Genomic DNA, 60948 nt, shown 5'->3' with positions numbered 1-60948 from the left:
GGCTGCTCACTCCCAGACACACATTCCACCCGCTATGACAGCAGACTTCTGCACTTGGTACTTCCTGCTTGTCTGCCTGCCATTGGGAAGGTGTGAGGGGATTGATGGCATCTCCATGGTCCCGTGCGGGGCTGTCTCACCCCCCACTCCCACCTCTGCCTTGCCACCAAGCCAGGTTTCTCATGCACGCATGCCCAGCCTCACTCCTGTTCCCTCCCCTTTGGTGGGACATCTCTCCTTTGCCTTGGATGGTCTGCCCATTATTGGCTTCGTTCTCCGTTTGGGGGCAGGTTAAGGATGGCTATCAGCCTCTCTGGGGCCGCCTCTCCCCATCCTTGTCATGAGCCATGGCGCATGCACCAGGATTGGCCAATGGGGGTGGGTGGGCTGGCCCTTCCCTCCGGCTGCCTCTGCCTCCCTTGCGTGCCTACACCAGCAGCGTTGCCATGGTGACCATCTCCCTTACGGCAAACTACGCCTCTCCCCTCCCCACGCACCAGCATGCTGAAGTCCTCAGGAAGTCTACTAGCAGTGCAGCAGCTACACCACGGCTGTCCGCCACTTATGTCTAGATTGGGCTGCCTGTGATTTGTTTTGGTTACATAGTTGCTTTATTGTTTTGTTTGAAAGATGAATATGAGCAAACTGGTCTCTCAAACCTCACCCAGGTATTATTATTGATGCTTTTACTTCCTTGGGCTGTATCTTCCTTCACTTTCTGTGGCTTCAAAAGACAACACACACCTGCTAGCTTTTTTGTTAAATAGTGTGAAAATGACTAGCAACAAGAAGGCTATCGAAGGCTGAACATCTCAGACAACCCATATAATAAAACCACAGTGCAGTTTTTTCAGGACAAGGCAGCTGGGTGAAGGTGAACTGCAAAGGAAAAAGGAAGGCTTTAACTTTTGCTCCCCACTGCCACTACCACCATGTATCTTTGGGGTTCCAGGTTTGTGTCCCCCCAGACACTTTGGATAAACAGCTTGGAGAAGACTTGTAGGAGAAAAGTAGGGGGTAGAGGAAGATTTAAGCTATCAGGATTTTATTACATGCATTTACATGCAACATTTTCTTTGGCTGATACAAAAAGGACCATTCCCCCAAAGTGGGTAGGTTGTGAATTGTTTAAGTATTTTATATAACCTCTGTTTTAAATATTTTTCAGTATTTTTATATTTGCTTCCTAGAGGTTCATATTTGGGTGGGAAGGCAGCATAGAATTATTTAAAATAAAAATAATAAACCTGGAGGAAAATGTCCTGCCCCTTTAATAAAGGCTTGTGTGTGGAACTCACTGGAACTCCTAATATGTGTAGTAAAATGAGGAGAAAGCCTCTTTCCATTCTTGTCAGACAGAACTGCACTAATTGCCCTAATTATACCTCTAAAAAAAAAGCACTCTAGTCATGGGCACTCTGATGAAGATAGAGATCTGCTACTAGAAGCTAAGAAGCACCATCCCACCTACTCCCACCCAATGTTTGTGCTCATTTTGAACCAATTGGAAGAGAATAAAGATAGGATGGATATTTTATTTCCCAATAGATATACACAACTTGAGAAATGCTGTGAGTCTGATTCAACCTTCCATTACCTTCAATGGACAAAAGTCCTTTATGGTTGGGGGTGTTCTGGTATCATCGCCTCTACCCGGCCAATAGGTAGCTGAAGAAATCCTTACTTCAAAGGCCACAAAATCTGAAAAAGTGCACTGAAGGCCACATCCATTACTAGGATTTTCAGCAGTTTTTAAAGAGCTAATTGGAAGTCCCAGGCTGCATATTTGAAGACTGAGAGGTTGCCTGGTGAGAGTACTTTTGAGTGTTTTCTCCAAAGCTTCTTCCATGACTCAAAACACTCCAAAGATGCAAAAAAACCTCTTTAGTGGTATAGGGCAGGCACAATGCACCACAGCTGGTCTTCCCTACCCTCCACTGAGAGCTACCTGCAGCTTTGGAAGGGAGCTTCAAGTTGTGAAAAGGCCATGAGGGGGACAAGAGGCACAGGGACCCCCCCCCCCCCCCAATGCATCCCAGTATCATGTCCCTTATGGTGCTCCTCCACCATTCACATTATTCATATTGCAAGAATCAGTACAGGAATTACTGTACGTTTCCAGCAAATGCTTCACACTGGGATGAGTAACTTTCGGATTCTCAGGGGACCCTTTGTTTTCTGGTCAGCCTAAGAACTCCATGAAATGAGTGGCAGGACTTCATAATAAATCCAATGCTTAGCTAACTTTAAAGGCTACTTGGTTATGGAGCATTTAGAATTAAGCAGAGCATGAGATAACAAATATGGATAGGAAGAAAAGAGCCCTGCCGGATCAAACCAATGGTCCGTCTAGTCCAGCATCTTGTCTCACACAATGGCCAACCAATTCGGTGACGGTGGCTCAGTGGTAGAGCATCTGCTTGGGAAGCAGAAGGTCCCAGGTTCAATCCCTGGCATCTCCAAAAAAGGGTCCAGGCAAATAGGTGTGAAAAACCTCAGCTTGAGACCCTGGAGAGCCACTGTCAGTCTGCGAAGACAATACTGACTTTGATGGACTGAGGGTCTGATTCAGTAGAAGGCAGCTTCATATGTTCATATGTTCAATTCCTTTGGAGGGCCAACAACAGGGCATAGAGGCCAAGGCCTTTCCTTGATGTTGCCTCCTGGCTCTAAGATTCAGAGGATTAGTGCCTCTGAATGTGGAGATTCTCCTCAGTCACAACAGCTAGTAGCCATTGATAGGGCTGTCTTCTATGAATATATTCCATACAAAATGAAAAGTCAGCAAGCTATATCCACTGTGCATAAAGATGCCAGCTAGCCAGAGAGGGGTGGGGATGACCTGCGTCTTTAGTAGACGCTTAATAGGATGTTATTTACATTTCCACACAGTAAGCCTGTATTAAAAGGATAGTGAATTTTCCTGCAGGTAGGTTGGCAATCCTTATGGTGCATCTTCCAAGTTTCCAGATTTATGCAGCTTAAAGGATTAGACAATGGCCATGTAACTTTTAGCCTAGTGAACAAATGTATAATGCAGCAGCATGTGCAATTTATGAGTAGTTTGACTGCATCTCAAAAGCTGAACTTAGATTTTCTTCTTCAAAACTTTTTGGGCGGAGTTCCCTAAAGACAGATCACAAAACATGTTAACATTTGACCAATCAAGCAATATATCCTGTTGTTGATTTGTTTGTTTTCCATACACAACCACTTCGCAAGAGACCTTAAGGTTCAAATTAGATGAGATGGCAGACGTTGTGGTGGTGGTGGTTTTAAAGTTAAGAACAAAAGAGCAGAGCATTTACTGAGAGTGGTTAACTTCTCTCCCCCTCCCACACACACACACATCATTTTTCCACTTGTTGCCTCCTGTTCCTTGAAGATATTTGCCCTATCGTTTCCCACTGCAAGGAAACTTCAGAGAAGATAGTGGTACAGGGGAAAGAGTTAAGCAGTGACAACTTCCAAGGCCCAATTTAACCCCCTTTCCACTCACCTGTTTTTAAGTTTTTGTTCTTTTTAAAGCAGGCAATCTGATCATAAACTGCCTACTATGTCTTCAGCTTGCATCCTAACACCATTTGGACTGGGAGAGAAACAAGGGATCCCCTTTAGATCATCTTCCCCAGGAGCAAGAAATGGGAGGAAAACAAATGAAGACAGAAAGGAGGCACACAACATTTGCTGAAACTACTCTTTGTTATTCAAGATTTAGATTATGATTTAACTGTTTTGTTTTTCCCCATTGAAAATGCACACACAACACAACTATCCATTGTTTTTATCCACAGGGGAGACAATAATTCCTCTCTCTCCCAGTTCCCCACCCCCTTTAGTATAATGATGCTATGGGCAAGGGAATCTCAGGCTGGATCCCTCCAAATGGCAAATCATCCCCTCTCATTTGGAAATTAACCACACCAAGCTGACTAGCTTCAACAGATGTGAGGGTTATCCAAGGAACAGGAACCATCTTACATCACATGCTTCTTTCTCTCTGAAAGAGAGGCAGATAATGAAGGGAAGTGGTTGGACTTGACAAAAGGAAAGAACGGAGGCTCAAAGGCATTTCAGAGCTCAGGGACTTCGTTTTAAGCTATGTTGTGCGAGGGGCTGTTCCCCGCTCACCATTCACCTAATTTGGCAGCTATGTTATATTTGCCAACAAGTGGCATAAGGCTCTGAAGGCAATTCACTGAGTAGCTTCCTTCCTTTCAAACCATGACTTCCAGGCACATCTTACAAGAGAATGAGATGCGCAACAGAACGGCTTTCTTTGGATGGCTGCTTTCTGTGGGCTGGAATGGTAACACTTTCTAGAAAGTCCAGTCGTACCTTCACCTCTGGTCTGGCAGAGGTCTTCAAACATTATGTGGGTGGGCCTCCCAAATCAGAAATGACCAGTTGTTGGGATTGATAACAGCAGTTCCATACATTATGGTAAGGGTTTTTACTCTGCCTCTAAGCTTGGTCCCTGCAACCAGAACTGTGCAAAAAAAGTTGTACAAATTCCCACGGGTTAATCTGAATGGCACTGGGTAAGTCTGGAAAGCAATCCAGGGTTCTGGATACCATTTTGCCTCCATGTAGTCTCTCCTTTGGGCAATGCAAAGCACGTTTGGATCCAAGTCTCTCCTTTGGGCAATGCAAAGCACGTTTGGCTCCAAGCCCTCACATCAGTGTGCCTTAGAGAGGAGTAAGAGGACAATGCATGGGCCTGCCTATGCTCCGCCTCAAGAAGAGCTGCACAATCAGAAAAAGAATTACCATAAAGGAGCAATAGTTGTTTTCTGAAGGAGCAAGTTTTTCTAGAACTGAACTTCCTCAAGGCCATGTCTCGTTTTTGCCATACAGGAAGTTGTTTGTGTCAACGAAGAAGCCATGAAGGAGTTACAGGGACAGGTCATGGTGGCTTTTCTCTGTCAAAATAATGGTGAGACTCTGGGTGTTCCCCTCCCTCTACTATTCGGAGGTTGGCTACAACTGTGGGAATCTCTACTCCAAAGTGATGGATGCAAAAGATGCCTTTCCGTCACAAAGGGGCATCCTTTTCACAGCAGACATCCCAGAGAAGGTAGTGAGTATTCTCATTGCAGAGTGCAGACAAACTGGCTGCGTGGCAGACGAAGAGCCCTTAGTAACTGAGCAAGGTGTAATACAGAAAGAGCACCATTCCAGGTAAGAAAAGTTTACTTTGGTCCTCCTCAAGTGCTGAAGGCATATTATCAGTTAAAGTAAGAAAGCATCAATTTCTCCCTCTGCATACGATCATTAATGAGTCCACGGACATCCATTATTCTTGAATCAAAACCTGTCCTATGGATTGGCAACTGCCCACGGGTAGCGACAGCTCCTTAGTTTTTGTGAGGAAAGTATGGCCAAAGATGTTACAGACTCCCTTGATATATTTCTGCCATTAAGGAAGTCTAGCAACTGTCCAGTGTTTCTTGGGCACTTGTCCCTGTGTCAGACTTTGGCTGCTCTCTTCCAACAGTCCTTCTTTTGAAATTGGGCATCTATGATTTCCTCTGATCCTTGCTGTGCCTTGTTTCTTGTCTTCAAACTACTGCAGCTCTCAAATTCTTCACGTTGTTTCCTGCCTCCTCCTTTACTTCTCAGACTTTCACCTCATCCTTGGTTCCTTTTACTCTGGGAGGGAACAAGGCAAGTTAGACAACAAGACCAAAAGATTCATTGTAAGATTTCCTCTCTACGTGTGAAGCATGTAAAATGACAGCAAATAGATGGGAGCTCATTTCCTGGTCCTACGGATGTCCCTGGGGAACTTCTCAGTAGTTCATGAAGTCCAGAGGAGCAATGAGAAAAGAGCAAGGGATAACACATCACATCCAGTAGCTGAATTCAGCTCTACCAGCTGCCCACCCCCAACTAAGTGAGGCCTTGTTTCCTTCAAGATGCCAGTTGCTAAAGGTGGCAAAAGTGGGTGGCTCCTCGCCAATGAGATGTTGCTTCCTTCTTAATGATGCATGTACGCATCCAGCCAGAGCTCCCCTGAATCCTTCAGAGAGCTGGAAAGAGAAAAAAAATAAAACAGATCACACTGGCTCAGAAAATGAGTGGAAATAAAACATAAAGAGATAGTGGTCCAGGTATTCTAACAACTCTAGTGAATATGAAGAATAAAAAAAATATTAAAATACCCCATATTGGATATGGATCAGAATGAGAAATGGGGAGAGACATTAAAAAGCAGATGAAGAAAGAAAGTGACATCTCCTAAAAAGAGTCACAGATCCTGTTCGGACATGCAATGTCCTGGTGCCTTGATGAGCGACTGTGCTATCCCAGATGAGACCCCACAGAATGTCTGTCTCCTCAGTGCAGCCAAAAGCCATGGGTTGGGTTTCTATCTCCAGCTCTTCCCCTCCTTCTCTCTCTTTCTCATGGCTCCTAGACCTTATTTTGGCCTTTCCCCTGTGCCAAAGCTCCTCTTCTTTGCAGAGCACCCATTACTAGCACATTCCAGATGCTTGAAAACTCAAATGTACCTTAGACAAGAAATAGTTTTGAATGCATATGCCATATTTGCCTGATCTCCACAAAGCACTGGTTTTGGATGTTCTTTACGGAAGATGGGAAAACCTAGCGCACCTAACCCTAACAATTATTTCTACAAGGGGGTTGCAGAAAACTCTTTGGAGACTAATGCCTTAAGGAACTGGAATGTAGGGCATTTTCCCACCAAAAATTCTTCCTAGTTTTTGGGTTGAATTAGAACCAATAGCAAGAGATAAGAGGTACTGTGAATCCCACCTTTCTCATTCTGCTTATGGCCTTTTCTATCTGATATGGCTCCCCACACAAGACTGCCCATCCTTTCATACAGGCCACAAAACTCTGGCATCACATTGACTTGATACCTACTATACAATGTCTGCAAAGGCTGTGAGCAGAGGCTTGGACTGGTACTCGATGCCATATTTTGCACACATGGACTTCACCAAGGGAGTCACCTTCCAGAAGTTGTGTCGAGGCATGGTAGGGAAGAGGCTACAGAGAAAGACCACACCAAAGAATCACATGCCTGCCCCCAACACTCCCCTCTCCTGAGGCTCATGAGTGCATGCAATAATCCACTGTGAATTGCCCCAGAGTTCTCCATGCTTATAAGTCTTTTTACTCCCCAGGGCCCAAGCATCATTTGGGGAGGGAGGCAGGGTGTGTTCACATTACACTAAATAATGCCTTTTGCAACTGGATTTTTGCTATTCTTACACAGTAAAAATCCAATTGCAAAATGCATTATTTAGTGTAGTGTGAACACACCTACAGACAATGGGCACACTTTCAAAATTCTAGGAAGTCCCTCCCAGTCTTAGCTGCAAGCCGATTACCATGTTGGGGCCTATTTGTGTAATTACAGAAATCAATACTTTTTCTTTCATTACATACTGCCACAGCATGTATGGGAGAAAACTGCATGAGTGGGAGAAGAAAAGTGCACATTATGAATTTGTTTTAGGCCTGGAGAAATTATGCTTGGGCCCTGCTTGCCCATGCAGATGTTTGCAAAAGGCCTCAGAATAGGTTCCCGATTACAGCATGGGAATTTCTCTCTTTGCCTGTCTAACAGCTTAAGCCAAGTAGTTCAGATTAGAACTCCTCCCTGATTCAAGCCTGTTTCCTCAAACTGTGTTGGCAGCTGTAATGAATGCTCTGCCACAAGAGATCTTCCTGTCCTTCAAAAGGGATATACTCACTGGTGCTCAATTTGGAAATTGAGGTGTCCGCTGAACCAGTCATTGAAAAAAGACTGGTGTACGTTGCATGTTGCCTGGAGCTGCAGAGGGAGGAGAGAGATAAAGCAGCCACATGACGGTGTTTCAATTTCCCATCCAGCCGGCCATTCCTGCTGATGATGGCACACCCTTCCCCACCCATTCCTACTTTGTTCAGGGATTTATGACTGCGAAGAAAAAAAAATAAAGATAAGGAACTGGTGCTGGGAGCCCCTCATAACGAGGGAGGTTCTAGGGTGATCACTATCTCCAGACTAGTTACTTGACTTCACTGGGTTCCAAGGGAAAGTCTTCATTACACCATTCAGAAGAATAAACACAGAATTTTACTCTAAAAGAAGAGATATTCATACTGCAGTTATCGCCATTGTCAAAGGAGCACTTTAACCAGAAGTACAGAATCTGCAAAAAGAGGTACCCCGTTGGCAAAGAATGGATGAATAAAATACATACACACGGTTGTGCCAATAGCATGTTTCCAATAATGCACACTCCACTCCATCTGCTGTGTGTCCTGAGAGGGTCAGGGTCCACCACAACATTACCACATCACTTTTGGGGGCAGCTAGAAGGGCAGAGCTAGTTTGGTGTAGTGGTTAAGCGTGCGGACTCTTATCTGGGAGAACCGGGTTTGATTCCCCACTCCTCCACTTGCACCTGCTTGGAATGGCCTTGGGTTAGCCATAGCTATCGCAGGAATTGTCCTTGAAAGGGCAGCTGCTATGAGAGCCCTCTCAGCCCCACCCACCTTACAGGGTGTCTGTTGTGGAGGAAGAAAGATATAGGAGACTGTAAGCCGCTCTGAGTCTCTGATTCAGAGAGAAGGGTGGGGTATAAATCTGCAGTCTTTTTCTAGATTAAGGATCAAATTGGATCCCAGACTCTCTGGGCCCCAGTTATCCACCCAACCATGACAAGTGCTTCTGTGTTGAATATTACATACAAAAGTGCAGTGGTACCCATGGGAGCCATGAAGCATCCCAATGTCTTTCCTAGGACCCAAAAAGGTGGGTGGGGCTAAATGGGACTTCTGATTGGCCATTGAAGATCTGATTGGCTGTGCAGATTTTTAAAAAGTTGCTCTGGCAGCAACTGCCACCACAGCACAAGGATCTTCATTCACTGCATGACTGAAGATACATTGTGTGTATACAAAAAAAAAAAAAAATTAAGCAATATGTTCATTAGATAAGGCAGCCTATTAAACAGAACTTCTGCCAGTTGCAACGTCAGAAGTCAAATCTCTAATCTCTCAAATGAAATCTGGTAAAACAGCAGAACCTGATCTGGTGCTTCCAGAGTCATTTGAAGTAAATGCAGACTGGTGGGCCAATGATTTTTTTTATTATTATTTTAAAAAATATTATTGGATTTATGAATCACCCATCCCTGCCATATCAGGACTCTGGGTGATGCACAATAAAAGTAAAATATCAAGCATAAACCAACAGTTAAAATAACAATTATTTACAATTTAAAAACAGATGGCAAAATCCTATTGTTGTGATTCCAGATTGCCAGCCACTTGACAGGCAAGGGAGGAAGAGGGAAGGATAGAAAGTGGAGAGCAGAATAGGGTGCCAGGCAAGATGAAGACTGTTTCTGCCCTCAACTGAAAGCCTGTAGTCGAAACAAAGGACCATAGCACGGAGAATACAAATCAAAAATACACTGCTTCAGGCACAACAAGAGACAATTTAGGAATAGCCAGTCACATTTGTTTATAAATATTCAACATACAAATCCCAAATATAAAGTATGGACTACAGTGGGTCGATCCAGTACACTGTTTCAAATCTTCCTCAGGCCCAAGGATGAACAGGTTGAATCCAAAAAAAATTACAGTCCTCTTTGTTGCTATCACTTTGAAGTGGGACCAAACTGGATTCCAAAGAGTTTACAATTTTAATAATTGTTATCACTTTTGGAATGGGGCCAAAACCAGACTCCAAGGAACTTAAAGTCTTATTTGCAAGAACTTATATTTATGTGGGAATCACTGCAAACATTCACCAGTAGCCAAAGCCTACAGTAATTATACAGGGGAAAATTCTCCTTAATAAACAGGACTATCCTTTTTTTGATTCAACCTATTCATCCTTGGACCTGAGGAAGATTGGAAACTGTGTACTGGATCGACCCACAATAGTCCATACTTTATATTTGGGATTTGTATGTCGTATATTTGTAAAGAAATGACTGACTATTACTAAATTGTCTCTTGTTGTGCCTGGAGCAGAGTATTTTTGATTTGCATTCAACCAAAAGCCTGGCAGAACTTCTCTGCCTTACAGGTCTTGAGGAATTGTAAAAGATCTCAGAGGTCCCTGATGCAATTTGGCAGAGAATTCCACCAGGTCTAGGACAACCAGATGTCTTTGGAGCCAGGGACCACCAGCAGATTGATGTCTAAGGAGTGGAAAGCTGTTCTGGGGATGTAACAGAGGAGACATTCTCATAGATACACCAGTCCCTGATTGCGCAAGGCTATGAAGGTTAATACCAAAACCTTGAACTTGACTCAGTACTCTACTGGGAACCCGTGCAGCTGGCGCAGCACCGTATATATAGGTGCCATCTGTGACATTCCCATCAGGACTCGCACCACCGCATTCTGGATCAGTTGGAGCTTCTGGGTCAGTCTCAAGGGTAGGTCAGCACAGAGTGCATTACAGTAGTCCAGCCTGGAGGTGACCATTGTGTGGATTACTAGGTCGGGGTCAATCGCCAAGCCTGGCATAGATGAAAAAATGTCAGCCTGGCAATAGTCAAGGAGTCGTCCAAGATCACTCCCAAACTCTTGACAGACTGTGCCGGTGTCAGTGGCACCCTGTGGGTAATCTGTGTCCCAATCTCAAGAGCCCCCCCCCAGCCACAGAGCCTCTGTCTTAGTTAGATTCAGTTTGAACCTGCTCTGTCTCAGCCACCCAACCATGGCTTCCAAACCCATGACCAGATCTGGTGGGGCAGTATGTGGGTGCCCATCCAATAGCAGATACAGCTGGGTGTCATCAGTGTACTGATGGTACCCAAGCTCGAAACTCCGCACTAACTGGAAAAGGGAACACACATAGATGTTAAACAACATCGAGGAGAGAAGCGCCCCTGAGGGCACACAGTAGGGGATATCTACAAGACCCATTCTCCCCTAGCACCACCCTCTGTCCCAAACCATGGAGAAATGAGGTGATGCCATTGAAGGGCCGACCCCCATAATCTTATGTCGGTGAGGCTGTGGGTCAACAGGTCATAGCTGACCATGTCAAATTCTACCATAAGGTCTAACTGTAATAGCAGTACCAACCCGCCTCAATCCAGTTGTCTGCAGAGATCGCCTGCCAGGGCAACCAACACTGTCTCTGTCCATATGGCTGGGGCAGGGCGGAAGCCACACTGGAATGGATCCAGTGTCGATGTGTCACCCAGGAACTCCTGGAACCCTTCAGCTACTGCTCTCTCAAATTCAAAACTAGTCAATAATTGGCAGGATCTAAAGCAGGGGTGTCAAACATATGGCCTGCGGGCCAAAACCGGCCCACCAAGGTCTCTAATCCAGCCTGCGGGTAGAGTGCGCCCCCCCCCTCAATCCCCCCCGCAGGTAGACTGCACTCCCCCCCAATCCCCCTTCTCTCTCAGTAAAAATTTACTGCTGATTTCTGTTGAAATCGGCAGCGCTGTTGGCAGCTCCATGTCCAGTGAGCTGCTTCTTCTCCTGTCTCTCCTTCTGGGTTGCTAACTACCTTGTGTGCTTTGTTTGTAATAACCAAGAGGCTTAGTGACTGGCCCGATGAGGCTGGAAGAAAAGGGAGTCAGGCTGCTAGAGTCCTGGGCGTGCTGCACCCCCGGTGGAGCCCTGCTTCAGCTGATCACAGCCACCGGACTCTCCCTCCCTGCCCCACAACTTCCCCCAGCTGAAGACTGGATTTTTCACCATGCTTGCCATGATTCAATGTCCTAGACCAGCCCTTGCCAGCCCCTCCCTGTTGCTGCTTCAGGTGGACACAGGCAATGACAAGCCACTCCGAGAGTCCTCCTGCCTCTGAGACTGTGGAGCTGGGGAGAAGAATGTGCTCTAGCCCCACCACCTACACCGCCTTGCACTGCTCCTCCTCACAAGCCAATGAGGCTAGAAGCAAGCTCTGCTGCACCAGCCCATAGGTTCAGATGGCGAGGGGTGGGGGGAAGCTTCATGTTCATGGAGGTTATAACCAGGCATCATCAGTGTTTCAGCGGCAGGTTTCCAAGACCCCGGGAGGGTTCCTGGCTCTCTTGGTGCTTTTGCAATGAAAGCCACGTGCAGGGCCATTGCAGCCACGGAGCTCGCTTCATTTCAATAAAAAGCAGCGAGCAGTAAACTGCAAGCAAAGAAAGCAAGAGTGTGGTGGATGAGAAAGAAGGGAGGGTTGGGCTGAGTCTATAATCACAGCTCTTTGCACTTCTGACTCTCCCAGACAGAACAAGATCATCTCTTCCCCCGCCTCCCGCCTCGTCTTGCAGATTGAGTGGATAAAGCTGTGGTCAGTTTCATTTGGCCAAATGCATGTTTGAAAAGCCAGTGATGAGGGGCGGGGAGCAATACTTCTAGATTTCAAAAGCAAAAAAGGGATGGGATAGGGAGGAAGGAAGGAAGAGCTGATGCAAACAGTTCTCATTTTCAAAATATAAAAAAAAAAAAGAATGGGGTGGAGGGGGTGATTTTAATAAAGCAACCAAAAGGCTTAAAATACAATTAATGTTTGAGGAGTTCCCCGTTTCAATTTATGGACAGTTCCAGGCTACTTCAGGCATCGACAACCTTGCAGATGGGGGGGGGGGGGGGGCAGTATTTTGAGCTGTAAAATCCCATCTTTATTTTTTGTTCCTGTTTTCAGGTTTCATTGCTCTGCGGGGGGGGGATGCCCATGCTTGTTCTCTGTTTATTATAACAAGCATGCAATGTATTATTTACAAGTACGTATATAAACATGACAGTCTGCCTGCTCAGTGCTATCAACAGCAGCTCCACATCCAGTGACTGCGATCAGCTACTTCCTCTCCAGCCTTCCCCTCTGCTAACTACCACAAGCACTTTGTTTACAAAGACCAAGAGGCTCAGTGGGACCACCTGTCCTTTGTTGGTTTACAAAAGCTCCAAGAGCTTCAGTGTGGTCAGCAGCTCTCCATGACAGTTTCCAGTAGCTCTGCTTCGTTTCTGGGCTATCCTTTGAAACTGGAAACAAGACACAACTCCTGTGTTTTCTTTACAACTGTCTATTGCTGCAGCCTCACAGGTCGGGGTGAGGGGTTTTTTGTTTGTTTTTGCCATTATAGTCTAGTAAAGCTGTGCTTTGGGTGCTTTGCCTGGTAGCCTGGAAGTTATAGTCAGTATGAACTGCTAGCAAAAACAAAACAACCCAACCCACACTACCCTCTTTGAATACAGCAATGCTGTTGTTGTTACTGTAGTAAAGCTGCATATGTTGGAGTATTATGGGTGCTTTGCCTGGTAAAAGTTTGGAAAGTTAGAGTCAGTATTAACTGCTAGCAAAAATTTTACCAGTTTGTTTCTAGGTCCTAATTAACCCCAAGTAAAGTCTTTTGCTTCTAAAATTCTATCTGTTTTGCGACAACTATGTCTGTGAGCAGCTTTTTTCTGTAATGGACATCAATACATCAAAAGTAGGTTTGCAGTTTATAGAGAGCCAGTTTGGTGTAGTGGTTAAGTGTGCGGACTCTTATCTGGGAGAACCGGGTTTGATTCCCCACTCCTCCACTTGCACCTGCTGGAATGGCCTTGGGTCAGCCATAGCTCTGGCAGAGGTTGTCCTTGAAAGGGCAGCTGCTGTGAGAGCCCTCTCCAGCCCCACCCACCTCACAGGGTGTCTGTTGTGGGGGAGGAAGGTAAAGGAGATTGTGAGCCGCTCTGAGACTCTTCGGAGTGGAGGGTGGGATATAAATCCAGTATCATTATCATCATTATCATCATGCACACATCTGAACAGCATATTCAAGATTGCTATAGTACAGACATTATCTCAAGATATTGATGCAATAATTCAGAGCAAGAGGCATCACTCAAAGACTGTTAAATAAACGAAGTATTGCAAGATGTTTGCTAACTATTTTTAGGTTTTAAACCCGTTTATGTTTTAAATTAAAAAATGTCTTTAATTATGCTTGTGTCCTTTCTGAAGTGTATCTTTCTGGTACCTGGGATTACATGACACGACCCAGCCCCTCAAAGTCCCATTTAGGTTAGATCTGGCCCTCATAACAATCGAATTCGACAGGTTTTTTAAAGAGTGCTACAACCTATTTTTATTCAGATTAATGTGACAGGCATCATGCCTACCTCTTGGTGGTGTGCCATAATAGTCACTATTTTAAAAAAAGGTGATCCAACAGATCCACGGAATTATTGTCCAATAAATCTGCCATCAGTAGGCAAATTATATGCTTCCGGGCTTTATAAGAAATTATTACCGTGGGTAAAGGATGAAATTATTTTGGGATAAGAGACAGCTGGATTTTGTAAATGTGTTAGTACGGTTGACCATTACCATACTCTTCAATATATTGTAGATAAATACATCAAATCAGAGGATGGCATGTTGGACATGGCCTTCATGTATCTTAGTTGCCTTTGACTCAGTGCCCAGGCAAAGATTATGGGATAAGGAGGAAAAATCATCTATTGACAAGCATCTCCTATTTTTAATTCAGCAATGATAGAATCTGCCTACAGCTCAAGTAAAATGTGGTCTGTCTAGTGAACTGACTAGAGCTATTGTATTGAGCAAAGGGGTGAAGGATGTATCCTAATTCCTCTATTATTTAATTTGTATATCAATGATCTATGCTCTTATATTTCCAAAGATTAAGTCCATATGCCTTATATAGCTCATGTTAAGTTGCCGTGTCTTTTGTATGTGGACAACACAGCTCTTCTCTCAAGATCCATGGTTGGCTTATATAAACTTATTGCCTCCTTGGAGTATTGCTCCAAAGAGGGTCTAACTATTAATATTTCTCAGTCAAAGGTCCTTGTTTAGTAAAACAACAACAGGCGAGTACCAGGTCAGTCTATGTAACAGTAGTAAATTAATCCAATTTACTGTAAATTACAGTAGCCATTTAAATCATATTTCAAACTAATCTTTCTTGGAAGGTGCATTTGAACTTGTTCTCAGCAATGGCCCCTCGATGGTGGAATCAACTTCCAGAGATGGTGCGAGCCCTGCGGGACCTGAACCAATTCCGCAGGGCTTGCAAAACATTTCTTTTTCAGCTTGCTTTTAAGACAGAACCTGGCTAAACTGATTTGTAGCCATCTAGCCACCTTATGTATGATTATGACGTATAGTATTTTATAGCACCTATTTTATCTATTTTTAACTAATTTATTTATGTAATTGATTGTATTTAAAATTGTTGTTTACATTGTTTTATTTGAATCATGGAATTCCATGTCTGTGAGCCGCCCTGAGCCCGCCTTTGGCGGGGGAGGGCGGGATACAAAAATAAAGTTATTATTATTATTATTGTTATAAGAACAGTCATGAGTAATGGGAAGGCTCTTTGGGGATTTTATTATTCCTCTGAGAACAACATGTCCCTGCAGCAATTAAAGAATCAAATGCTAAAGTTTCTGGGCAGTTACTGTATGCTGTAGAAATTTGGATTAGTCAGGTAATATTGATAGACTATTACTAAAATTTTTACATAACATTCTGGGAATTCAAAGATATATGGTAGGAATAGCTTTGATAGCTGAGATTGGGAACATGTCTTTTAAAACAAAGGCTTGGTGCAGAACATTCAATCTGAAAAAAAAAAAACCAGGATGATGAAATTGAATTTAGAATCAGGTCTTCTTGGATTAGTGACACTGAATCATCACAGGAGCAACTGGGACAAATATTTGGAATTTAAATTATTATGTCTTGGCATTACCAATGATATCATAGAAAGTATGAGTGGTTGTGAATTGAGTCAGTAAATTAAAAGGCATTTGAGAGATTTTGACTATAAAAGTATGCTGGTAAGAGTGGTCAGAGTATACTCATCCTTTTCAGGTGGCATTCTTCCTCCCAAAAAAAATGTCAAACCACCTGTTTGAATGATCTCTTCCAAAGCAAAGAAGTGTATTTACGCTTGCGGGTTTAAACACTTTGCCATTGGCTATATTGTTAGGAAGATTTCATGGCATTCCATACCTCAGCGGACTCTGTGAATGTGGTAGTAACTAAATTGACTCTATATTCTTTTGGACTGCCCTCAGTTTTCTGATATGAGAGCTTATTTCATCTTTCCTTTGCTTAACCAGGACTCTGTCCCTTTGGAAGCTAAGTCTTCTTGGTCTCTAAGAACAAAGTTTGAGTCCAGTAGCACCTTTAAGACCAACGAAGTTTTATTCAAGGTTTAATTTTTTTGTGCACCCACACTTCTTCAGATGCTAAGAGATGAAGATAAACAACTTTACATGTGGTGGCTGTAGTAAAATCATGGACCGATTTCTCACTAGTGTTACTCCACCCCCAGGTTTCTGCTTTCCCCAGTGCAAGTCATCCATTTTCCACCAGTTGCTCCACAGGCACATTTTGACGTGTGGCTCCCTCCAGTTCCCCTCACAACTTTGTGATGCTGTCTTTCAAGTGTTAAGAAACTGCAAGGGAAACTGGAGGGAGCCACACATCAAAATGCACACACAGAGCAACTGGTGGGAAACTGATTGCTTGCACCAGGGGGAAACAGAAGCCTGGGGGCGCAGCAACCCTAGTGAGAAATTGGTAATGTTGTAACTTAGGTAGCAAATCTTAGGCTTCCCTTTTAATGTGCAATGGGTCACTGTTTATTACTTTTATCATGAAAACAGTAATTAAGAAAAATAACTTCTGCCTGAAATGTTGAAGATTTACTATTACAGTAATGCATAACCTCACTCCCTGATAGTTTGTGGTTGGCTCCACCTCCTATGGCAGCCATTTTTGGCTACACCCACCACTGTCTGTCAGAACTCCAAAGGTGCCCACAAGTTCAAAAACTCTGAGAACCTCTGGGTTAAAGTATCAGACTAGGATCTGGGAGATCCAGATTTGAATCCTCACTTTGCCATGGAAGCTTGCTAGGTGACCTTGAGCCATTAACATATTCTCAGCCCTAACCTACCTCACAGGGTTGTTGTGAGGATACAATAGAGAAAAGGAGAATTATGTAAGCCATTTTGGATCCCCAGTGGGGAGAAAGGCAGGACATAAACAAATTAACCCCCCAAAAGCATTATATTGGGTACTGTCCACCAAATGTTCTTGTGTTTCAAACTCTTTGTTCTTGTTTTTCACTTCCTGTATTTTCCCATATTCCTTACCATTCATCATGTTGCATTTAAGATTATTAAAAGTCCTTCCTTACTTTATAACTCTATGATACTGGCCCACTCTGACCACCAAATATTATTCTCCTCCCTTTCCTTCATGATGCCACACACCTCTCTCTCATTGCTCAGTCTCTCTTTCTCTCTCTGAATTCTTATATTTATAATAATAACTACAAGAAAGGATGCTGGTCTCACCTGGGTTGAGAACCATTCTGCGTTCTTGTCATAATCAATATTCATTGGGATGTGGTTCATTTGTGTCACCCAGACAAACCAGTGACTCTCTATAATTCTGTGCAAAACAAAGGGAGGCAGTGATAACATTCTAAGCCACTGAATTCAGTGAGAAAGCTACTGAAAATTACCAGTACTCAAATAAGCCAATTTCCACAAACCCAGACATTCAAAGGTCAGCACAGAGCTATAACTAGGATTGCAAAATCACATCAGGCAAAAGAAAATGGACCATATGTAAAAAGGTGTAGATGGAGAGAGATTAAAAGTCTTGCTCAACCAGCAAGAAAGGGTTAAGGAAATGTACTTTAAATCATTTAGTATCAATTGCTCCTTTATGAGTACGGCATGCTCACAATCACAGCGTTAAAATGTGGGCATCCCTCCCCCTTTGTGAAGTCTTGAGAGGTGAGCGGAAAAGACAGCCTACCTGTTCATGCAAAGACTCACTGGGCAAACACACACACACACAAAGTCCCCATCAACAAAGGCTGAATCATCCATCTGCTTAAAAAAATCTGCTTTTTCATCACTGCAGACTGGTGTGAAATGATAATCCCATGAAACAAGAAAATGGGTCCAAATCTTATTTACCTGAGCATGAAGAAGAGAGCAAAGAGACTCTTGAGTTCCAGTAAGAATGAGTAAGTCAGAAAGAACCGGATATAAAATGTCACCATCCAGGCCAAATCCTGCCACAAAGGAGAGCAAGAATGTTCTAAAGAAGAGATTATTATAATACCATACTTCCCCACCCATTTGCTCAGCCCTGGAGCCTGCCTGCAAAGTCCTATTTCAAGATATCTACACTCTCCCTTTTCTTGTGCAGTGCAGGAAATTAAACCTCAGAGTTCTCTCCCTGGGATTCCTTGATAAATGTCCACAGGTGAAGTACTGAGGGCAGACCACCTCCAAGTCCAAAAGAGGTAGACACTAAAAGGTTTGACTTTTGCGGAATACAAGAGAGAAGTGGATAGATGAAAGGAACAGGAATCATAAAGTAGCTGCATTTGTGGAAAGAAAAGAAAAAAGAAAACAAACCATCCCCTCCAATGTATATTTACCAAATTCACAGAGCTATCCTCCTGTCTCCCATTCCACCACCCCACAACCTAACTTCTATAAACAAGGACACACATTGTAGCCAATCAAATCATGTGCATTTGAACCAGTGAATTTGCATCTGACCCCCAACCCGGGCTGGGGATTCAAGAAGTCCTACAAGCCTGCAGAGAGCAATGCCTACTTACCACCCATTGTCTGCGCTGGACCACAAAGTAGAAGATGTACCACTGTAGGTAGAAGGGCACCAGAGCTGGTGGTCCAACTGGGACAAATTAAAAAGGAATGCATTGGTGAATTAAGGAACATGTCAGCACTAAACAAATGCTGCAGTAAGGTCAGACAATGAAATATGGTTCCAGGGTTAAAAAAAAATTTTTTTGGAGACAGTGGAGATCGACTCTGTCAAATTTGATAAGACCAGGAAGACAGATAATATGTAAGTGGAATTTATTTTATGAATGGATGGGTGAATGTAAAAGTTAAGTTGGTTCTAGTATAAGCCAATTAAGTGTTAAAATGAATATTGAATATGGAACAACTAAGAGCTATGAGAAAATTAAGAGGAAAAGGAAGTTTAAAGTTGTTATTAATGATATAATAGAAGGATACATAGTTAAAACCGCGCTCTCCTGCTTTTTATTGTATTGGTTTTGGGTGAGACATATGATAATTTTGCTTATGTAGAAAAAGTTTAATTTTTGAATTGTTATGTTATTTGATATTGAAATAAAGTCCATTATAATTTTTTAAAAAATGGTTCCAGGGTTATTTATTTATTTATTTATTTATTTACATTAGACTTTTATCCCGCCCTCTCCGCAAGCGGACTCAGGGCAGCTTACAACAGCCGTTTACGCGATTTAAAACAGTAAGTCAATAAAATCTATAAAACATTAATACAATTAAAATTTAAAAACTATTCCACGGTGCTGCACCATTACTATGTTGGCGGTTCTGCTTTTCAGACGGTTGGTCACCAAGAACTCTAGCTGATGTCAGGTGGCAGCTCTCTCTCAGTTTAAGCATCGGAGGCCTGCCGAAACAATTCGGTCTTACAAGCCCTGTGGAATGTAGGAAGGTCCCGCAGGGCCCTTATGGCTTCCAGGAGAGCATTCCATAACTCTGGTGCTGCCATCGAGAAGGCCCAGGTTTGTGTCAAACGCAACATGGCCTCCTTTGGTCCAGGGGTGGACAGCAGATTTTTTGTCCCTGAACGCAGTGCTCTCTGGGGGATATATGCACTTTATAAGCACTTCAGGCTAAAAGAGGCTTGTAAATAGCCATTCACCTGGCTATCCATGGTGCAAAAGAATTACCTAGAGGTGACCAGGCATGAAGGCTTCCTTTTTATTATTTATGTATTTATTTATTTTGACTTTTAGCCCTCCCTCCCCCACAAGCAGGGTCAGGGTGTGTTACAGCAGCATAAGTACAACGTAACACCAATTTAAAACCAGTATCACAATTTACACTACTGATTATATGGTATGTTATATGAAGCGTTGCCTTGTGTGGGTGAAACAATCTCATAAAAACATTTGTAAGCTACTACATTTTGTGAGCTTGCAACACCGGCCTTCCGCAGCAGAAAGAAAATTATACTCACGGATGAAGAAGTACTTGTGCTGGTGGTTATAAGGCATGAACTTCTTTTTCTTCATACCCAGCTGTGAGAAGGAAAAGAGACAACAGCAAGCCAGCAGAGTTAGCATTAGCCAAGCTCTCATAGATAAGAGAGCTTCACTCTCATAGATACTTTAAGTCTAAATCTCTCCACCAGTCTACCTCTTTGAGGAGAACTCCGGGCCCAAGTACAGGGATGCAGAATGGATGAACTTTACTTGGACCAGGGCTTTGAAGGGGTGGGCAGTCTGGGATGTAAGCCCACTACCATGATACAGTCAACCAGGGTTCTTCCAGATAGAAAACACAGGGGGGAGAGGTGATCCATGATTCACAAGACTATGTATATGAGACAGGATTGGGGACAAGGTGAATGTTACAAATTTGTACTGGGCGCGGAGAATTTTAATATTTTGCTTTATTGAAGACCTTTACACTCCAAACTCTCAAGCAACTGATCCTTAGGATAGGAAGCTTATAATTTCCCACTGCCACCCCGCCCCCCTTCCCAATGTAATGATGGTACCTGGACCCCGATTCTTTCAGATGCTTGTAGTGTGCCAACAGTCAACAAAACAATTCTCAGTTTGTTGTAAATTACAGATCACTACAAATAAGAGAAAGTGAGTCCAGAACACTTTGGTGTAGTGGTTAAATGCGTGGACTCTTATCTGGGAGAACCGGGTTTGATTCCCCACTCCTCCACTTGCACCTGCTAGCATGGCCTTGGGTCAGCCATAGCTCTGGCAGAGGTTGTCCTTGAAAGGGCAGCTGCTGTGAGAGCCCTCTCCAGCCCCACCAACCTCACAGGGTGTCTGTTGTGGGGGAGGAAGGTAAAGGAGATTGTGAGCCGCTCTGAGACTCTTCGGAGTGGAGGGCGGGATATAAATCCAATATCATCTTCTTCTTGCTTTCACTTTTGTGTTCAAGCGGAAGGTACTATCTCCCTATGAATTTTTATTTTCCAAAGTCAGCAAGTGGTGGTGGAAAGCGCCATCAAGTCACAACCAACTTATGGCAACCCCATCATAGGGTTTTCAGGGCGAGAGATGTTTTCAAGGCCATTGCCTGCCTCTGCATAGCAACCCTGGTCTTCCCTGGCGGTCTCCTTTCCAAATACTGACCAGGGCCAATCCTGCTTAGCTCCCTAGATCTGATCAATCTAGCTTGGACCATCCAGGTGAGGGAAATCCAACAAGGGCTCTACAAAATGCTAAAAATTGCAGTGCACTAATGGTTGTCCCCAAGCAGAGGGCAGCAGAAACACCTAACTAGTAAAAGCTTATTCTGAAAAACTACCGAAGTTATGGCACAAGCTTAAGAAGCACAAGAATGCCAAGAGCTCCAACACGAAAATATGCTTTACCAGTTAATAAGATATGGCACTAGACTAAATACATAAGCAGATCTCTAAATGCAATGGATGAGGAATACTGACCACCGAAAGGCATTTATTTATGCAGATGTTTATATCCTGTTTTTCTCCCCACTGGGGACCCAGAACAGCTTCTAAAACCGTTCTCCTCTCCTCTGTTTTGCCCTCACAACAACCCTGTGCAGCAGATCGGTCTGAAAGAGAATGACAGGCCCAAGGCCACCCAGTGAATTTCTACGGGGATTCAAATCTGGATCTCCCCAGGTCTACTTTGAAATTCTAACCATGATACCATGCCGGCTCTGAGACATGAGAAATAGTCATCAGCTCTGCTGCTTTATGCATCCGTTTAGATCACCAAGCAGCCCTTTGAAACTGAATTGCGAGTTGTGATGAGTATATGCAACATATACAGAGCCTACAAGTGCCAAATCAAAAAAAGAAATGAAACGGTGAGTTTTCTAAAGGGACGAGATAAGCTCTTTGCCTCCGTACCTAGGAAAGAGCAAGCTTAAATTGCAAAAGAAAGACTGACACAACTCCAGGCCAAAAACACATAGCAGACAGGGCCAAACCAGAAGAGACACTAGGCAGCCATGACACTGGGCAGCATTTTTACAAATATAGCTGCCACATAAAGCTACAGCTACCCAATTTCACAAGGACCCCGTTTCAATCAGGGAGCACCATGCGAGGAGGAAGGTTTTAAACCTCCCCCCTCATGCTATTTTCTTGATCTAAAATGGTCCCAGGGAGCCGCTATTTGCCTCAGTGGGGAAACACAGATATGGATGAATGTATCTCTGCCCCAATGAGACCAGCACTGGCTCCATGAGATCACTGAGATTAGGATAACAGCACAGGAGGCAGCTTAACCCACCCCTGCCATGTGTGACGCAGCTTTGAGAAAACATGAGGGAGTTAAGGCCTCTGTGATTTTATTCAGGGGCAGAAAACCAAAGTGAGACATCCCATGTTACCTCAGTTGCTGTTATTTTATAGTGAGTTGGAGACTGACTAGGAAACCAGGCCATGACTAGAAATTGCCATGGTTTCCCCACCAACTTTCCTTCTCTGGAAAGCAAACTGGTTCAATAGATGAAAGGAATGCCTCAGACAAAGCAAGTCTTTTGAAATACTTCCAAGCCCCATTCTTCCACCCAAGGTAATCAAAGCAACAGAGGCTGAAAGAAGTTACTGTGAGCCAGTCTACATGCTTCCTTTCATGTCTAACTAATTAACTCACTGAAAGAACTCAACACTGCTTTAAAATACTTTGGATTTTTAATAGGTAGAGAGTGAATGGATAGAATACATAATGAGCCATTTAAGACAAAACAGCAGAGACTGATGCTGCGGTCCTATAATCTGAATGTTAACAGCCTTTCCTTCCATGATAGCTACAACTTAAAAGCTTTTAAAAATACCTTAAACAAGGCAAGCAGCTATTTATATTTACCTTTTATCTCGCAATAGCCTTTTACAGCAGAAACCAGGATGCAACAGAGAATAGACATGTGCTTTGGGTTCAGTTTTGAACAGCTGACAGTTTGGTTGCTCTTTTACTGGGGGGGGGGGGGTGTAATTATTTAGACTAATACAAATCATTATGAGAAGAACTGTCCTGATAATATTATTTCAAACATATACCAAAAAGTAAATCCATCTAGCAGACTTTATGAGTAAACACATTTTGAATCTGGTCATAAATCTGTTAAATTCTCCAAATTCACCTGGCTGCCGAAACAATATAATGCCAGGACAAGCATGTAACTCTTCTAACATAAATGTTTCTTCTTGGCTGTGGGACACCTACAAAAGCCTTGCAGTCCTTCACTCTAAGTGCCCCCCATCTCAATCTGAGCAAGAGATCTACATAGCAATCCTTTCCCCAATACTAAAGACGCAGTCTCCACTCCAATGTAAACAACTGTACGATTATCCAAAGTTCTATAAGACTCACCTCCACAGAGAGTTTCTTTCCCAATGCAAAAAACAAAGGATGCATATTGAGGTCTGGGTCCTTGCGGAAGCAGTTAGGCTTAGCATGGTGCTGGAAATGCCAATGATTCCACCAGCTGGCTGGTGCCCCCTGCAGATGGACCAAGATGAGAAGATCTAATTGGAAATCCTGGTCTAAACAAAGTGATGTCTCAACCCAAGCATCCCAACTGCTATTTTAGATCCAGTGAAATGCCAAGGGGCAATCCTTACACTGACACTCACTTTCAGATGTCCAATCACAAATTTGTGGACCCAGTGGTTCCATCTGGACTTGCCGAAGACTGAAAGGTGTCCCAAATCATGCTGCAGCCAACCAGCTTGGGCCTGAAATAGAGAATTATTACTGTTGTTTATTCTTATTAGTACCAAGACAAAGTCACCAATGCCATGCCACAAAGGACAGATCCCTACCCCAACAGCTGTAGAGCTAAATCCTGGCAATGGGAGAGTCCAGGGAAATTGAATGAACAGGAATAGGTGCAGTCATCTGTATACAGATTTCAGTGTGTGGACTGGAAGTTAGGCCAAAGCTACACAGAGGAAGTGGGAATATGTGAAGGAAAAGAAGAGACGGCTCCATGAAGGCATGTTGGAAGGGAGCTCCTAAAATAAGAGGAAGTGAAGGACAATGGATAGCACTGTTTCAGATACCAGGAAATCTTTGGGTGGCTGGAGGCAGCATATCTGGAAGAGCAAAAGCAACAGGCAGGGATACAGCAGAAAAGAAAGAGTAGAAACAAGGAAGAAAAGAGACTTCTTTTCAAGAAGAGCAAGTTTGGTGTAGTGGTTAAGTGTGCGGACTCTTATCTGGGAGAACCGGGTTTGATTCCCCACTCCTCCACTTGCAGCTGCTGGAATAGCCTTGGGTCAGCCATAGCTCTGGCAGAGGTTGTCCTTGAAAGGGCAGCTGCTGTGAGAGCCCTCTCCAGCCCCACCCACCTCACAGGGTGTTTGTTGTGGGGGAGGAAGGTAAAGGAGATTGTGAGCTGCTCTGAGACTCTTCGGAGTGGAGGGCGGGATATAAATCCAATATCTTCATCTTCTTCTTCTTCATAAAGGCTTAGACATACCTGGATCTGCTGGTGTGACCTATAACTCTGAGACAGAGAATTCCTAATTTAAGAGCACCGATACAGCCCTGCAGTGATTGCATGACTTGTTCATGTTCTGTAAGATCCAGTAGATTACCTGGACAGTGCCAAGCAGCAATCCAGAGATGAGAAAAGGCACCAAGGATGGCCCAAAGTACCACAGATTGAGCCAAGCAGCCACATCCAGCAGCAAGATGTGAATGAGGTATAGGAAGAAAAACATGCGGTTGGGGTTCAAGAGTCCCATCTTCTCAACAGTAGCACGGAGCTGACGGAAATCCTCTATGAGCAGTTTCTGTGGAGAACACAACATTATAATTTCCTCCGCTTTTAAGGAAACCTTTTAGGAACTCAAGTTAATTTAGCTGCTCTCCCTCTATCACTCTTGAGCTTTATATAAAAATTATGATTTCCCCAAATGAGGCTAACCTATGAAATTAAGTGAAAACTAAATGGAACCTATTATCAGAATTTTATTATACTTAGCATTCACTAAAAACAGATATATGGCTCCAATAAAAAGGTCTTTAAAATGCCACTGCAGTGTTAGCTATGTTTTCATATGTGTGTCACTATTTTTCCTACAGAAACACTGCGGAGCATTTGATAAAATGATGTGGTCCAGGTATACATGGAATTCAAATGAGACAGGGCTACTTATCCAAAGGTGGGGGAGCAGTGCAATGGAAAAGATGGCAAGCATCTCTACAGCTAAGAGCTCAAAGTTGGCCTGCTTCAAATACCACAATGAGAGCAGCCAAAGCAGTGCGGTGTTTCAATGAGAACTCCAAATAGCATACATACACTAGCAGTGGCCACGTGTTTAAGCCAAATGAGGTAAGGGGTGGGGAGCTAATAGCGAACATAATCTAGAAGGGTGAGAGAGATACAGATGGTGGGGCAATAAGAAGTGGAGGTTTCAAGGAAAGGAAAGCCAATTGGTGAGAGGGAGAACTGGAGCCAAGGAGGGGAGGAGAAAGGGGATTTTCCCTTCTTCGTATATCGTCATGTGTCCTCCCATCTACATACCAATAGCCAGGGCTTCTTCTGTAGAAAAGGCCCAGCAGGAACTCATTTGCATATTAGGCCACACCCCCTAAAGCCAAGCTAGCCGGAACTGTGTTCCTGTGTGTTCCTGATCAAAAAACCCCCTTCCAATAGCAAAGCTTGCCAAATCTGGTGACTGAAGATGTGAACAGGCAAGACAAATCTTTCTACAAACCTAAAAAGGGCCCCAGGTTGTGGAAAAATCTGAAATCTTAAAAAAATTTGGGGGGGGGGGTTAAAAACCCAAAAATAAAAAAGGAGTGCCTGTACCTTTAAGCAATGGATTCTGTCAGTAGCTGTTGTTAGGTAACCACAGTATTCCAGGCTGAGTTTCTTTAAGTAAAAGATATGGAAAGGGGCCAGGGTCCTTTCCAGGTCTATTCTGGCCTTTAAAGTAGGGGCCAAGCCTTGCTAGGGTTGCCAACTTCAGGCTGGGAAATTCCTGGAGATTTTATGGTGGAGTCTGAAGAGGACAGGGTTTGGGAAGGGGAGATACCTCAGCCAAATATAATGCCATAGAGTCCACCATAGAGTCATTTTCTCCAGAGAGACATCTCTCATCTTGAGTTCAGTTGTAACTTTGGGAGATCTCCAGGTCTCATGTGGAGACTGACATCTCTAGCCCTAAAAGCAGCCTCCAGGTGATTTAATACCATCCAACTTATATGACTCAACTAGACCTGAAAATAGTGTGGGGAGGGGATATACGGGAAAGGAAGGTGCCACCACACAAGTCCTTTAGAGTTCCTTACAATGCACCACATAACTGGACAATAGTTTTTCTAGGCAGAGGATTTGGTGGGGGGGGGAGGTGGAGAGGAAAACTTGGAGACAGATGAGCAGATAAAGGTAGGTCATCTGTTGGGTAGGAAGGAATAGGGTTGCCAACTCCAGGTTAGGCAATACCTGAATATTTGGGGAGTGGAACCTGAGAAAAGTGGTTTGAAAAGGGGAAGAACCTCAGAAGGGTTAAATGCCGTAGACTCCACCCTCCAAAGCAGACATTTCCTCCAAGAGGTGGGTGAACTCCAGATAGGGACTGGAGAATTACAACTACTCTACAAATGACAGAGATCAGTTCCCCTGGGAAAAAATGGCTGATTTGGAGGGCACATTATCACTGTTGAGGTTGCTTTCCTCCCCAGGCCTTGCCCTCAGGCTCCACCCCCAAATCTCCAGAAATTTCCCAACTTGAAGCTGGCAACCCTAAGAGGAACTGATCTCTATACTTGGGAGATTCAATGTGATTCCAAAAGATCTCCAGATTGGCACCCCTAGAAGGAAGCAGGAAAAGACGACAGCTTATGGGGGCTTTCAGGAAAGGGAAAGAGGAAATAATAGGGAGGGAGAAATGAGCCACCTCCTGCATGTCCTTAAGAGTTCCCATTTGTGTCACCTAATACTCTTAATGTGCAATTTGCCCATATGTGAATAGCATGCTAATCTTCCTTACAGTTCCTTCAATAACTGGAAACTCATGCTCCACAGATATGCTTGTGGGCTTAGTTTACTAACAAACCAATCCACTATCACAGTGTCTTCCAAGGTGACTACAACAAGAAGGGAAGATGCCCCTGACATCCAGAAAACTGCTGTTGGGGCTTCCAAAATGGGAGCACATACGGCCAGGGCTGCGTGGACTGCACTGGCTGCCAATTACATACCGGGTCCAGTACAAAGTGTTGGTCATTACCTTTAAAGCCTTGTATGGCCGAGGACCAGCCTACCTGAGGGACTGTCTCTCCCCATATGAACCCCAGAGGGCACTGAGGTCAGCTGGAAAAAATAAAATGACTATCCCTGGGACGAAAGAGATCAAGTTTCAGAATACCAGAGCACGGGCCTTTTCAACCGCGGCCCCTGCCCTATGGAATCAGCTCCCTGAGGAGGTGCGGGCCCTGCGGAACCTTGATCAGTTCCGCAGGGCCTGCAAGACTGCCCTCTTTAAACGAGCATACATCGACTGCTGAATTGTTGTTAACTAAGGACCCGCCAACACGGTCCTGTTTTAAGGACCTATGTCATCATGGAATTTGTTTAAACTGGCAGATACTAGCGTCAGAATGCCATCATTACTGCCAGATCAATTCAAATTATGAATTTTTAAATCCATCAACTGGTTTTTAAATAATGTTTAAAGTTTTTATTGTTAAATCTAATGTTTTATTTATTATTGTATATGTACGAAATATTGTTAGCCGTCCTGAGCCTGCCTAGGCGGGGAGGGCGGGATACAAATAAAATTTATTATTATTATTATTATGTTTATGCGGTAGAATGATCAGAATGCGATTTCTAACTGGAATTAATGACTCATTTTACCCAAATCATCTCTGAGAAAACCTCTTGACAAAGAGCCCCTTCCCAACCCCACTCTTTTAGTGCTGTTATGGGGAAGCATGGTGGCTCAGCAGTGCAGCCTGGATGAGGTACAGGGGATGAGACAGCTGCAGTGCTGCTGGCAGCAGATCTAGCCACTGCAGCCCCAGGGAGTGTACCATATCACCAGGCCTTTCTCTAACACAGCTCTGGATTGTCTAGCAAGAACATACTTCTGAACTGCCCACAAGTAGGCGGTGACACATACAATGCATTCACAGTTCGAGAGGGTAGCTGTACTGGTCCACAGTAGAACAGCTAGATTCAAGTCCAGTAGCATCTTAGAGACCAACAAGAGTTTCAGGGTATGACTGACAGGGCACAGTTAAAACTCCCATCATCAGTATGCACATAAATTTCTAGACTCTGACCATTCCTCTCAGAATCCAAATGATCTCTGCTCATACAGTTACTTAGTTCTATCTGTCTGAGCTATACCACTGTCACAGAGGGCTCATGTAATTGCTCCTCCATGGGGGAAATAAATTCCCTCCTTACAGAAAAGCAACAATACACTCCTGTGCAGAGTTACTCCAGCCTAAGACCACTGATGTCAATGGAGTACCACTGCTCTGCACATGGCAGGGGAAAAGATTCTGGCCTCTCTTTCTTCCTTTACCATTCCCTAGTTGATCATTGAGGCAAGATTTTTCTCCCCCACCCCGTACACTGCTTCTACTATTCCTCTCCAGCCTAAACATATTTTTCTATCACTTTTTTAAAATGTTTTTGCAAATCTGCTAACGTTATTCAAAATTAAGAGATTATACTGGACATTTGCTTTGGGATTGGCTGCCCTGGCCTAACCTTGCCAGACCCGTAGCCAGAAAATTTCATTGCGGGGGGGGGGGGGGGGGGCACGGAAAAATTTTTTGGAAAGCCAATTGGTGAGAGGGAGAACTGGAGCCAAGGAGGGGAGGAGAAAGGGGATTTTCCCTTCTTCGTATATCGTCATGTGTCCTCCCATCTACATACCAATAGCCAGGGCTTCTTCTGTAGAAAAGGCCCAGCAGGAACTCATTTGCATATTAGGCCACACCCCCTAAAGCCAAGCTAGCCGGAACTGTGTTCCTGTGTGTTCCTGATCAAAAAACCCCCTTCCAATAGCAAAGCTTGCCAAATCTGGTGACTGAAGATGTGAACAGGCAAGACAAATCTTTCTACAAACCTAAAAAGGGCCCCAGGTTGTGGAAAAATCTGAAATCTTAAAAAAATTTGGGGGGGGGGGGTTAAAAACCCAAAAATAAAAAAGGAGTGCCTGTACCTTTAAGCAATGGATTCTGTCAGTAGCTGTTGTTAGGTAACCACAGTATTCCAGGCTGAGTTTCTTTAAGTAAAAGATATGGAAAGGGGCCAGGGTCCTTTCCAGGTCTATTCTGGCCTTTAAAGTAGGGGCCAAGCCTTGCTAGGGTTGCCAACTTCAGGCTGGGAAATTCCTGGAGATTTTATGGTGGAGTCTGAAGAGGACAGGGTTTGGGAAGGGGAGATACCTCAGCCAAATATAATGCCATAGAGTCCACCATAGAGTCATTTTCTCCAGAGAGACATCTCTCATCTTGAGTTCAGTTGTAACTTTGGGAGATCTCCAGGTCTCATGTGGAGACTGACATCTCTAGCCCTAAAAGCAGCCTCCAGGTGATTTAATACCATCCAACTTATATGACTCAACTAGACCTGAAAATAGTGTGGGGAGGGGATATACGGGAAAGGAAGGTGCCACCACACAAGTCCTTTAGAGTTCCTTACAATGCACCACATAACTGGACAATAGTTTTTCTAGGCAGAGGATTTGGTGGGGGGGGGAGGTGGAGAGGAAAACTTGGAGACAGATGAGCAGATAAAGGTAGGTCATCTGTTGGGTAGGAAGGAATAGGGTTGCCAACTCCAGGTTAGGCAATACCTGAATATTTGGGGAGTGGAACCTGAGAAAAGTGGTTTGAAAAGGGGAAGAACCTCAGAAGGGTTAAATGCCGTAGACTCCACCCTCCAAAGCAGACATTTCCTCCAAGAGGTGGGTGAACTCCAGATAGGGACTGGAGAATTACAACTACTCTACAAATGACAGAGATCAGTTCCCCTGGGAAAAAATGGCTGATTTGGAGGGCACATTATCACTGTTGAGGTTGCTTTCCTCCCCAGGCCTTGCCCTCAGGCTCCACCCCCAAATCTCCAGAAATTTCCCAACTTGAAGCTGGCAACCCTAAGAGGAACTGATCTCTATACTTGGGAGATTCAATGTGATTCCAAAAGATCTCCAGATTGGCACCCCTAGAAGGAAGCAGGAAAAGACGACAGCTTATGGGGGCTTTCAGGAAAGGGAAAGAGGAAATAATAGGGAGGGAGAAATGAGCCACCTCCTGCATGTCCTTAAGAGTTCCCATTTGTGTCACCTAATACTCTTAATGTGCAATTTGCCCATATGTGAATAGCATGCTAATCTTCCTTACAGTTCCTTCAATAACTGGAAACTCATGCTCCACAGATATGCTTGTGGGCTTAGTTTACTAACAAACCAATCCACTATCACAGTGTCTTCCAAGGTGACTACAACAAGAAGGGAAGATGCCCCTGACATCCAGAAAACTGCTGTTGGGGCTTCCAAAATGGGAGCACATACGGCCAGGGCTGCGTGGACTGCACTGGCTGCCAATTACATACCGGGTCCAGTACAAAGTGTTGGTCATTACCTTTAAAGCCTTGTATGGCCGAGGACCAGCCTACCTGAGGGACTGTCTCTCCCCATATGAACCCCAGAGGGCACTGAGGTCAGCTGGAAAAAATAAAATGACTATCCCTGGGACGAAAGAGATCAAGTTTCAGAATACCAGAGCACGGGCCTTTTCAACCGCGGCCCCTGCCCTATGGAATCAGCTCCCTGAGGAGGTGCGGGCCCTGCGGAACCTTGATCAGTTCCGCAGGGCCTGCAAGACTGCCCTCTTTAAACGAGCATACATCGACTGCTGAATTGTTGTTAACTAAGGACCCGCCAACACGGTCCTGTTTTAAGGACCTATGTCATCATGGAATTTGTTTAAACTGGCAGATACTAGCGTCAGAATGCCATCATTACTGCCAGATCAATTCAAATTATGAATTTTTAAATCCATCAACTGGTTTTTAAATAATGTTTAAAGTTTTTATTGTTAAATCTAATGTTTTATTTATTATTGTATATGTACGAAATATTGTTAGCCGTCCTGAGCCTGCCTAGGCGGGGAGGGCGGGATACAAATAAAATTTATTATTATTATTATTATGTTTATGCGGTAGAATGATCAGAATGCGATTTCTAACTGGAATTAATGACTCATTTTACCCAAATCATCTCTGAGAAAACCTCTTGACAAAGAGCCCCTTCCCAACCCCACTCTTTTAGTGCTGTTATGGGGAAGCATGGTGGCTCAGCAGTGCAGCCTGGATGAGGTACAGGGGATGAGACAGCTGCAGTGCTGCTGGCAGCAGATCTAGCCACTGCAGCCCCAGGGAGTGTACCATATCACCAGGCCTTTCTCTAACACAGCTCTGGATTGTCTAGCAAGAACATACTTCTGAACTGCCCACAAGTAGGCGGTGACACATACAATGCATTCACAGTTCGAGAGGGTAGCTGTACTGGTCCACAGTAGAACAGCTAGATTCAAGTCCAGTAGCATCTTAGAGACCAACAAGAGTTTCAGGGTATGACTGACAGGGCACAGTTAAAACTCCCATCATCAGTATGCACATAAATTTCTAGACTCTGACCATTCCTCTCAGAATCCAAATGATCTCTGCTCATACAGTTACTTAGTTCTATCTGTCTGAGCTATACCACTGTCACAGAGGGCTCATGTAATTGCTCCTCCATGGGGGAAATAAATTCCCTCCTTACAGAAAAGCAACAATACACTCCTGTGCAGAGTTACTCCAGCCTAAGACCACTGATGTCAATGGAGTACCACTGCTCTGCACATGGCAGGGGAAAAGATTCTGGCCTCTCTTTCTTCCTTTACCATTCCCTAGTTGATCATTGAGGCAAGATTTTTCTCCCCCACCCCGTACACTGCTTCTACTATTCCTCTCCAGCCTAAACATATTTTTCTATCACTTTTTTAAAATGTTTTTGCAAATCTGCTAACGTTATTCAAAATTAAGAGATTATACTGGACATTTGCTTTGGGATTGGCTGCCCTGGCCTAACCTTGCCAGACCCGTAGCCAGAAAATTTCATTGCGGGGGGGGGGGGGGGGGCACGGAAAAATTTTTTGGAAAGCCAATTGGTGAGAGGGAGAACTGGAGCCAAGGAGGGGAGGAGAAAGGGGATTTTCCCTTCTTCGTATATCGTCATGTGTCCTCCCATCTACATACCAATAGCCAGGGCTTCTTCTGTAGAAAAGGCCCAGCAGGAACTCATTTGCATATTAGGCCACACCCCCTAAAGCCAAGCTAGCCGGAACTGTGTTCCTGTGTGTTCCTGATCAAAAAACCCCCTTCCAATAGCAAAGCTTGCCAAATCTGGTGACTGAAGATGTGAACAGGCAAGACAAATCTTTCTACAAACCTAAAAAGGGCCCCAGGTTGTGGAAAAATCTGAAATCTTAAAAAAATTTGGGGGGGGGGGGGTTAAAAACCCAAAAATAAAAAAGGAGTGCCTGTACCTTTAAGCAATGGATTCTGTCAGTAGCTGTTGTTAGGTAACCACAGTATTCCAGGCTGAGTTTCTTTAAGTAAAAGATATGGAAAGGGGCCAGGGTCCTTTCCAGGTCTATTCTGGCCTTTAAAGTAGGGGCCAAGCCTTGCTAGGGTTGCCAACTTCAGGCTGGGAAATTCCTGGAGATTTTATGGTGGAGTCTGAAGAGGACAGGGTTTGGGAAGGGGAGATACCTCAGCCAAATATAATGCCATAGAGTCCACCATAGAGTCATTTTCTCCAGAGAGACATCTCTCATCTTGAGTTCAGTTGTAACTTTGGGAGATCTCCAGGTCTCATGTGGAGACTGACATCTCTAGCCCTAAAAGCAGCCTCCAGGTGATTTAATACCATCCAACTTATATGACTCAACTAGACCTGAAAATAGTGTGGGGAGGGGATATACGGGAAAGGAAGGTGCCACCACACAAGTCCTTTAGAGTTCCTTACAATGCACCACATAACTGGACAATAGTTTTTCTAGGCAGAGGATTTGGTGGGGGGGGGAGGTGGAGAGGAAAACTTGGAGACAGATGAGCAGATAAAGGTAGGTCATCTGTTGGGTAGGAAGGAATAGGGTTGCCAACTCCAGGTTAGGCAATACCTGAATATTTGGGGAGTGGAACCTGAGAAAAGTGGTTTGAAAAGGGGAAGAACCTCAGAAGGGTTAAATGCCGTAGACTCCACCCTCCAAAGCAGACATTTCCTCCAAGAGGTGGGTGAACTCCAGATAGGGACTGGAGAATTACAACTACTCTACAAATGACAGAGATCAGTTCCCCTGGGAAAAAATGGCTGATTTGGAGGGCACATTATCACTGTTGAGGTTGCTTTCCTCCCCAGGCCTTGCCCTCAGGCTCCACCCCCAAATCTCCAGAAATTTCCCAACTTGAAGCTGGCAACCCTAAGAGGAACTGATCTCTATACTTGGGAGATTCAATGTGATTCCAAAAGATCTCCAGATTGGCACCCCTAGAAGGAAGCAGGAAAAGACGACAGCTTATGGGGGCTTTCAGGAAAGGGAAAGAGGAAATAATAGGGAGGGAGAAATGAGCCACCTCCTGCATGTCCTTAAGAGTTCCCATTTGTGTCACCTAATACTCTTAATGTGCAATTTGCCCATATGTGAATAGCATGCTAATCTTCCTTACAGTTCCTTCAATAACTGGAAACTCATGCTCCACAGATATGCTTGTGGGCTTAGTTTACTAACAAACCAATCCACTATCACAGTGTCTTCCAAGGTGACTACAACAAGAAGGGAAGATGCCCCTGACATCCAGAAAACTGCTGTTGGGGCTTCCAAAATGGGAGCACATACGGCCAGGGCTGCGTGGACTGCACTGGCTGCCAATTACATACCGGGTCCAGTACAAAGTGTTGGTCATTACCTTTAAAGCCTTGTATGGCCGAGGACCAGCCTACCTGAGGGACTGTCTCTCCCCATATGAACCCCAGAGGGCACTGAGGTCAGCTGGAAAAAATAAAATGACTATCCCTGGGACGAAAGAGATCAAGTTTCAGAATACCAGAGCACGGGCCTTTTCAACCGCGGCCCCTGCCCTATGGAATCAGCTCCCTGAGGAGGTGCGGGCCCTGCGGAACCTTGATCAGTTCCGCAGGGCCTGCAAGACTGCCCTCTTTAAACGAGCATACATCGACTGCTGAATTGTTGTTAACTAAGGACCCGCCAACACGGTCCTGTTTTAAGGACCTATGTCATCATGGAATTTGTTTAAACTGGCAGATACTAGCGTCAGAATGCCATCATTACTGCCAGATCAATTCAAATTATGAATTTTTAAATCCATCAACTGGTTTTTAAATAATGTTTAAAGTTTTTATTGTTAAATCTAATGTTTTATTTATTATTGTATATGTACGAAATATTGTTAGCCGTCCTGAGCCTGCCTAGGCGGGGAGGGCGGGATACAAATAAAATTTATTATTATTATTATTATGTTTATGCGGTAGAATGATCAGAATGCGATTTCTAACTGGAATTAATGACTCATTTTACCCAAATCATCTCTGAGAAAACCTCTTGACAAAGAGCCCCTTCCCAACCCCACTCTTTTAGTGCTGTTATGGGGAAGCATGGTGGCTCAGCAGTGCAGCCTGGATGAGGTACAGGGGATGAGACAGCTGCAGTGCTGCTGGCAGCAGATCTAGCCACTGCAGCCCCAGGGAGTGTACCATATCACCAGGCCTTTCTCTAACACAGCTCTGGATTGTCTAGCAAGAACATACTTCTGAACTGCCCACAAGTAGGCGGTGACACATACAATGCATTCACAGTTCGAGAGGGTAGCTGTACTGGTCCACAGTAGAACAGCTAGATTCAAGTCCAGTAGCATCTTAGAGACCAACAAGAGTTTCAGGGTATGACTGACAGGGCACAGTTAAAACTCCCATCATCAGTATGCACATAAATTTCTAGACTCTGACCATTCCTCTCAGAATCCAAATGATCTCTGCTCATACAGTTACTTAGTTCTATCTGTCTGAGCTATACCACTGTCACAGAGGGCTCATGTAATTGCTCCTCCATGGGGGAAATAAATTCCCTCCTTACAGAAAAGCAACAATACACTCCTGTGCAGAGTTACTCCAGCCTAAGACCACTGATGTCAATGGAGTACCACTGCTCTGCACATGGCAGGGGAAAAGATTCTGGCCTCTCTTTCTTCCTTTACCATTCCCTAGTTGATCATTGAGGCAAGATTTTTCTCCCCCACCCCGTACACTGCTTCTACTATTCCTCTCCAGCCTAAACATATTTTTCTATCACTTTTTTAAAATGTTTTTGCAAATCTGCTAACGTTATTCAAAATTAAGAGATTATACTGGACATTTGCTTTGGGATTGGCTGCCCTGGCCTAACCTTGCCAGACCCGTAGCCAGAAAATTTCATTGCGGGGGGGGGGGGGGGCACGGAAAAAATTTTTGGATGGAGGGACTCCCCCTCTGGCAACCCCCACTCTCTCAGCCACCACTTTTCTCCCCACAGCTCTGGCAGCTCCGGCCCCCTCCATGCGTAAACAGCAGGCTCCTGGGGCTCTTGCAAGGCACCCCCCTGATCACGTGATCGGCAAGAAAAGCCGTGCCAAAGCCGGTGGTGTTTATGCTGGCTTTCCGGCACAATCAGCAAGTTAAGCGCGGGGCAGCCAGCACTGAACTTGCTGATCATGCCAGAAAGCCAGAGTAGGAACCACTGGCTTCAGTGCTCACGTGATCGGCGTGGACAGGGGGGCATCTTGCAAGAGCCCCAAGAGCCCGCTCTTTACTCTTTACCCTTTTGCTCAGTTGGTGGGTGTGTGAGTGGGTGGGAGGGAGGGAGGGGAAGGTGCCATGCAGACGGGGATGGGCCGCCAGAGCCGCAGGGAGAAAAGTGGTGGCGGAGAGAGCAGGGGCTGGGAAAGGAGGGGCCATAAAGGTCCAAGGGGGGTTGGGGGTGAGCCCCCCTCCCCCCGTGGCTGCAGGCCTGAACCTTGCCCATTTCCTCTCCCCCCAAAATTTAATGAAGGGGGTCCCATCTTGTTGCATTATTTGTTGGCTTTCCTAAACTGTCTTTAACATTCCCACCTTTTAGTGAACTATTGACTAGTTGCTGGAATCCAGTATTTTGCATAAAATGTTCTCTGCCCCTGTGCTATTAGTCTTTTTCCCCCTTGACTATACCAACTCTACATTTTAAACCCTTCTGTTTTGAAGGGAACGCCCACACACCACTACATTATCTCGAAACTCACTTTTGGTCTATGCTATACGAAAATACAAAGACTTCTTTTCTCCTGTCCTTCTCTCAGCAAAGACTCACGTTTTTGCCGAGCTCAAAGCTGGGCTGATCCTCTGCAAGTTCCCCGATTAACAAGGGTTTCATGAACTTTCTTACTACAGTCTTGTCCAGATGGAAGGCTGTGAATGGATCCTGGGGAGAGAAAAAAAACACAGAGAAATATGGTAAATAGCCATGTAGCAAAAGATAGTGTACAGTGGCCCTCTATTGGTCAGAGGGGGGAAATGCAGATATTGCTGCTCCACTCTAAAAACGTCTTCCATTTCTTGGAGTACTGAGACATTTTAATTTAGAAATATCTCGTCAGTTGCTTATATCATCTCCTGTCTTCCTCCTCCTTTTGGTTCACATTCCAAAATATGGGGGAAGCCTGCTCCACTGAGAAAGCGCTCTAATTGTCAGGAAGTTTTTCCTAATGTTTAGTCAAAAACTCTTTCGATTTAATTTCAACCCATTGGTTCTGATCCAAACTTCTGGGGCAACAGAAAACAACTCCCCACCATCTTCTATATGACAACCCTTCAAGTACTTGAAAATGGTGTTCATATCACCTCTCAGTCGTCTCCTCTCCAGGTTAACCATACCCAGCTCCTTCAGCCTTTCGTCATAAGACTTGGTCTCTAGACCCCTCACCATCCTCCACTGAACATGTTCCAGCTTGTCTATATCCTTCTTAAATTGTAGTGCCCAAAAGTGAACACAATACTCTAGATGAGGTCTAACTAGAGCTGAGTAAAGCGATACCATCAATTTGGGTGATCTAGACACTATACTTCTCCTGATACGGCCCAAAATCACATTTGCCTTTTTAGCTACCACATCACACAGCTGACTCATGTTCAGCATACAGTCCACTAAGATCCCTAGATCCTTTTTTCACATACTACTGCCAAGACAAGTCTTCCTCAGCCTATAATTCTGCAACCTATAATTATTGGAACACAGTTCCAGCTGGGTTGGTGTCAAGGGGTGTGGCCTAACATGTAAATGAGTTCCTGCTGGGCTTTTTCTACAAAAAAGCCGTGTGAAACAATGGTGACATTGAGATCTGGTCTAATATACAACTGAGTTCCTGCTGGGCTTTTTCTACCAAAAAAGCCCTGAGCATTCCTTCTATTCATTCATCTAAATCATTTATAAAGATATTAAACAAAACAGGTCCCAGGACAGATCCTTGAGTTACTCCACTCGTTGCTCCTCTCCAAAAGGATGAGGAACCATTCACGAGCACTGTTTGGGTGTGATCTATCAACCAGTTACAGATCCACGTAACAGTAATAGGATCCAACCCACATTTTACCAATTTTCAACAAGAATATTATGTAGAACCTTATCCAAAGCCTTGCTGAAATCAAGATGAACTGTCTACAACATTCCTGATTGAGCAAGGTAGTAACTTTCTCAGAAAAGGAGATTAGTATGACATAACTTGTTCCGGAGAAATCCATATGAACAGGATTCTGGAAAATAATCTTGACTCATGCTCAGGACTCACTTCTCAAAAACCAAAGAAATTCAAAAATTGGTTAGATGACATGGATATGCTAGATCTTTTTAAATATAAGTACTCACTTAAGAAGAGTATAATTTCTATTCCCACAGACAGGGCTGTTTTTGAGCTGGAACACACCAGAATGCTGTTCTGGCTGGCTCAGGCAGCATTCTGGCTGCCTTAGCCAGCATTCTGGCTCAGCTCTGGCAGCTTCCCTGAAGCCTGGCTGGACGACTGGGCTCAGGGAGCCTAGCCCCATTTCATGGAGGTCTCCCAGCTCCCCACTGGCCGGCTGGGTTCATGGGGCTGAGCCACACTGCACTGTGGCTTCCCAACACCCTGCTGGGTGGTTTGACTTGGGGGACCAAGCCATGCTTGCACGGAGGCCTCCCAGTGCCTGGCTGGCCAGCCAGACTCCGGGGGCCAAGCCATGTTTGTGCAGAGGCCTCCTGTTGCCTTGCTGGCCGGCTGGGTTCAAAGGGCTGAGCTGCGCTGCAGCCTCCCTCGATGCCCTGTTGGCCAGCCGGGCTCACAGGGCCGAGCCGCAGTGGCAGGATTGTTGCTGGCTGGGATTCGGCAAGTTTGTTGATGCTCCTTGATTGCTCCCATCCCCTCTCTTTCTTTCGCTTTCTTTCCCCTCTGTGGAGCCTAAGTGGTGGGCATTGTCTTTTGAAAGACTGCTGCTGGGGTATGTGGGTGCCTTTAAAAGTACAGTGGGAGAAGCTGCAGCTTCCACATGAAGGGAGGGATGGCAGGTGAGGGGTGGGAGCCAGCTACTACCAGTTCCACTTGCACCTGATTATTTCAGCTGGTGTGGCCTAATATGCTAATGAGTGTAGTGCCCTACCTGCAGTTAACTTCCAGCTCTCCCCCGGCTTCCCGGTGGGAGGCTGGACTGGAGCCCTGATAGGAGAAACACACTTAGATTGATATGCTGCCACCAGACTGGTTTTAGTCCAGGAAGCAGTGAACCAGCCCAGCCTGCTTCCTCTAGGACATTACACAAATTACAGGTTCTTTTGCCCAGATCTGAAGTCTCAGAAATAGACTCTTTAATGGTAGGGTTCAAGGCTACTGAAGAAAGCTTCTATAAAGCCCCGAGAAATAGATCAATTCCAAAAGGTTGTTAACAAAGACTTATTGAGGCACAAGATCTTACCAAACACACTGCAGCAAAAAAATTAAAATTCCTTTATCTAAATTACCTTGGTGATGCAACACCAGTTGTCAGTATAATTCTTAAAATAAAGTCCATGAGGTAGGTCAGCTTGCAATAGTCCCCAGATGTAGCAGCAGTCCATTCTGTTCAGCGGAACCCCAGGGTTCCCAAACAAAATAACAGCACTCTCTGGCATACAGCCAGAGGTCCAAAGACAAGCCTAATGGAAGCACAGCTTCCCTTCTTTTAACCATTATTGGGAACCATAGGCAATAATTAGATTCACCTGATCCCACTAAACTAATCCAAAGTTCGACATATGCAAATTAAACTTTGGCAGATGGAAATGATCTGAATTGGCTGGGCCCCTCCTGCTCAGCTGCTGCATGGAGCCCCAGCTAGCCCAGCTAACAGGAATCATTCAAGGGAACCTAAACAGTATGCTAATAGCCTACAGGTAGCCTTGTCAGCCTCAGTAATTCAAGCGGAGGACTAGGCTTCTGCAAAGACTCACACCAGGGCCTAAACATACAAGTTGAAACTTCAGAATAAAATGATCCCAGTCACTACAATAAATGTGTGCCCTAATATGCTAATGGAGTTAACAGGCTAATATTAGGTGGTGTGGTCTAATATGCTAATGAGTTCCTGCTGAGCTTTTTCTACAAAAAAGCCCTGCCCACAGACATAGCTCCCATTCTAGAATAGACTACATTATTGTCAAGTCAGTCATGTTAAGGAGTATCAGCAGGGCTTTGTTTGGAGAACAAGCCCAGAAGAACTCATTTGGACATTAGGCCACACCCCCGGGTATCATTGTTTTACATAGGGCTTTTTGTAGAAAAAGCCCAGCAGGGGCTCATTTGAATATTAGGCCACACCCCCTGACACCAAGCCAGCCGGAGCTGCATTCCTGTGTGTTTCTGCTAAAAAAAAGCCCGAGTATCAGTCTCAGTTGATGCAACAATGTATGCAGATCATCCACCTCTAATTCTTGAGGTTACAATTCAAAATGGGATTTTTAAAAAGAGAGTGGAGAATTAACAATTTACTGATCCAAAATAACAATTTGGCTGAAAAGACAAAGGCAGAAATAATTTTTTTTCCCCAAATTAATGAAACTTAAGATGTTAATTTCAGGACATTTTTGATCAAGTTGAAAATCTATATGAGAGGTTACTTGATTTCCTTAACCAGCTACTATTTTAAAAAGAAATTGTTTGAATCAGGTCAATAAATGATATTATACTGAAACCGGGGGGGGGGGGAGGAGGGGAGGGGGGAGAGAGACAGTGACCAGATCTAAATAAGATATACAGTGGAATACAGCAAATGGCAAGTTGAAATATGTTTTCAATGCTGCAAAATCTTTGTTTAAACTATGTTTAAATATGTAAATAACTCTAGAAAGATTTTGGCAAGGACTTAAACAAAGGCTAAACAAAGAAACAGGATAATATTAAAGATTAAACAAAGAAACAGGATAGTATTACAAACAGATCAAGGAGTAATAACTGTCAAAACTGCTGAAGTTCTGGAGGTATTTCAGCACTATTATGAAAATCTACATACTCCAGAAGGTTCTGTAAAGAAATTTTTAAAAGGTATAGGGATTCCTAGACTTTCAGTAGAATGAGAGGTTTTGGATAAACCCATTTCTACTTTAGAAGTATTGAAAATTATGCAAAAGGTCAAAGCTAATCAGGCACCAGGGTCAGATGAGTTTACTAATGAGTTTTATAAAACTAGTCCTCATATTTTGGCTCCCTATTTGGTCAATTATTTAATAATATGCAGGATTTTAGAAACATACTGGATATCTGAGCTGTTGCAAATATTGTACTGATAACAAAGAACGGGAAAGATTTGCAAAAGCCTTCATCTTACAGACCTATTTCATCATTAACCCTCTCAAGGAATCGGGGGCAATTTTTACCCTGGAGTCATGGGGAGAAATGGTTTGCCCATTTAAAACTTTCTACAGGCACCAACCTCCTATTATGCTTTCTCTTCAGTGAACTGAAGTACCCTGAAGTCCCTATCAAAAGGAGACTAAGAACGCAACAAACTTGGAATACAGGAAGTCTGGCAGCTCCAAATAGAAAACCATATTAGGAAGCAACTTGTCATACTGCAGCATCCTGTTGTTTAAAGAAGATCAAAACAAAACAAGATGGGTAGCCCTTTGACTGTAGCAGTAGAAAAGAGTAAGAGTACAGTAGCAATCAAAAAGCTAACAATTTGTGGTAGGATAAAGAGGAAGGGAGCAGTGGTTCACACAATAAGTGAATACTGACTCATGAAAGCTCATACCCTACCACAAAACAAAACAGTAAGAGACACTGAGCAGGCGGGGTTATTTTGTCCATTAAGTTGCTGGATCTGGTTGGAGAGGGGGGATTGCAACTAACAAACTCTAAATGTGATTTGGACATTAGCTAAAAATTGGGATAAATATAAAACTTAAGTCATCCTTATGTTTGCCAGTATTGTGATATGCAAATTTTGCTGAGGCATTTCAATAAAACAATTTTTATGCTTGGGGGGAAATGATGCCTGGGGGGGAAATGATACTTGGGGGGAAAGCAGAATAATAGACCTTTTAAAGGATGGTGAAATACAAAACATAAGGATGTGGCTTCAGGGTTTTTTTTTCATATTTCCAAATCAGCCATTTCATACACAGTAGGCAAGAGCAAATAAATATATCAAGGTAATTTAACACTTTTGAGGTCTTCCAATTATGTTTGGCTAGATGGCGTTGCCTAAAAGCTACTATTTACAGCATACTGGCAGAACAAGGAGCACCCATGTTCAAGGAGGGGTGGGGAAAAGACCTGCTAATACAGTTATCTGATAACCAGTGGAATAATCCTAAGAGCACAAGGGACGTTTCAGTGAATGTAGCAGTAAGGGAAAATTTATTCAACTCACATATTGGTGGTATTTGACACCAGACAGATTACAGAAAACAACATCTTCCACATCAAATATATCTGGAGATGTAAAAGACATATGGACTCGTTCATTCATGTCTGGAGGCAGTTTTTTGGAATAATGTGTTTAAATTAGTGAGATAAATAATGCATACAGAAATACAAAAATATCCCATTTTAGCTCTTTTGAACATGATGCCCACAGGGATTTCAGTTGTTGTTAATAAGAAATTTATTCATCGCAGCCAGATATTGAAAAATGGCTAAGGAAAGTATGGTACACACCATGTTCATAAAGAAAATACCTGCATATAGGAAGCACTGGGATGGAGACAGATATGCACAGGATAAGTTTGTACAAGTCTGTTCTACCTTAAATTAAAACAAAGCCCCCTTTGCTGGAGTTTATACCCTTTTGTATGAGTCCTGTCATCCAACATATTCATCCCATCCACCACATGGCAACCTTTTAGGTGACAATCATATCACCTTGCAACTCTTCTGGTTCCAAGACTCAGCATAAAGGACTCTGGAAGGACCCAAGCTGCAATTATTTCTTCTGACCACTAAGAGATGCTATGGGACTGTTTCCACTAAAGCCTGCCAACCTTTCCCTGATGTATTCCTACAGTTGAGACAACCAGAATAACATGATGGAAGCAAGGCTTTATAGTATTTTTAAAAGTAAATAAATTTGCATTATACAGATGTTTCTGCATGCCTCTCAAAGTCCTTCCTTCCCAATTCAAGTATGTGAAAGGGAAACCAACCTCTCACAGATCCACCTCTAATTCCATGTGAAGTCCAGCTTTTCTGTACTGGAGTGATAGCCATGCGTCCTGCTTCGTGTCATTTCCTGGCTTTTCTAGTAAAAGAGGTGTTGTAGGCAATGCATCTACCAAATCAGAGTTCTCAGGCAGGCTTAAGTGTCATAACCTCCCATTTCCGCCCCAAAAAGAGGTGTAGAAATGTCTCATTTTCACCTTGTCTAGTAACCATGGTCTCTTAGTCCTCTCTCACCTACACAAAATGTCAGCTTGCTATCTAGGCCACACAGAAGTATTACCAGGCCCTTGAGTGGAGCAATCCCAAGCATCTTTATACATACTGGCACTAACAACATAGACAGGAGATTTTTTAGTTGAATTTAATGCCATGCTTCATTTTGATTTGTCTTTTGTTGCCTCTTCCTAGCCCTCTTTCGGTATCAGCAGCACACATATGATCAGCACAGGAATAAAGAAAGGAAGAAACACAGTGAGGAATAAGTATGGAAATGCTAGGGTGGGACATTTACAATTATATCTGTTTTTAGAAATGTACTCCAAGATGAGGAGGGCAGGAAGAGTTGCATCAGTGCTTAGTTCTCATGGCCCTTTCTTGCACACCCAGGGAAATGCTGATTGACACTTTGGGATCAATCAGCCATTTTTCTCCAGGCCAGTTTGGCAAGAGATCCTGGAGGTTTCTGCCATCCTTTGGGCATGGAACAGGAGTCACTGGGGATGAATGTGTGTGTGTGGGGGGGGGGGAGATTTGTGAAGTTCCTGCATTGTGCAGGGGGTTGGACTAGATGACCTTGGAAGTTCCTTCTAACTCTGATCCTGTGATTCTATGTCATTTCAGCAGCAGACTGCAGTAGCCATTCTAGATTTACCCAAAGGTTTCAAACTGCAAGCTTGAAGGGGACATAGCAATTGTCAAGACTTGACACACACAAAAAAACTGCACTTCTTTAATGAGGCACCAACTTTTCTGGTACAACATCTGGACATCACTAAGGGATCAGACTGTATCAGCTGTTTCCAAAACAGTATGACAACTGGATGAAAAGGGGAGGGGGGAAGGCAGATGATAGTGGTTAGAAATCAGAAGTTTGAAATGAAGGCTGTAAACATTAGAAATGAAGGCTGAAAAACCAGGGCTGTCTTACCCATACATGAACCTGCCTTATATGAAAGAAGACCCTTTGTCCATCAAGGTCAGTACTGTCTTTTCAGACAGTGACTTTTCAGGGTCTCAGATGAGAGGGCTTTCACATCACCTACCACCTGATCCTTTTAGGTGGAGATTACTCAGTGAAATGATTTATAAACTGATTTCAAGCAGCAAGTCTGAAAGTGTACCATGCCATTAAGACTGTTCCGATTCTTAAATGTATACACACAGAGAAACAGACACACAATGGGACAGCTATCCATTTCAAATGGGCTCAAAACTAAATGAACGTATGGATTTACTTAGATTTATTTCAGCAAGGTTTTCCCCCTCTACATATGGGATAGCCCTGATTGAACTGAATGTCCTAAAGACGTTAACAAAGAAAACAGATGGATCTGGTGCATTTTTTTCTCCAAGAAGATCAAGGTGGCACACATAATTCTCTTTTCCCTAAAATTTATCCTCACAACTATAACCCTGTGAGGAAGGCTGGGCTGAGAAAGAAGGATCAGATCAAAGTCACCCAGTGAGATTCACTGAAGAGTGGGGATTTGAACCAGAATCCTAGTCCAACACTGGCTTTTTGTGGGGTCAACATGATGCAAATAAAACTAAGGCTTAGTTCCCATAAACAACAGATGGGGAAGTAAAACAGTGTTCTGGACTGCACCATTTCAGACTACAAAGGGCAGAATACTCTTCTCACACACACATAGCAATTAGGGAGGAAGCTAGGCTAGAGCATTTTTCTATGGCATGCTTGTTTGCTATGCCCAAGGAATGTTTGTATTTAGGAGTATTCAGCCACTTGAATTCCACCTTGCAATCTGCAATTGTAATGCTCTGATTCAAGATACCTCGTTCATTTGCCATTAGGCCTAACACCAAAGCGACATGTGCATTTTCAGGCACTTTAATGACCACTCAAGGATCAACTGCTTCATTTAATGAGCCACTGCTGTCTGCAACATGTTCTTACTGCTTTGAACATCACCAGACCACAAACTAGTGCAGCAGAAGACACTCTTCCCCTTGCCTTCCCTTGATGCTGGCCTGCACTACTCTGCAACTACATTTGGATGTGATCTCCTTATGGATGTGGTTTGTGATGGTTGAACAGTATGTAACCAACTTTACCATTCTGCAGAAACTGTCCACCCACCTCATCACCTCTTTCACTGTCCTGCTTCCTGTGAAACTGACACATTGAGGGGAAATGTTAATTACAGCAATGCCCCTTTCTGATCTCCCAGCTTTGTGGATTTCAGTCTTTCGTAAGTCTCAGGATGTGAGCCAACTTTGGTGGACACACATGTTCTGAAAAGGAGAAAAGTGAACAGTGAAATTGACAAGGGTTTTCTTGAGCTTGCCGCTTTTACAGGAGACTGGGGAGGGGGGGGGGGAGAAAGTAAAGACCATGCCCCAGAAATGAACCCTGTTGTACAAAAGGAGATGGACTCAAGTAAGGGAAAAACTCCATGACAGATTTCGCACTAGAGCTTGTTTCGGGTGGAGAGCCCTTTTGCCTCCGGTGCTTCTCTCCATTTTCGCACAAGCTGCCTCAGAGAAGTGAGTTGGCGCACCACTTTCCCACCACAAGCAAGATCCTCTGGCAAGTGGTTTCTGCTTGCCATGGGAAAGCAGTGCACCAAATGGCAGCTCTGCAGCAGCTTGTGCCAAAATGGAGAGCACTGGTGGCAAAAGGGCTCTCCACCCAGAACAAGCCCTAGTGTGAAATTGGTCCATTGGTTAAAAGTCACCAAGGTGTCCAAAAAAAGAGATATTAAAATGTGATAAAATAGCCCTGACCTAGATAGCCCAGGCTAGCCTGATCTCATTAGATCTTGGAAGCTATGCAGGGTCAACTCTGGCAAGTACTTGGATGGGAGACCTCCTTGGAATACCAGCAGTTGGGAGGCAGGGGCAGGATTTATTCAGTCACCTCCCTGAATATCCTCCAGGCCTCCAGTAGGGATTCAGTCACCAAAGGTCACCGTGACTTCCAAGTGCAAACACACACAAAAATAAACACAAAAAATACCCCAAAATGGATTTTTAACATGGAAATGAAAACTAAAAAGGCACCTCACAGAATACAGTTCCATTCACAAGTGACAGAAAATACTGGAATAGCAACATGCAGCTATTAATCCACTTTGCTGTATGGCCACCAATCAATTACAAATTGGGCACAAGCAGTTTTAAAAGTGCATGTCTACTTTTCACACATGCATACGGAGAGATTGTCAAAGTGCTCTAAGTAGAATTTTAAAAATTGATTTGAAAGTCCACAGGATACAAAAAGCCATTCCCATCCTATACTATTTAGGGTCAGGCTTTTTTCCCCCCCAAATACCACTCATCTCATGTTCCTAGACCCTCTACCCCACCCCAGTCTCTCAGCACTGCCCCTATGCTGTGCCCCACCAATCTCACTCTCCTTTTCCCCTGCTTCAATAGACTCAGGAAAGAAACACATTTCTCCTGGTCCTTCTAGCTTTTTATCCCTCATTTCCACCTCACTGCTAAACATGGCACATGCTGCCATACACTTTTGATCTTTCAGATGATGCTTCTTTTTAAACTGGTCACCAGTCCAGACTGTTGAAAATGCAGATGATACAGCCACTTATAGCTCAGCTCAGTGTATTGCTTTCAAAAGAAAGGGTGATTTCATACTCTGTGCTCACGTTTATCTGTAGAAGAATGTGGGAGGGGGAAGAGAGTGGTATTTTCCTGTCAGTTTTCTTATTGGAAGGGGGAAAGGGGGTGGTCCAGAGGCAGAGCAGCAGATGGTGGTACCACAAGTTTCAACCAATCGTTACAATTATGGCTGTAAAACCTGGCAAAAATGTCTAGCCAGGAGAGGAGGGAGGAACTGAGCAGGGGGTTTCAGTGCACTTCCTTGAAATCACAGTGCTTTGCAAGGCAGCAAAATACAAATACAGAATTACTATTTCTCCTTATATTTAACAGCTTCATGCTTTGGGGTTTTTAAAAAAACAATTCTGGGGAAAGGATTCTTTTTAAAAACTGTAATTGCTTCAGTTTTTCCCTTATAAGAACAGTACACTCAGCTTCACACAGCTTCATTTCAGAGTTTACAAATATGCTGTTAGCATACTGCTAAATCCAGGCTAAAGTATATAAGCTCTGCGAGCAACTTATTAAGAGTCAGTTTACACAATCACCATGCACACTGCCTGATTATGTGCATGTGGAATGCACTGTTCGTAGTAAGCCAGTCATCTGAGTCATTCTTCCACCATCTTCCAGATGCAGTTTGGGGGGCAGGGGGAGGAAATTAGGTTACCTGTCTTGAGGCTTAAGACCCAAGTAAATATTTTGCACAAAAGTCTGAGACAACTGCCATTTTTTAAGATCAAAACTGCTTCAGGAGGGGAGAATTTGGAAAGAACGGGAGAAGTGGTGGAGAGGTGAGAATCTCAACTGTCTTTCACCTGGGGCTTCTCCACTCCCAATTTTCCCCTCCTCTCGTTAGTTATGCAATTCCAAACAGATTTTCATAGGCAGACACGCAACTGGACTTCTATTACAGAAACACAGCTAAAGAAGCCCATGTAGAGCAGAGACAGAATGTGTGTGTGTAAAGCACATTTTACCATTTGAAATCCCTCCTCTCTTTTCCAAAAAACCATTGGGATGTAATTTTGTACACTATTGCGTTTCATTTTGTTAAGTCCTGAGGACACTGTGAACTAGTCACCTATCATCTATTTCACTGGGAACAGTATTCACTAGAAACTAATTGGAATGATTGCTGCTTACTTTCTTGGACTACAATCTGTGGGTTGGATCCTGCTGTCTGCTAATGGGCATGAATCTTTCCCTGCCTTTAATTTTAATTTAATCTTCAATTTATACCCCGCCCTATCCTGCAGCCCTTCGCCCTGGTAGCCAAGGGGCAGGAGACCTTCACAGACAAAAGTCACATAGGCTACTGGGTTCCTATGATGAGGGGAACTGAGTGAGATCTCTCCTCCTTCTTTCATGAGCCAATTGGTAAGATTGAGCCCTATAAAAATACTGAGCAGTTCTTGGGGACAGTAGGCTGTTCTAACTCCATAATGTTTGCCATTAAGGCTACTTAGGGCCTTGGAGAGCCAATACCAGAGTGCAGCCCTCAGCTGTTCAGGCCAATAAACAGCCTCAGTGTAAGGCAGCTTTATGTATTCAGTTGTAAAACTGCTGATGATTCTAATAAATCAGAGCTACAAAGAGATTTTTCAAAAAGCCATTACTGTCCCCAGAAGAAGTTGAAGACAGAGATAAGGACAATCGAAACAAACTGTTCATGAAAAGGTTAAATGGATATTCAGACATTGTCATCTCTATAGAGGAAGCTCCTGGATCTTAACAGACACAGTAAAATCACCACACTTTACTGCTGTGAATATGATTCCTCTGCTGTCAGTATATAAGCATTCTGGTTAAAACACCAAAGCTATGGCATTCACAGTAACATCAAAACCAACTATAAGACAATTAAACTATATTCTGAGTCAAAAGGGTCATGACTGTCCCAACTGGCATGTAGAACTTTGTTTAAAAATACTTTAACATAATCTTGAGTACCTTCTGCCCTACAACCCCTTGTAACTGTTCAACCAGTTGCAACCATAAGTGTATGTGCATTTGCACAAACAGAGTACTTGAAAGAAAGGGTGAGTAAAGAACATGCTGAATGCGCGCTCCTGAATAGAGTGACCAAACTGCATGCAGTTAGTTAGCAGTAGTGGCAGCATATGCAGAGTGAGTGAGTCATTCATAATATATTATTACATCTGCCTGGGGTGTAAAGAATGTGCATGCACTGCGTATCACAATGCTGTGCAACAAAATATTGCCTTGCATGTAGAGTATCATGTGCCTCCTAGTTTTATAGGCAGCATCATTTTGAATGCGTACGTGTTCTTAGAATGCCATTTGTGAGGGCCAGCTGATAGACTTAGCAGAATCAAGCAATAAATATATATCCTGGTCTATACCATCTGAAGAGATTATTTGAATGCATCTGCATGAGAGAGCAGAGGGGTGGGAAACCAGCATGCAGAAAATTGGCAAGTCTGGAAGAAAAGTTCAGCCTAGTCTTCTCAATGGTATGTTCATTTTCTGGTGTGTTTTTTCCATGTAGGAGCAATGAAAAACTCTCCATCCCTGCAGCATGAAGTGGTACCAGCAAGGAAAAGCTTTACTTGATTTGCTTTGCTTCTGCTGACTGCGTATACTAGCTCTTACAAAGATAACAGTTAGCTTTGAGTAAGTGCATTTAGCTCTTCTAAGTGGAAATTGTTATATCTTCAACCAAGGAATAGGAACAACCCAGAATTAAAAACTAGAGAACCAGAATAATACACTGGTTAGAACGCTGAGCTATGGTTGGGAAAACCTGGATTCAAATCCCCACTCAGCCATAAAGTCCAGATCCTGAATTAATCACTCACTTTCTAAACATCACTTGGACACGATTGCCATAAAGATGAAGGGTGGGAGGAAACAACTATGTATGTCATGCTAAACTCCTCAAAAGCTCATGGAAGTGTATTGCATTAATACAGACCGTAAGCACCAGCATTTAACTAGATTGCCTAAAGAGCTGTCCATAATTTATTTTATCTTACATAAAATGTAATATATATAAAATAAATTATGGAAAGCTCTTAAGTTAACTATTAGTGCTTATGCAGTTCACATACATGAGCAATGCACTTAAAAAAGACAACTAAAAGCTTAAGGTCTGCTGATCAACTAGAAGACTGATGAAAGATGGGCTGACATTCGAATGAACACCATTCTTCCAGTCCTTTGAAGAAATGTTGCCTGAAAAGACAATGAATCGTGAATGAATGTTTCAGGGAAATACCAATGTCTGCTTGGAATTATAAGAAGGTTTAACAAAATCAAACTGGTTTAGAAGTCATGCTGTCTTCTCAGGGAAATTAGAGGTTGGTATTTAGGTGAAGGGAAACTAGAGCATCTAATAGAAGATTTTCTGAATGTCCACCTGTCTATATTTTCCAACTTTATTTGGGGAAACCATGACAATTATATAAAATTAATGTTTCTGGTATAAAGGTTCCTCTTCCCCCAGCTCTACCTGCCCTCTTGCTTTTGATGATGATGATGGACGGACAGACAGGGCGAGCGAGCATTCATGAGTGAGGTCCATGGACAGCACTACAATTTTAAAGGGATATTTTTAAAAACTGCTCAATGTCCCCTCATCGCATGCACACATAGTTGTTTGGAGCAAGAAGAGCACCTTGGCCCACCATGCTGGGGTGGGGGCTCACTTTAAAATTGTACAGGTGTACACGTCACACTCCAACAGGGCAGCTGATCTCCTTGGTGTGTGAAGAACACAGTATCCTCTTCACAACAGCCCAAAGTTATCCTGCTTTTCTCATTAGGAAAAGGTGAGAACAAAGCATCCAGTGGCAAGGTAGAGTTGCTAAATATACAAATGCAAAATGAAAAAGGGAAAAAACAGAGAAAAGCAATCATACTGGTAAACATTACTCATTTTGCTGAATGAAACACTGATTGTACACGAATTCACTTTTGTTATCTGTTCTAATTTTGGAAGGTGACACTGACTCAGGTGGCTTCATATGATTCCTCTGTAGCTCTGGTGTCCTGTAGTGACAAAGATGATGTTCTGCACCCTAAACCAGATTGCATGGACACTGTTAGAAACAGGATGCTGGAAGAGAAATCTGGATTGGACAGATTGCTCTGATAGGCATGTTCTTAACATGATAAGACATGGGCCTTTGGGGGGGGTCTTAAATAAAAAGCTGGATAAAAAAGGCAGAGTTACCGCTGTGTGCACAATTCAAATCTTATGAACATTCCGCATCGTGTTTATTCTGCTCTCTTTGCATGAAGAATGTGAAGGCATAGTGCTAAGACACTAGCCCATTGCCACTATAGTACTTCATTGATTACATTTAGATTTTATACAATAACATTACACTAGTCAGCACCTCCTGCATCCACAGCCTCTTGAACCTGCTGTCTGTATACTTCATACCTAAAGATGCCTGCCCAGTGGGGACCTACTACATAGCATATGAGGGCTCTAATCCAGGAAAGTACATGAAGAATAAGGATTCCTGTTCGGGGAAACACTGCAAGTCCCATTGGACTTAATTCCAAACAAACGGCTTTATTATATCGGTGCAAACATGATGAATCCAACTCCGGGCCCTCCCATCCGTAAACGCCACCGGATGCTGCCCTCTGATTCTATGTCCCCAAACGACCTTTTTCACCCGTCAGCGTTCCAACCACTTCCTCAAAAAAAACAAAACTCGGCACCATTCCCCGAAGACCCTCCCGGCGAAGCTTTGCTGCCCCACGTGCAATGCAACCTGCCTCCCCTTCCCCCTCGCGAAGCCCTTGCTGCCTCTCACCGTGGCATCCTGCCCGGCATAGTGGCTGATCACGCGAGAGCCCCCCGGGTGCCTCTTGTGGAACCGGCTGATGTCGTAGACCTTCCTGTCAATCACCAGCCACCGCTCCGACTCCCTGCCCGAACGAAGCTTGATCTCCTCCCAGGTGAAAAGCCGCGGAGGGGGAGAGTCCACCTCCGCCATTGCCGGCTGTTGCAAAGCTACAGTGACCTCCGAGCAACCGCGGAGATTCTGACCGTCCCTCGCCCCCGCCGGCTCAGTCTAGGCGCCGCAGCAGCAGAACAATCAGCCTGTGCCGCGCCCCCTTCCCAGTGTCTCATTGGTCAGGTCTTGCTGCGGGCCACGCCTTTCAAAGAACCAATTGGACTGTCGAGTTTCCTGGCTCTTAGAATGGATAAGAGGACGGATTTGTACATTTTCGTCTGTGCACTGCAGCCTCTGAATTTCCGACAGCGGATGGCCAAGAGAGCAAGCCCATTGGTCAGCGACTTTATTCTGACCATCTCGCTTGGCTGCTGGCCTCTTGCAAGCGCACGCCTTTCCCAAAATGGTTCGCTGAATCTGCACTTCTTTGCCTCTGAATTGCAACACCGTTATTTAGACTCTGGATAACTATAGAGTCCAGTGGCACCTTTGTTGTTCTGTTTGCTGACGTTATGGTTGCACGGAGGCTGCTATACAGATCTTTAGAATGATAATTGGCATTCTTGGTATCAGCTAAAAGCCCCGTGGCGCAGAGTGGTAAAGCTGCAGTACTGCAGTCCTAAACTCTACTAAGTTCGATCCCAGCGAAAGCTGAGTTCAGGTAGCTGGCTCGAGGTTGACTCAGCCTTCCATCCTTCCGAGGTCGGTGAAATGAGTACCCAGCTTGCTGGGGAGAAAGTGTAGATGACTGGGGAAGGCAATGGCAAACCGCCCGGTAAAAAGTCTGCCGAGAAAACGTTGTGAAAGCAGCATCACCCCAGAGTTGGAAACGACTGGTGCTTGCATAGGGGACCACCTTTACCCTTTTCTTTTTCTTTTTATTATCAGCTGGGTGCTTCTCATCAGGGTCAACAGGTTACTTGCTGCTAATTTCTCTCTCTCTCTCTCTCGGGCCACAACAACTTGATTCCATGTTGCAAGCTTAGTTTCAAGCCTTATGAGATTCTTTTGCAGGCTTTGGGACAGACATAAAGAGAGTGATAGGCACATCTGCATAGTACATTTGGCAGCACGCCAATGGGCAAGTAGTGCACATCCCAGTTGCCCCCACAAGTGCCACTAACTTTATCCCTATGATTCTGTCCAGCCTGATCCTTGATTGTCCACATCACAAATGAAGGTAGTTGCAGAAGCAGCGTAGTCTGCATTCTGTGAGCTCAGTCAGTCAGTTTATTAATACAATCAATGACCAGAACATGTAAGTCATTTAGAACAACCTTAAAAGTACCTTATAAAAAGTCCCACAAAAAGTCTACATATATTTGATGAGTTGAGGGTTATAACAGTAAAAAATAATATAATAGATTTATTATTTAACCCTTTAAACCTTTTTAAAAAGCCACTTTAAAACTTGTTAAAAGATTTACAGTTTGCCCTATTTGTCTCGCTTTTTGCATTCTTTATGAACCTGGGAACAGAACCTAGCCACCTGTCTTGTTGTCTGGTGGTTCCTGTCTGACAGAAGATAATCTAATTTGAGTTTATTTGATCTGCCAGGGAACCCTTCCAATAGCGGACTAATAATTTCCCTTCAACTCACCATATGAAAAGAACAATTAAAGAATATATGCTCCAGAGAATCTATTTTAGATTGGGAACAGGAACAGAGTCTAAGTGCATAAGGAGTCCCTTTATACCTCCCCTCTACAACTGCAGATGGCAGAGACATACTCCTAGCTAAGGTAAAGGCCCTTCTAGTGTTGTAAGCAGGGCCGGCTCACCCACTAGGCAAACTAGGTGGTTGCCTAGGGCGCCAGGAGGGTGAGAGCACCAAACTGGGATCCCTACCCGCTCCTGGTGCCCCAGGCTAGAACCCAGTTTGCATGCTTCCTCTGCCCACTGCCGCCGGCCATCCCTTGGTTCCCTTCGCTTCGCCTCCCCCCCACAGCTCCGCGCCCCCCATGCCTCCCCCCTCCCCACTGCACCTCCTCCTCCTCCCTCCCTTCCTCACCCCATGTCGATTTCAATGCCGGAACTGGCTCTAGTGCCGCGTTCCGACTATCTAAAGCCCCCCCCCGCCAATGACTCGACCGGCAGATAAAACCACGCAAAGGGGCCTCACTCGCAGTCTGTCAGGACCAACAGGTTACTTGCTGCTAATTTCAGTGTCCTGAAAGAGCGGCCCCACTGCTGCTGACTCCTTCCCTCTCCTGACAGACTGTGAGCAAGGCCCCACGGTGCGGTTTTACCCGCCGATCGAGTGATCGGCAAGGGGGGGGTGCTTTAGATAGCCGGAGCGTGGCACTAGAGCTGGTTCCAGCATTGAAATCAACATGGGGTGGGGAAGGGAGGGAGAAGGCACGGGGGGCATAGAGCTGCGGGTGGAGCCAGGCAGTAAGTCTGCCTAGGGCGCCTTGGGGCATCGGGTCGCCCCTGGTTATGAAATTCAAGGTATAGGTAGGCAGCATTGGCACTTATATATTTGAATTCTGTGAGCTAAGAATCACATTCCAGCCATCAAAAATTAGTAATTGGTTTATTTTTTATTATTCAAATACAAAATTACAAACAAAAGACTCACAGAACATCAGTCGCAGTACACCCACTCCTAAATTTGTTTAGACTGGCACTCTTTTTATCCTCATTATAATATAGAGTAATAAGATCAACAAATAATTTCTGAATCATTTGATGAAGTTCTTTATAACATATATCCTTTTATGAACAAAATCCATAATTCTGGTAATCTCTGTAATATCCCAGGATTCAGCAAGTCAATCTGAAAACAAAGGACCTTGTTTCATTATTAAGATTTTAGTAGCGATAAATAAATTCCAGATGCATTGATTCATCTATTAAAATAATTCTATCCTGCCTTTCAAAACTGAACATTTCACAAATAAGTTACCATTAAAATATAACTTTAATCACATGAAGTAATTAAAATAGAGTCCACAAATAATCTATAATTAAAACCCAGCAGTCATGGGAAGAAGATTCAACAGTCATGGAAAACCAGCAGCCCCTTCAGCCACTCCACAGGTTAACCAAAGACAAGAACATCTATAGGTCAACAAAATACAGAACCCAAACCCAGCAACCAATTTAACAAGGTCATCCAATAACTAAATCCCTTCAGAAAGCGTGTTTACCATCCTTGTAAAGAATAGGAGTAACAGAGCAGGAATCTCAATGCTGCCACCAAGAAGGTCTCATCATGTGCAAGCATCAATCAAGCTATATGTGACTTTTATGAGCAGGAATGCAGTTCCAGCTGGCTTGGTGTCAGGGGTGTGTCCTAATATGCAAATAAGTTTCTGTTGGGCTTTTTCTACTAAAAAGTTCTGAGTGTGTGTGTAGATATTGATGTGTGTGAGACAGTTTTGTTATTGTGATCCTCATTTACTTATTATACACATAATTTCTTCTTCCAAAATCTTTCTAATTTCTTTATTCTACTTTTTATAATGTCCCCTCAGATCGCAAAGCATGGAGGCACACCGTCCACCAGGCTGTCTCTTCTTTTGAGAACGCACGCATAGCTGGTCTTGAGGACAAAAGGAGATTGAGGAAGAATCGCACTGCTACAGCACCAACCCTAAATCAGACTTTTCCCTGCAGCCACTGTGGCCGGACCTGCCTGTCCCGCATTGGTCTTGTCAGCCACCAGCGAGCCTGCAGCAGACGTGGACTATTGCACCCTTCTTAAATCTTCGTTCGCGAAGCCAAGCCAAGAGAATGTCCCACTCAAGGATTTTTACTAGTTCAAAACACTGTTTAGCTGCAGACACTTCCAAAATGCCATGTGTTTTAGTTATATTTATTTATTAAAATATTTATGCCCTACCTTTCCCCATGGCATCTTACAAATCATAATTTAAAACATCACAATTTGAGACTAACAAAATAAAGCCCCAGTTTACCCTTCTGCCCCAAGAGATACATTTTCAAAAGCCACAACATCTCAGAGATTATCTTCTTCATAATAAGTCTGCCTTAGAGCATCATTGGAAGTCTTTCTGTGCAGAACCCCACAATCTTTATAGTGCATGGTCACTAGAGAGAAGACCTTGAGAGCAGTGTTGCATTTCTGGGCGGTCCTCCCAAGGGAAATACTACTTGCTGCACTATCCCTCTTGGCCACATCAGATTCCCACTGGGGAGAAAGGCAGTGAAGTAAATACATAGTTGCTAAAGATGACCTTCAGTCTGCAAACTTTGAAACTCTTCTGCAGGACTATGAAGTTGCTAGTCTTAGAGAATGCTTTAATCTCTGTGATTTTCTAATGAGTTTTAATGTACTTGAATCTGTTGGCTTTTAAATTTTTAAGAACAATCATGTTCTAAACTTTGTAATTTAAAATGCCTTGGAGATCTGATAAACAAGAAAGCCAGATAGAAGCTGTTTCACACAAATAATAAATAAAATATTATTTGATGGCTTCCCTCATCCTTTGGACTTTCCAGGAGTAACTTGTTAAGGTTCACTTTCCTTGTGAGCAGAAAATTCTGAATTTTATCTTTTGTCAGAATGTCTTTATTTATTCATGTTATTTATTTATTTTGATATTTATATCCCACTTTTCTCCACAATGGGGATTGCAAGCAACTTACATAATCATTTCCTCTCCTCATAACAGCAACTCTGTGAGGTAAGGTAGCCTGAAAGAGAGTGACTAGCCCAAAGTTATTCAGCAAGCTTCCATGACAGAGTGTGGATCTGAAAATAGTTCTACCAGAACCTAGTCTTACACTATAACCAAATACACCATGAAGAAAAAAGTTAACACATAGAGACTGTGCAAATCTTTCAAGCAGCAAGAGCTGCCCAAAAGCAATCATGCATACCTGAAATTAACCCTCCTCAAGGCTGACTCTTGCAAACCAATTGTAGAAAAATCAGACTTTTCTCTGTTTCTTGCAATATTCCAGTGGCCAAAATATTTTCCCCCTGCAATCAAACAGTAGGGACTTTCCAGTAGCCAGTAGCCACCAGCTATCAAAAGCCATCAATGTCCAGTTATGTGACTAACAATGCTCTCTGAGGAATATTTGTAGCTATTTAACTACACTACTGGCATAATAAAACAATCTTTCCCCTCTACATGGGCATAATAACATGAATCAATTGCAAAAGAAAAGCTTGTATTTGATTGATCAGCCAGCATCCCACTCAGGTTGGTGCATTTGGGGACAAGATGACGGGAAAGCACAGTAAGAAACGGGAGGCTAGAGCCCAGTTCTGTGTTACTTGGCAAGCAGCAGTCTTTGCTGAAAGAAAGTACTTGAGCTGGTCTCATGGCTCAATGGCTAGAGTGAGCAAGTTCTAGGGCTGCCAACCTCCAGGTGGGATCTGGAGATCCCCTGGAATTACAGCTCATCTCAGATGGATGCTTTGGAGGGTGGACTCTATGGTATTGTACCACTTGGTAGACCCTGCTCACCCGAGGCTCCATCCTCCAATCTCCTGGAATTTCCCAACCTGGATCTGGCAACCGTACTCCCCCATCCCCTGCTGGTGGCCAGGAAGACCTGGCAACTTTATGCAGGACTGACTTTATTACTAGGCAATCTCAAACAGTTCACCTTTAGCAGGGGTGGATTAACTATTAAGCAGACTAAGCACGTGCTTAGGCCACCAGGGCCAAAGGGGGCACCACAAAGTTGGGAAGAGGGTGAAAAGAAAAAAAAATGAATGAAGATTTGTTTAAAAAAATTGATAAAAATAGTGCAAATTGATCATGGTGCACCCTAGGGTTATCTTCTATTTTTTGTTGGTGAGGTGCAGTGTCATAGGCTATGTTTAAAAGTAAAATGCACGTGTTTAAAAGTAAAATGATGGAGCCGAATTCAGTTGTCATGACAGTCATTTCAATTACCCTCTTTGCCCCTATTTAATTTCAGCCCCATGTAAACGTCAAAAATGAAGCGGGTTCAGTTGAGTGGTGCGCAAAAGAGAAAACGTGCAAAAGAGAATGAGCAAAAGAATCTGTCTGTTGTAGCCAAGACAGGAAAGCTGACAGATTTCTTCTTACAAACTGCAGAGGAAGATGATCCAGATCAAAACCATTGTCAGTCTTCAGAGACAGGAAGTGAATCAAATCTATCTCCTTCATCAGAAACAGGCAGTGTTGGTGCAAGGACAAATTTTCATGATGACATTGCACACGATGAAGTACCACAACCTGGACCTACTTCCACGACAAGATGTGTAAATGCTTTTGAACTGTCCAAGGAGTTTAGAGAACTGACCAAGGATGAAATGAACAAATCTAAGGACCCAGGGTTGTGGGATGAATTCTATGGTGATGATGTGACTTATTGGGTTGCTTGTGGACCCAGTGAATGTCAGCACCACAATGGGCCATGTGACAAATTGTGTTGCAATGGAAAAATTTGGGTCCCTCAATAATAGGAATTATTTGGGGCTACTAGAATTGATAAGTCGGTTTGACCCATTCTTGGCTGCTCACGTATCACGGTATGGCAATGCTGGAAAAGGCAACCCTTCGTACCTGTCCAAAACGTATGTGAGGAGCTTATTGAGTGCAAAGAAAGTGCACTCTGTCATCATTGATAAAATTAATGTTTCTGGGTACTTCAGTCTGTCTGTGGACTCAATGCCTGATCTTTCACAAGTTGACCAACTGAGCATGGTGCTCAGTCTCTGCCAATTCACACCCCATCAACTTGTATTTGTAGCTGGGATTCTTGGCCCCAATGTGCATTACTTTGCACTTGGCCACATTGAAACTCATCTGCTACGTTGACACCCACTCACCCAGCCTCAACAGATCCCTTTGGAGTGCCTCACAATCCTCTCTGGTTCTCACCCCCCTGAACAATTTAGTGTCATCTGCAAACTTGGCCACTTCACTGCTCACTCCCAACTCTAAATAATTAATGTACAAGTTAAAGAGCATGGGACCCAGTACTGAGCCCTGCAGCACCCCACTGCTTACCGTCTTCCACTGCGAAGACTGCCCATTTATACTCACTCTCTGCTTCCTAGTAATTAGCCAGTTTTTGATCCACAAGAGGACCTGTCCTTTTACTCCATGGCTCTCGAGCTTACTAAGGAGCCTTTGATGAGGAACTTTATCAAAAGCTTTCTGGAAGTCAAGGTAAACAACATCTATCGGGTCCCCTTTGTCCACATGCTTGTTCACCCCCTCAAAGAACTGTAGCAAGTTAGTGAGGCAAGATCTTCCCTTACAGAATCCATGCTGAGTCTTCCTCAATAACTTGTGTTCATCAATGTGCCTACTCATTCTGTCCTTGATAACAGTTTCTACCAAGTTTCCCGGTATTGAAGTCAGACTGACTGGCCTGTAATTTCCCGGATCTCTTCTGGAACCCTTTTTAAAGATGGGGGTGACATTTGCTACCTTCCAGTCCTCAAGAACGGAGGCAGATTTCAATGAAAGATTACATATTCTTGTCAGGAGATCCACAAGTTCAACTTCGAGTTCTTTCAGAACTCTTGGATGTATGCCATCCGGACCTGGTGACTTATTAGTTTTTAATTTGTCTATCAGTTGTAGGACCTCCTCTCTTGTCACCTCAATCTGTCTCAGGTCTTTCAACACCCCTTCCAAAATTAGTGATTCTAGAGTGGGCAAACACTTCTCATCTTCCACAGTGAAGACGGAGGCAAAAAATGCATTCAGCTTCTCAGCCATTTCCCTATCCTCCTTCAGTAATCCTTTTACCCCTTGGTCATCCAAGGGCCCCACTGCCTCCCTGGGTGGTTTCCTGCTTCTAATATATCTGAAGAAATTTTTATTGTTGGTTTTTATGTTTTTTGCAATATGCTCCTCATAGTCCCTTTTTGCCTGCCTGATCACAGTCTTGCATTTGATTTGCCACAGCCTGTGTTCCCTTTTATTAATCTCACTAGGACTAGCTTTCCACCGCTTAAAGGAGTCCTTCTTACCTTTTACAGCTTCCATTACTTTCTTTGTTAACCATGCAGGCCTTCTCTTATACCTGTTTGTGCCTTTCCTAACTTGTGGTATATATTTTATCTGAGCTTCTAGGATTGTAGTTTTAAATAGCCTCCAAGCTTCCCCAAGGGTTTTGAATGTATTTACCTTTCCTTTCAGTTTCCTCTTCACATGCCTCCTCATTTCAGAGAATTTACCCCTTTTAAAGTTAAATATAGTTGTGCTGGTCTTTTGGGGCAACTCTCTATTTATACAAATGGTGAAATCAATAACGTTATGGTCACTGCTCCCAAGCGGTGCGATCACTTTTACATCTCTCACCAAGTCTTGGGCATTACTTAGGACGAAATACAGGATCACCCCACCCCTGATAGTTTCTGTGACCATCTGCTCCATAGCACAGTCATTGAGAGCATCTAGAAACTCAATCTCTTTCTCTCGACCTGAACACATATTGACCCAATCAATCTGCAGGTAGTTAAAATCACCTATTACAACACAATTTTTACGTTTAGCCACTATCTTTAATCCTTCCATCATATTATAATCGTCCTCTATCTTTTGATTTGGTGGGTGATAACAAACTCCCATAGTTAAATTTCCTTTTGGGCCCTCTATTTCGACCCAAAGCATTTATAGAAGGGAATCTAATTCTTTGACCTCAGCCTTACTGGACTGTATACCCTCTTTGACATACAGAGCCACCCCACCTCCAACCCTTCCCTCCCTATCCTTCCGATATAACTTATATCCAGGAATCACTGTGTCCCACTGATTCTCCTCATTCCACCAAGTTTCTGAAATTCCCACAATGTCTATGTTTTCCCCCAACTCTAAATATTCCAACTCACCAATTTTACTTCGAACACTTCCAGTATTTGTATACAAACATCTATAATTTCCCAGGCAAGTTAGGCACGCAACCTTCCTCCTGCTGCCTCGAGACTTTGGCAGGCAGCCCATACATAAGAACATAAGAGAAGCCATGTTGGATCAGGCCAATGGCCCATCCAGTCCAACACTCCAGTGGCAAAAAAATTTATATATACACACACACTGTGGCTAATAGCCACTGATGGACCTGTGGTCCATATTTTTATCTAAACCCCTCTTGAAGGTGGCTATACTTGTGGCCGCCACCACCTCCTGTGGCAGTGAATTCCACATGTTAATCACCCTTTGGGTGAAGAAGTACTTCCTTTTATCCGTTTGTCACCATCATACCGTTTGTCACCATCTCAGTGGACAACTCTGATCCATTACCTGGTAGAAAAGTAACAGCTAACCCTTCATCTCTTTGAGATGAGTCCTTCCGAACCAGAGACATTTCATCTCCTGCTCTGCCACCTTTTTGATTGGAGCTTGGTTCCCTCTGGGGACAAGTGGAGACTATCTCTTTTGTACCACTCCCACTTGTTCCAGAAAGCATCCCAGTGCCTAACAAACTTAAACCCTTCCTCCCTACACCATCATCTCATCCACACATTGAG

At 43.8% G+C, this 60948-nt stretch overlaps 1 protein-coding gene across 1 annotated transcript; it reads right to left on the bottom strand.

Moving 5' to 3' along the window:
- Nucleotides 1-3683: 3683 nt before the first annotated feature.
- On the bottom strand, nt 3684-51648 carry LOC132590224 (acyl-CoA (8-3)-desaturase-like). The gene is made up of 12 exons (XM_060263188.1): nt 51369-51648; nt 36426-36536; nt 24608-24805; nt 23642-23743; nt 23379-23507; nt 20024-20084; nt 18603-18679; nt 17947-18044; nt 17314-17410; nt 7725-7804; nt 6889-7014; nt 3684-6032 (listed from the first exon to the last, which is right to left on the bottom strand). The coding sequence occupies exons 1-12, from the start codon at nt 51549-51551 to the stop codon at nt 5981-5983; spliced, it is 1314 nt and encodes a 437-aa protein (XP_060119171.1). The 5' UTR covers nt 51552-51648; the 3' UTR covers nt 3684-5980.
- Nucleotides 51649-60948: the final 9300 nt, after the last annotated feature.

The sequence above is a fragment of the Heteronotia binoei genome, chromosome 21, assembly GCF_032191835.1.
Source record: "Heteronotia binoei isolate CCM8104 ecotype False Entrance Well chromosome 21, APGP_CSIRO_Hbin_v1, whole genome shotgun sequence".
Classification (NCBI taxonomy): domain Eukaryota; kingdom Metazoa; phylum Chordata; class Lepidosauria; order Squamata; family Gekkonidae; genus Heteronotia; species Heteronotia binoei.
The sequence above is the reverse complement of the archived record's forward strand: the minus strand, read 5'-3'. Positions and strand labels throughout refer to the sequence as shown.

Bases quoted from the DNA above. Each gene is read 5' to 3' on its own strand.
- LOC132590224 (XM_060263188.1), bottom strand. From the start codon at position 51,551: ATGGCGGAGGTGGACTCTCCCCCTCCGCGGCTTTTCACCTGGGAGGAG. The intron at 36,537-51,368 runs GTGAGAGGCAGC...TTCTCTCCCCAG, and splicing joins ATGCCGGGCAGGATGCCACG to GATCCATTCACAGCCTTCCA. The intron at 20,085-23,378 runs GTGAGTCTTATA...TCCTTCTCACAG, and splicing joins GAAAGAAACTCTCTGTGGAG to CTGGGTATGAAGAAAAAGAA.